The sequence below is a fragment of the Rhipicephalus microplus genome, chromosome 3 (assembly GCF_043290135.1).
Source record: "Rhipicephalus microplus isolate Deutch F79 chromosome 3, USDA_Rmic, whole genome shotgun sequence".
NCBI lineage: Eukaryota > Metazoa > Arthropoda > Arachnida > Ixodida > Ixodidae > Rhipicephalus > Rhipicephalus microplus.
Window position 1 is genome coordinate 137,794,041 of NC_134702.1, and position 62,966 is coordinate 137,857,006.

The following is a 62,966-nucleotide window of genomic DNA, read 5'->3' on the forward strand; positions in this document are numbered from 1 at the left end:
GCTCTGAAGGGCCCTATGTCGGAATGATTAACTTTGGTTTTGCAGGTGGCCCAAGCTTCCCAGAATGTTACGAAGGTTTCTCAGGTGCAATTCCTGGTGGATACTTACTATATGGTGCTGCAGGCACCATATAGTGAGTATCCACCTATGTTAGGGATGCTAACGGAGTGCACTATGACTACGCAGGACTCGTTGTGGTTGGAGCCTAGGCAATGCCACCGGTAGACTTTACAACGGCAATCATGGCATAGGCATAAGAACCTACGGCAGTACCCCTGGCGCAGTTATCGGAAGCGGCCACATAATACCTTCTGCAGACAGGTATCTCGGTTCCTATAGAGAGTCAACCACGTTAGCTGGTGCTGGTCTTGTCAATGCAGCTACGTTTCCGGGTGGATTGGGGACAGGTTTACTTGGGAGCATCTGCGCAGGCACTGGTAGCGGAGGCCTGGGAGGCCTAGGCGGCAACGGGCACAACGGACTAACATGGTACTCAGGAGGGTTTCAAGAGTCAACTACGGCAATGCTGACTGGCGTAAAAGGCTCAGGGAGAGGTGGCATTAGCGCCAGCTTTGGCGCTTCCTGCACCGTTATAATCGCGATCAAGAGGCACTTGTTCGTCTGGGTTATCCTACATGGCTTTACGGACCTAGCCTTGGTGCTGGAATAGGAGAGGGTCTAGGCTCGGGTGCCGGTGCAAGTGGAGTGCTAGAGGGTGAAGCCGGAGCCGGGCTAGGAAAATGCACTCAAGGTGTCTTGGGCGGTAGCGGTAGTAGAGGAGTTGCAATTTCAGCGTTTCTCGACCACGGGAAAATACGCCTACAAATTTCGCGAGTGGTATTCACATCGTCACACTGTGAAATGTACTTCCTTTCCATAATACTGACATCTATGCTCTAACGTAATTGCTGACGTAATGTCAGACCATAAGTTACCCAGTGCAGTCACCAGTAGATTACCAGGACGTTGCTGGTAAGCCCGCGATGCGCACACAATCACTGCACTTAACGTCAATCCACCTCGTCACGGTTGCCTCATAGCCCCCAAATACAGCACAGACAGTTACTCGCCGGTTGCTTTGCAAGAAACCGATTCCTACCTGTAGAATCTGATTTTTTTACCATCGGATTGCTCTCTGCCGTACAGATCTTATTATTTAAATTGCAACCATTAAGCAAGAATAAGGTATTCCTCATGTGCTTTCCTCAGCTCTCATTGTATACCAATTTATTGACGATCTCTCAGAAAACAAGCCCTTCTAGTTTTCTGAGGAAGGGCACCAAATTACATTTTAGTGGTTACCCATTCATTGCGGAATCATCGGCACTGAACGGGCCGATCAAGCGGCCCACTCAGCCCACGCAGAAGATCACAAACTGCTACTACCGCTTTCGAGGACCGGTGCTGCACGGAAGCTCCGCAGGCTTGCTCGTCAACAAACCATGTCACAGTGGAAACAGCCGCACTTCCAACATGGCCGACTGTACTCGCTTGACCCTACGCTAAGTCTTCAAGTTCTAGTGAGGCTTCGCCGAGCAGACGAGACCCTTCTATGTAGGCTGTGGTTGGGCGTTGCGTTTACACAACGCCTACGCTTTTCACATTGGGATGGCCAACAATGCAGCCTGTGAGCACTTTGGCAACGAAGAAACCATCCAACATACCTATTGTGACTGCCTAGAGTATAGTGGACAGCGACTATGCCTTTGGAAGGAGCTAATAAATTTAGAGAATCAACCTCTGTCACAGGAAAGAATTTTACAATATTGCCAGGATTCAACGCCACAGAAGGCCCTACAAGCGCCACTGCGCGTTTTGCGATCGACCGGCATTTCTGAACGGTTGTAGCAAGAACGCTCTTAGTGTGTGCGTACTGTTCCTTCTCTCCAACTATATATATATATATATATATATATATATATATATATATATATATATATATATATATATACTCTCTTTCTTGCCCCTATTTTTCCACCTCTAGTGCTGGGTAGCAAACCGGGTGCAAATATATCAGGTTACCCTCCCGGCCTTCCTTTTCTCCCTCTCTTCTTTTTCATTTTGTTATAACAGGTAATAATTTGATTGATATGTGGGGTTGAACGTCCCAAAATCACCTTAAGATTATGAGAGACGCTGTAGTGGAGGGCTTCGGAAATTCGAACCACCTGCTGTTCACTAACGAGCACCAAATCTAAGCACACGGGCCTGCAGCACTTTCACCTCCATCGAAAATGCAGGCGCCGCAGCCGGGATTTGATCCCACGATCTGCGGGTGAGCAGCACTATAACAGGTATTAGAAGCAACATTCGCATCATAAAACGCGGTATCGAAAGAGCCTCGCTAGCGTGAAAAGTTTCATATCTGATGCGAATCGTTCGCCGAAAGTCTTTCAGAAAACTGTGGAGAAAAGGGACGAAATGGAATGAAATGAAGGCAGGCCAACAATGAATGCATCTGGTTTACAACCATGCCTTTCATGAGAGGATAGGCGTGGGTGGGGAGAGATGAAAGAGTTGAAGGAAAAAAAAGAAGAGGGAAAAAAAGCAGCAGCCGTCACGCTACATATGTGCGCCTGCTGTTTTCACGCCAAGTGAATAATAATAATAATAATAATAATAATAATAATAATAATAATAATAATAATAATAATATTATTATTATTATTATTATTATTATTATTATTATTATTATTATTATTATTATTATTATTATTATTATTATTATTATTATTATTATTATTATTCCCACACAAAATGGGGAAGGGATTCTGACCAAAAGCTACAGATATGTATCTTGAGTGCACCCGAGGCCCAACGAAAATACATTCATTAACATACATGGCAGAAAAAACTAAAAACTCAGTCAACAAGCAAACACTGAAAATATTGCACATACGGGTGTCGCGTCACATACAATACATGAATAAAGGAATAGAGCCCTACACGTAGCAACAACAAAAACGTATTCTATGAGTTAAACATACACACAAAACAAAGTACCTATGCACTGTACTTTACAAAATAGTTTTTTATGTTCTTTAGGTTTTAGTGTGTGTAGGCGACAATCGTTTTTTTCATGTTTGTTTAAAATTGTTGGTAAGATAAATTGGATGGTTTCATTTTCGTATCTAGTTCTTGTATAGGGAAGATCCCCTTTTCGACATTTCTTGGACATGTTAACCTGTTCGATTTTAAAAACAGCTGCATTAAAAAATTAATCAGGTTAATCATATAGAGCAGGACCAACAGCAATGCCTAGTGATTGCTTAAACGTCACGTATTGAGAAAAACTGATAATGTACATCCTAGTGACAGTTTTTTCCTACTAAAGTTTTAACGTCAAGGATAACGTGCAGGGCGTTCTACTCTGCTGCAAGAACAATGCTGACAAAACAATAGACTTTACCTTTCAAATCCTGAATTGTTCGCGTTGTACGTGCATATAAATCCACCAACACACTTTAAAAGTTCCATCTCTGAGATCGGCGTTGACGCTTTCACAATGAGATTGGTTGTCCTTGCCACGACTGCGCTCAGCTTTTTAGGTAGGTAATATTTATATTTAGTTTCATTTTTATCCGCTCTAATATTTCTAAATTTTTATTTAATCCCATCTTAAAAATTGTGCTGCTGTAGTCACCAGGAAACAAAGCACTATTATCCAACCTAATTTTTGCTTCCTAATTTGCGACACAGTGTGATTCGCACTGTCTTGACAAAGATGATGGGGTATTCAATCGCTCTTTGTAATAAGGCAGCAAATGCTAATGCTGTAATTTCCTTGTATTACCTGAGTAAATTAACAAAGTGTAATTTTGGGTTGGTACCCATTATGCACACTAACTACAATGGAGCCGCACGAGTTCACAAACAACACTGTGTTAATTCGCACTTCACCAGCCTTCCTTCCCTTTCCTCCTTCTGCGCTGTAGTAAAGCTGTAAGTGTTGTTTTGAAACGCTGAACTTACTAAAAAATGACAGCTTTGCCGCAAAGGCAAAACAATGAACGCGATTGCAACAAATTCAAGGGTCACGCGTGGAATGGAAAGCAGATCGAAACGTGCTCCGCGTTTGTCACGCGCAAATGACGCACAAAACGTACTCACAGGTACAAATCAACGCGAATAAGCGTCTCAGTTGTTACTTTGCTGTGTCTGAAAAGCGCGTGCTTTTTACAAACTGAAACTGGAATGATTGCAGTGACCTTTGTGCTCCCGATAACTACAACAGCACTGTCCTTGTCAGCCCCTTCTGTCCGTCAGTTTCTTAGGGCGCTTCAACAAGATTTTAAATTATGAACGTAATCTAACTGGCCCAACTTGCCATCTTGCTGTAAGTACAACAGAATCGTTCCAGGTCAATCCCGACGTCAGCCAAGACGTACGAGCTTCCTCTCCTGAAAGCACCTGGAAATCGTTCAATAGAACTTCCTGTACAGTCAAAATAGTAGAATCAAGAACTTTCATAGGTAAATGTATTGTTCACAGCAACAAAATGTGGTGTTGTACAGAAGAGAGCAGAAATAGAAAAAAATCTGTCTGACAAAGTTGCATTAACGTAGTCTCAGTCAGAAACCATCGCGCAAGATAAAATACGTACGTTGTAAAAATTACATTGACACGTGGTATGTGCTCCTTCGAAATGTAGCTGTATAACTGTCGAAATTATATATTCACTCACCAAAATGTAACCACAGCTGTCTGCAGAAATGCCCAAAGCTCAAGCGGTGCTTCATTTCCAGGTAAGAAAAACTCACCCACGGTTTTTTTTATTCATGGGTTCGTTGTTGTGCATGTGTTTTTTTCTTTCATAGTGTATATAACAAGCTAATGCGCGTATTTGTGCAATTTATTATTTTATTTCCAAGCTTGACGAATAAACAGACATTTAGGAAACTAAATGGATAATAATTAGACTTCACAATGTCAGCTACAAACCACATAACAGAGAGAAAATAAGAATTATTCTAGATATTGAGAGACATCTTGCGTCGTGTCTATACAAAGGCAGCAACATTAAATGCCGTAACATATTGCAGTACGCCCACGTACCAAGCTTTCAGTAAATTTTTCGAAGCAAAAAGCAACACATAAATCTTATTTAACGTGCACAGAAGCGATTTCATGCAAAGTTCAGCGGAATTCATTAGGTCAATACTAACAACTAAATAAAATGGTACATTTGTGGTTCGTTGGGTAAAGTAAAGTGGCATTGCATTTTCCCATTGCATGGTAGTTTTTCTATCGGCTTGAATTAGTCAAATTCTTTTATTTACGCTTTGGTTCTCCTAACACCCTGAAAACCACAATAATACATTCTTATATAAATTTTTTTGCAATATAACTCATAACGAAGCTATGTATATTGATTGAAATCGTATAGCTCCTTTTTTAAGCATCTTGTCGCACCGTCGACATTACCTGAAAAAAATAAATCGAAGAAAAGTTTTGAAGAGGTGCTTCCGAAACTTTAGAAAATTTTATCATAGTTTAATCGTAAAGTTCTTAAGCTAATATTTCTTGCATAGTTTAATCGTAAAGTTCTTAAGCTAATATTTCTTGAGGAATTAAATAGTGAGTGTGAATATTTTGTGTTGGCTTTGTGCACCTGCATTATTTACAAAAGCAAGTCGCTTGCTAGCAAGTGTGTTTTTATAAGTGTAGTATATTTTTTGTCAGGAGAAACACAGGCAAGCCATAAGAACAGATAATTTGAAGCAGATCCTCGCTTTTGAGAACTGATGCTAGAATACTTTTTGTTCTGTAATGTCTGCGGCTGATGAAACCGACAGTTAAAGCAGCTGCTGTACGAACTGCTCCTTAGGTGACTGTATGTCTGGCAGCGACAAATGTTAGCACGCGTATCCGTAGGGAGGTTTCATTTTTGCCGCGGTCTTTTTTTTTTCGTACATTCTCTCTTAGTATAATTCTCAGCGCTCTCTACTATCCTTCAGTTGCACAAAAAAAATTTCCGGAGCAACTCTGAAAATTCTTTGTCTACGATATGCAGCCGTCTTCACGAGTTATAACTTTGAAGGGCACAGCATGGGGAGCCGTCACCACCGAGAGATCTCACGATCGGTACACTTTCCGAAATACTCGTACGGGTCTATAAACATGTGCTCCAGCAAATTAAGAGCTAATAGTGCTGTGGCTAAGGCGAGAGAGAGAGGCAAAAGAAAGGCAGGTAGGTTAACCAGGTTGTACCCTTTTCCCCTCGCTGCAAAAATGGGAGAAAATGGAGAGAAAAGGAAAGAAGAGAAAGCAAGGAGGAAAGAGAGAACAATGCATACGTGCACACATATGTCAGCGTTCACCCGCGCACACTTCAACAGTCACAACTGGGACGTGTTTGCGGAGGCATTTCCCAGGCCGACTATTGGGCTGTGAGTGAGACACCAATACTCTTCTGTGCACATAAGTAAATAAGTAAATCATTGTAGTAGTAGTAGTAGTAGTAGTAGTAGTAGTAGTAGTAGTAGTAGTAGTAGTAGTAGTAGTAGTAGTAGTAGTAGTAGTAGTAGTAGCAGGAGGAGGAGGAGGAGGAGGAGGAGTAGAAGTAGTAGTTAGCAGAGGTAAAAACAAATTATGGACCATCTCCCCGGAGAGCACCCCTTATGGGATGCAAAGCAGCAGCAGTGTGCACGGCGTTGACCCGGATGAAACGGGCGTCGACGCGTTTGAAGCGAAACTCTGTGTAGCTTCACTCGAGTAACCGTTTGTTTGAAATGCAGAAACACGGGAGGCGGGTGAGGTTTCGTGTGAGTTTCATCGCAGATAAACGAGTCGAAAGAGTTTACACTTCACGCGTGGTCGAGCGTTGTGGGCGCTGAAGAGGGTTAAGGGAGAGAGAAGCGTGTTGAGAGTGGGCGGATGAGTCGGCAGCTGCAGGTGCTACGGAGAGCATGCTGCGAGTGAGAGAGAGAGCCTTCAGTGCGAACCAGCGAGAGAAGCGTGCGAGGGGCGTCAAAGTACAGCTGCGACTTGAACTGCTTGCAACAAAATCAAAAGTTGGGCTAGTTGGATATGCATGATATAGCTGTCGTTCAAGCGCACGAATACACACAAATGAAGAGAGGGCAAGCGCTTTCTCGCAACTGCGAAAAAGCGCTTGTCCTCTGTTCCTTTGTTTGTATTCGTGTGCTTGAACAACAGTTATACCATGCTTGACCTACTTGTCATCGCTCTAACACCTGCGGTAAGGGGAACGCGTTGTGGTGCGTTCTTACGAACTTACGCTTGACATTACACACGTGAGTCAAAGAGATGCTTCGCGTCTAAAAATATTTCGTAGAGCTTGTGAAGCACAAGAGGATGAATCTCTCAGTCATGGGTCTCATTTACTGCTGCTATTTGGCTGGCCCGGCCATCCAGTCTGCTAGGCAAAAAGAAGCTGATACAAGTAATGTGGTTACTTTTGCCGAAACAGTGTATTGAAATACCCGCAATTTTTTATTGCGTAACCAAACAATTGCACGAGCTTTCTTCGGAGTTGTGATCTGATTGGCTAGCCTTAGACGACCAGCTGAGCAGACCATAAGCAGAAGATCAAGTGACAAAAACTATTTCAATTGGCGGAAAGCTGAAAAGTATTTTGATCACATAGTTTGTTCAGAAGTGGCCACACAAGACACGACTTACATTAGTTTTATTATATAAACTATGCACATGAATACGCTTCACGTACTGCGTGCATGGCCAAATTATATCGGCCATGAAGGTCGTAAGCTACTTTCTTCAGACATCAACGCCCACCGTACGATTAAAGCTCTACGGGTGAGGAGCCAAAAAAGAAAGATAACCAAAATGTGCAGATAATTTTTGGAATGCTCATATATTTCATATCTACCAAACTAAAGTAAAAATTTACGGTTTATCTGGCACTTGGCTGAAGGGTTCGTAGCCTCATTTTGTTTTCGTCAAGTGCCATAAATGAAGAGCGGGTACGGGCAGTCTTATATATATGGGCTTGTGTTCGGCGCAACACCTGGTCGACGAGGCATTGCTCTCTTTGGCTTGGTGTTTTCGTGCGTACCTCCCGTAGTTAATTTACTTGCTGATGCGTTATTCGCTGATGCGTTGTTTACTGGCGTGGTAAAATGTGTAGATAGCCACTTCCGTATGCCAACTGCCTTCACTGGCGCACGGCTGTCGTGCCCTCGCCTTTCATGCCGGTGAATTCGGCACGCTAAGCAAACAAAAGGCTGTATTCTCAACAGCAAAGGTTTGCGGGATGTGCAAAGCGCGCTGGAGTGGCGGAAAACTGAATAGGTGATCGGTAACATAGGCAGTCGCAGAAAACTGTGGGATACGACGGCTTCCAGTTCGACGCACCACGCGGGTTATCAGCGGCACGCGCGCATTTTGTACCGCTCAGTTGAAAAAAAGCACCTCTCCGTGCAACGGTCAGTGTTATAGAAGTTGTTTTTTTTGTTTCTGCTAACCGTAACTGCGATGATGACAAGCTACGAGAGCCATGAACGGTAAGAAAACTTTTTTATCGCACCAAAACGATCTCCAATTCTTTCATGCTGCTCGGGGGTACTGTCAGTTTGGCTAGCAGATCAGTCCATACAGAAGACAGTTTATTGTATGATACACTACTCCAGATAAATAATCACGATTTTAAGGATCTCACGGGATGGGTATGGCTGTACCAGTGTGCTAAGACTTAATTTCGAGATCGCTGCTTCGGCCGACATCGTCGGTCGATCGGCATGAAGTGCAGCCCTTATTGAGCGCGTTGAGATATCTTTTTTTTTCTAGCCTTCAGTGCGCAAATAGATGCATTTTTTAGTCGAAGCCAGATGATTATTTGAATGCTGATCCTGGTCAAGCTGCGCCGCACGGTCAGTCCGACAAAGACGGCGCTGGAAAATCGAATCCTTGCGCTTGTTTAGCGCACTTGTTCATTTGTGTGCCGTCTTGACGCACAGTTGCTAATCACCGAAGCCGCATACGGTGACCTCGACACCACGCCGCTGAACAGTATGCGCCGCAGCAATGCCGTTTGCGGTAAAGTTATTAGAAGTGAAGCTCCTCTTAGTCTAACCTTGTCCTGCGCCAGGCGTACCCGACACTATCTCCCGAACAGTATAATAACTGGCGCTGTCTCATCACTATTTCTCACCTCATTTCCCAAATGGCGTTGGTCCAATAGAAGTGAGCGATAGGACGGACGGAAGCATGAACAGACAGATGGACGGATGCACGGATGAATGCACAGATGGATGGACGGACACACGGATGGATGCATGGACGCACGTATGGACGTACGGGTGGATGCACGCACAGACGGATGCACGAATGCACGGATGGACGGACCGACGGACGATTGGACGCACGGACAGATGCATTGACGACCGCACAGACAGACGGACGGACGCTTCATCTCACTCATCTTCATTCACTCCGCAAATGAATCGTTTGATTTTTTAGGGACTTCAGTGTTCCTCCCCTCCCCCACGCGCTTTACATCCCGCAAACCTTTGCTGTTCCCAGTGCTTTCAGGTTGCCAAAGTAATATTTTCAAGTCTGCTGCCTCGCTGCAGTGGTGTTTTTCTATGATTGGGCAACGTTAGTCTTCCAAGTATTATGGTATTATGCTGGTGTATATGGCAAGAACACTGTTTGGCAAATAATAGAGCGCTTCTTCCCTAACCTTTCTTGTTTCTTCCTCTTGTGTCGCACGCGCGATTGGCGAGCCATAAAGACGCTATCCAAGCACGTAACAGGTCAGCAATATGGACCACTAAATTTTGCGCCATTTGGGGTAAATGTATGACGTTGCTACCGCTTCAGGTTATGACATCATATTTACTTTATTTTTTGCTTTCTGTTAGTTGTTCTCACGCTACGTAGATGGTGATAGTTACAAGACAACAAGTGCTAGATACATTGACTTCTATGAAAATTATACTACCTGTTTGCATATATCTTGCTGCGCGTTCCTTTCATAATGACATTCCTTATTCTACGGTTTAGTGCAATGGCCGATGAACATATTGCGCTGCCAAACGCAAGTAATTGACCTAGCACAGTAGCACCACGTGTTGCACTTACATAGATGACTACCTGCTCACATCATGTTCCACAGTTATAATAAGACCTGTAATATAAGGTTTGCTCCAAATTACGCCATGGTTCGACCGGGGGACGTTGCGAGAGCTAAATTTTGAAAAGAGCACACAATATACAAAGCATTGTCACGTCCGACTCTCTAAATTTTTGCATCCTAGTAGTCTACCAAGATATATTAATTACACAGAATATAATATACCTTTTTTCGTTTCTCAATGAATGATCACTGAAAATGACTTGGGAGGTGCTGTAGCACAGCTCTAATCGATGACACATCAGCGTGTTGAGCAGGCGAGAATCCCTTTTGTTTAACGCACTGGCACTGCATATGAAAGTTTACCAAATTAGCAGTGAATTAAGAGTCATGGAGATTAATAAACGATTGCCTAATGTAATGTAACTAATAAGAAGTTGCACGTGTTCTTCACTTTACATTAGTAAAGATTTTAGGTGTCCGAGTGCCAGTTGTATAACTCTTGTTGTTCATACATTTAGCGCGAAACAAACACTTAGAGAGCTTATGTGTTTTCTGTTTAATAAATTGGTAGTTGTAGTTTATTTCTAAATGACCAGTTCCCTCCGATAATTTGCAATGACGTACTGCAGTCTTTCCTACATCCTGAGTTCCTTTCTAGGCCATGCCGGCAACATTTCGGGGTTGTCTAAACTGGAGGAATACAAGAGCATTTGTAATTATGCACTCGGTAAAGAACATTATGTGGTCATACGTTAATTCGGGATCTCGCACTGTGGTGTGCCTCATAATCATTCCATGGCTTGAACACGTGACACCGGAATGGTTATACAGATATCTGTAGGGCTGCTTGGATATCTCCATAATTTGCTCTATGAGGCAATCAGAACGTTGCCGAACCTAAAGGAGTAAAGCTACCTCAACTAAGCATGCCTACATGATATGCTTTTGATATAAAGGTATGCATATGTGCAATGGCGTTTACTGAGTCCTCTCTCTATTCAGGTACGGCAGGTGCAGGAACTGCAAGCATTGCTGGTGGTTATGGAGGAACAGCTAACCTCGCCCTTTCAAGTGGTGGAAGTTCGCAGTACGGCGGAAATTCTCACGGCAGCTACGGTGTCCCTTTGGGAGCAGGTTCTGCTGTATACGCAGGCTACGGCGTCGGAAATGCACCATACCCCTTAAGTGCGAGTAGTAATGGAGTGTACGGGGCCAGCACAAGCGGGTCCTTGGGAAGAGACAGTAATAGCCTAGGCAGTTTGGCCGGTGTGTCCTACAGCGTCAACCAAGGCGGAGGCACAGGCGTAGGCGGAGCCTATGGCAACAACATAGGTACAGGCATGGGGTTTGGTGCAAGTGGCTTAGGCGTTCGCTATGATGGAGCAAGTTCATCTGGAAATGCTGGTCTTGACGCTGGCGCTCCTTCTGCTGGGGCAGCGGTGACGGGTGCCCTCAGAGGTTTCGGCGCCGGTATCGGTAGTGGCACTGGGCTTCCAGGAGGCTATGGAGGGCCGTCATATGGATTATATGGATATCCGGGAGGCTTTGGTGCCATCAATTATGGTGCCCTTACTTTGCGCGAAAGGTGCCGGCTAAGGCAAAGGGAGCGCCAGATCAGGCGCCTTTTGCGTCGTATGCAGCGTGACCAGGCGCTGCTTTCAAGACTTGGCTACAACGGCTGGGGCTACGCACCTGGCTTTGGAGCTGGAATGGGAGCAGGTGCAGGGTTGGGAGCCGGTGCTCATGGAGGGTTGGGAGGACGAGTAGGAGCCGGGCTTGGCGGTGGCATTCGTGGCGGCTTAGGTGGCAGGGGTGGACTTCGCGGTGGGAGCCGGGGTCACCTGCGTTTTAATAGCAATCTTAATATTGGACTCAACGTTGGAGTTGACTCAGGCATAAGTTCAGATGTGGCAGGACATGGCAATGTAGGTGGTGGTGCTACTGGCGGTGTAATTGGGGGTACAGGCGCTAATTTCGCTGGCAACGTTGGAGCTGGTGCGCGTGGTGGTGCCTCTGTTTCTGGTGGTTTATCCGGTACACCGACAAACTAAGTAAACACTGTAAATATGACAGGAAAGAAAGGGGCTGTTTCTTTCCTCTACCGTCAATCTATGCCAGCAGCTATTTCAGACAGGCATCGTTTTCATGTGCAAGCCGCCTATACCATTGTTTGACACCTAAAACATTGTATCAATGCGCAATGAAAGATTTACCTTGTCAATAAAGAAATGTTAGTTGTTGCGGATCAGTACTCATTAATAAAGATCTTCGATTCCTTCAAGCTCGACCCGTTGATACGTATCTTACCTGTATTTAGTTTATTTTCTTTTAGTGGACATAATTTTTCACAAGTCTGCATTGCAGAGAGTACGAGGATCATCACTCTTTTTTTATTATTAACTGATAATAACGACTGCAAGAGATACCAATAACTTTGCAGAAAATTTCAGAAAGTTAAATGTACATGACCAATATTTCGAACAGAAAACAATAATGGAAGTGAAACAAACGTTTTTATAAGCTTGGAATTTTTGTCCTCGTTTGGGGACAGACGTGCTCTGATTTATGTTTGCTGCCGTAATATACTGACTTTCATTCATGTGCTGCCAATACTACCGTCGGTGACAGCAGCAAAATGCTCACGTCGACCGTCAATCACATATTGGTGGTTTTAAGAGAACTCCGTCCAACAAATTACTTTCTAACCTTCTCAGACTGCACCGTCTAAACCCTCCGTCATCAGATAATTTATTTATTGCTTGTCAGTAGCAGTCTGATTTGAAATTATTGTTACAACTTGTTTGGGGAAAACGTTATTACCCATAAATAAAAACTTTCAAAAATTGTTCAGTACACCCAAATTCAAAATATAGCTGAAAGAAATTTAGCAAATATGTCACTTTTGAAGAACCGTATCTCGGAAACGATTGGTAGGACTCCAATATTGATTAACACAAATGAGAAAAGCAAATTTCAGAGCACGTGTTCCAAGTTCTAACTGCCGTACCACTCGCATACAGGTTTCCTGAACACAATGCTCGGCTTTCATAGCAGTCACCTAGACCAGGCCCGCGAGGCTCGATGGTTTCCATTCTAGTAGAAACAAACATCATTACTGTTTTGTACGTTATTGTCAATTCAGAAAACTTCTTCTCTTAGACTGCCAGCCCCCCCCCCCCCCTATATTTCCTTCAATTTGCCATCCGATTCACGCCATGTCCGCTTACAGCAAGTCGACCCTCCGCCTCAAAAGGTTGCCGGGCCCAGGTTTAGACGACAGCTAGTATCTCTCGTCGTTAGCCCATACTCTCTATCGCTTCCTGACTAGGTTGTGCATAGCTAAATATGTCGCATGACAGCTTTTACTTATTTCGACATTTTTGTGCGAGGAATAAAAGGTAGAGGGGAAGAAAAAATGAGGTATAGCTGCAACAATTGTAGCCCATTTTAAACAGATAAGTAACAGGCGTCTTACAGTAAGACTTGTTGTTGGGTGAGTTTGTTAATATCACAGGGGTACATAACAGCGCAAACTTGGAAAAAAAATATTCAAGAAAAATGTTGGAGGGAGCATAAAGATGAAACGCCTCCGAAAATTCTCGAGCTAATGTGTCGTTGCTCCGGCCTATGGCTCACATCTGCCGACTAGACAACGCGCAGGTACTCCGTATACGACACCGTATAGGACTGGACAACGCGCAGCGGTACTCCGTAAACGACACCGGTCGCGCACTTCACCAGACTTTACGTGAAGACCCGTGTACTGTGCGAGGTCGCTGCACATTAAAGAAACCCATATGGTCAAATTTTTCGGAGCCCGCCATTGCGCCCTCTCTTATATATTACCCGCAGGGGCGTCTACGCAAGCAGGCGTTTGGTGTATAGCGACACCACGGACCCGAGTTAACGGGCGGGTTTCGACACCCTCCCACGCCTAGCCGTGCGTGGCTTTGCCGTGTCCGGGGAAAAGGGGATCCTGGGGGTTGGGCCAATGCTGGTTGAATGGACCTGGAAGGCCCCCAGCGGTGGCAACACACCCCTTTGGCCCCGGCTTCACATAGACGGCACCCTTGGGTTGACCCAACCAGGGGAAATCGGCAGTCGCCTTTTCCTATCTATCTCTCCCTGCATCTTCGTCTTTATCTTCCACGTTTTATCTGTCCTGTCATCTTCTCTTTTCCATCTACTTCCAAGTTTCCTGGCGGCAAGGGCTAACCTTGTGTGCTTATCCAACCTAGGATAAACCATGTTAGGTTATAGTGATGGCGTACCGCTGGCGTTGCGCAGACGTGTTCACATGCTCTGCCACGTCCCATAGTTGGGCTCCGTGGTGGGTGGCCGGCGCCGTTGCCGAACAAACACTTTCTTTCATGGGAACACCAAACCCCTTCCTAAGTGATCGCCCCCATAACAGGGGGCGCACCGAAGCAGCCTCAAAGTTTTCATTTGGTCCTTGCGCTACAAGACACCGCTCATTATCATCATCATTACAGCGTGTATTGAAGAATCAAGACTTGTTCCCAAAATATCATGTCATACATTGTGAAACCACAGGAAAAAAAAGCAACAAACTTATCACCGTTCCTAGTTTCCAGATGCCTCACTGAAACCATCGGCACTGGCTACAAAGCCACCAAAATGACCAGCGAGGACCAGCTAATAGAAGTCAAAAACAAAATCCAGTATCAGAAACTAAGCAACCTTGTTGCATTTGGGGACAAACCTTTCATCGCTACCGCTCACCGGACATTGAACACAGGGAAAGGTGTCGTATCAGATAAAGCTCTTGTAGACCTTACCGACGAAGACCTTTTGGATGGCTGGAAAGACGTGAATGCCATACATGTGCAGCGCATTAAAATCAGGCGAAATAATGCAGAACTCTCCACAAAACACATTGTACTGAAGTTTGGAACAAACACACTCCCAGAAACAGTCGCTACAGGCTATCTCATGCTCCATGTTCGACCATATATACCAAACTCGAGACGTTGTTTCAAGTGCCAACGATTTGGCCATGCTTTCCAAAGCTGTCGAGGGCAGCTGATGTGCGCAAGGTGTGCAACCACAGGGAACTCTGCTGATGACTGTAAGTCTGAGGCTGAGGCCCATTGCGCGAACTGTGATGGTGACCATCCCGCTTATTCTCGCTCATGCCCAGCCTGGAAAAGAGAAAAAAATTCTCACAATTAAATTCCAAGAAAATGCCAGCTTCAGGGAAGCCTGACCGCGCGCATCGCACACTTTTCTACAGAAGTCATTCGCCGAAGTGGTGCAAGGGGGGTCAGCACCACTACGGTTTTCGGCGAAGCCCCGAACGACGCCTGGCGTGCCGAGGCAACCACCAGCAGACCCCACTGAAGAAGCAGGCCTGGCGGCTCCGCCCTCTTATAACACGGCCTTACCAAAGGCCCCTGTGAACCCTGGCAGCAGCCAGGGCAACACACAAACTATAGATGTCCCCTTGACCTCTGGCCTTGTGGGGGCGAAGGCTTTGTCCGCCAAGACAAAGCCTACCCCACGTACACGACTGTCTGGCGCCTCTCCAGAGGCGATGGACACCACTGACCAACCGGCGCCGACTGCGCCAAAGGAGCGGCGAGAGCCCCTTGACCGCTCTAAGAAAGAAAAAAAAACCAATTACAGGGCCCCCTAAAGATTCTGTAAAGTAAGTCACCCCCAATCCATACACACAGCACTACTTTACACCCAATATGAAAACAAAAATATACAATGGAACGTCAGAGGACTGCTTAAAAACCTCGACTATGTCCAAGAACTTTTACACAAACACTCCCCAAAAGTGCTGTGTGTACAAGAAACACACTTGAAACCAAAACATACGAATTTCCTTAGAGACCACATCATCTTCCGCAAAGATCGAGATGATGCAATCGCATCATCAGGTGGCGTTGCTATATTAGACAAATGCATAGCGTGTCAAGATTTGCAGATACAAATGGCCCTCGAAGCAGTGGCCATTCGTGCTGTTGTCTTAGGGAAACTTGTTACTGTTTGCTCAGTGTACATTTCTCCTCATTATCAGCTGCAAAAAACCAGAGTTTAAGTCTTTTATGGATCAACTACCTGAATCATATATCATCCTTGGCGATTTTAATGCCCACAGCCCTTTGTGGGGTGATTCCATGATTGATGTGCTAGGCCACTCGATTGAGAACTTTATTCTTTCCACAGATGCATGCATTTTAAATAAGAAAGAAACAACATTTACTAGCCTGGCAAACAAAACGTATTCGTGCATTGATCTTAGCATTGTTTCTCCTATACTTTTTCTTGATTTTTATTGAAATGTTAATAAAAACACCTATGGGAGTGAACACTTTCCCATATTACTGAAGGCGCCAAGAGAAAATGAATTTCTACCTCAGGCTCCAACTTGGAAGGTAGACAGAGCAGATTGGGAGAAGTACCTGAGTCTTAGTACTATATCGCGGGCCGAGATTTCCTCTCTAGGAATCGACTCTGCCGCTATATACTTCACTGCTTTTATTATTGACGCTGCTTCAAAATGTATTCCCCAGACAAGTTGGGGTCCCTGCAGACGTCGTGTCCCGTGGTGGAACGATCACTGCAAGAATGCTCGAAAAAAGCAGAATAAAGCGTGGTGTCTAGTGCGTGACTACCCAACTGCAGAGAATCTGATCAATTTGAAACAAGTAAAGTCTCAAGGGTGAAGGACGCGCCGACAGGCTAGGAGAGAAAGCTGGCAGAAGTTTTTGTCAGGCATTAATTCCTGTACTGATGAAGTTAAGGTCTGGAACAGAGTGAATAGGATAAGAGGCCGACAGACACACTCACTCCCTCTAGTATATACAGAGGGTAACAGCCTTGAGGATCAAGCAGACTCCCTGGGAGCATATTTTGAACACGTGTCCAGCTCATCGCATTATTCTGATACGTTCAAACGATACGAAGAGAGAGTAGAAAGGCAAAAACTTGAACGTAAATGTGGAAAAAATGAGCCATACAACAGACTTTTCAGCTTGGCTAAGTTGCAGGTAGCGCTAAACTGCTGCAACAAATCAGCCCCAGGCTCTGACCGTGTTTTATATCAGATGCTTAAACACTTACCTCAAGAAACACATAAAACTCTCCTCTGTCTGTATAACTCCATATGGGCTTCTGGCAAGATTCCCTCTGCGTGGAAAGAGGCCATAGTAATACCTATTCTTAAACAGGGCAAAGATCCATCTCCCGTATCGAGTTACAGACCTATTGCTCTGACTAGCTGCCTCTGCAAATTATTTGAAAAGATAATAAACTGCTGATTATTACATTTTTTTGGAATCAAACAAACTCCTAGACCAATATCAGTGCGGATTCCGAGAGGGTCAGTCCACCACAGACCATCTCATCCGCATAGAGGCGCAAATATGCGAAGCTTTCATTCATAAGCAGTTTTTCCTATCTCTCTTCCTTGACATGGGCAAGGCATACGATACAACGTGGCGTTTTGGAATATTGAGAGACCTCTCACATTTAGGTATACGAGGTAATATGCTAAGTGTAATCGAAAATTATCTGTCCGATCGTACATTTCGTATTCGAGTGGGCAATGCGTTGTCACGACCGTTCGTGCAAGAAACGGGAGTACCGCTGGGCGGTGTCCTCAGTTGTACTCTCTTTGTAGTCAAAATGAACTCCCTGCGATCGTGCATCCCGCGTAACATCTTTTATTCAGCATACGTTGATGATCTACAGATAGGTTTTAAATCCTGTAATCTCTCAGCATGCGAACGACAGGCTCAGCTCTGTGTTAACAAGGTGTGTAAATGGGCAGATGAGAACGGTTTCAGTCTGAATCCACTAAAGAACTCCTGTGTTCTGTTTTCTAGGAAGAGAGGCCTCTACCTTGATCCCCATATAGAGTTGCAGGGGGAGCGCGTAGCTGTCAAGAGTGAACAAAAATTTTTAGGCATACTTCTAGACACGAAGCTCACGTTTATACCACACATTAGGTACATTAAGGAGAAATGCATGAAAACAATGAACATCCTAAAGGTGCTGTCCCGCACAAGTTGGGGCAGCGACATAAAATGTCTGATAAGTCTCTACAAAAGCCTTATCTGCCCGCGTCTAAACTATGGGGCGATAGTGTACCAGTACGCAGCACCAACGCCATTGAAAATGCTGAACTTTGTCCGCCATCTAGGCATTCGCTTTTCTACGGGAGCTTTTCGTACAAGCCCCGTGGAAAGCCTCTACGCAGACTCAGATGAATGGTCGCTACATATACAAAGATTGTACCTGTCTTTTACATATTTTTTGAAGATAACCACAAAGACCGACCACCCTACATACACTGCTGTAAACAACACATCCAGCTCCCAGCTCTTTCAAAACCGACCCACAATGAAACAGCCCTTCTCGCTGCGTGTTCGAGCACAAGCTTTGGACAGAGGCGTCGCATTGCTCGAACACCGCGTAATGGCTTCTACTACATGCGCCCCGCCATGGCACTGGCATGTTATAAATTGCGACACATCTTTCATGATTGTCACAAAGCATGTCACACCCCTACACATTCAGATGTACTTCTGCGAATGGGCACACAAATATACCTATCCAGAATTTTTCACTGATGCATCAAAGACTCGCACGGGCGTATCCTACGCAGCGGTGGGCCCATCTTTTTCGGATGTCGTTATTCTCCACCCCCACACAAGCATTTTTAGTGCTGAAGCTTACGAAATACTGGCGGCAGCAAAACACATTAAAGAATCGGGAATAAGTAATGCAGTCATATACACAGATTCATTAAGCGTTGTAAAAACTTTAAAAGCCACCAGAAAGTACAAAAATCCTGTCATTGCTTCGCTATACTCTCTTCTTTGTGCCATTTACGCATCGAAACAGCATGTAGTAGTATGTTGGGCACCAGGACACTGTGAAATTGAGGGAAACGTACTAGCGGATAAGCTCGCAACATCAGTCCATGCGAACACTCCACAGTCATCTGTAGCTGTCCCCATAATGGGCTTGAAACCCTTTTTGAGAAAAAAGCTGAGGGATTATTGGCAGCGTACCTGGGACGGACAAGTACATAATAAATTACATTTCATCATGCCTTACATTGGTGACTGCCCACCAACATCACAAACACACCGTGCAGAAGTAGCACTTTGTCGGTTACGTATCGGACACACGCATAGTGCACACTCACACCTTCTGACCGGTGGGGATCCACCAATGTGTGAGAAATGCGGGGAACTCCTTAGTGTCCTACATATTTCGATACAGTGCAGTGAATTAGCTCCTATTCGAAAAAAGCATTTTCCGACATCCTACCGATAACAAATGTCTCTTCACCCGGTGATGTTCCTCGGTCGAGATCCACTTTTCAAACATCATTAATTATTTGCATTTTTTAAAGATGTTTGCAACTTATACGTGACCTACCAAGGTAATCTGTAGAACAACCTCTCACCAGAGGTTGTTGCTACCGTACATACATTACAAAGCACATGTTTCGCTGCCCTTTGAGACAAGGACGCCGGAGAGACATTCGCGCTCTAAAATCTCTTCATCGCTTTATCATCAGAACCATTGACCACTAGTTTTCACTCTACACATTTCATGTCACTCTCATAATTTTATTCCCTATATGTTTACTCGCCTTTAGAGTGAGAAATATTAGGCCCTTTTACAGCCATGCATCATACCCATAGCCCAAATCTTTTGTCACATGTACTGGCGCTCTTTGGCGATAACGTGGCCCTTGCGCCAAGAAACACTATATATCATCATGATCATCTCTTAAATATTTATATCATGGTTTTGGGACGAAAAGCTGCAGTTGATACTATTTTGCAAGACAATAACGAATTAATCTGCTTTGAACGTGACTAATTCTTAGTTGGCCTTTATTTTTTTTTCTGGGGGGGGGGGGGGGGAGGGTAATTTGGTTTTGGCATATTAGGTTGATAGTCACCTTCACTTTTACGAGTTTGTGACCACTGATTTTTATTCTCCTACTACTTATATATCCTGAAGAGCACTTAGATTGTTAGGCATTGTCAAAGCTATTCCGCTTTTCCTTTCTCGCATGTTTATTTTCTGTAAATGTACTTTTTAAATGGGGTTATTTTTGTGTCAATAATTTCGTACTGTGAATCCCGCTAACACCTCTCCCGATTTATTCCTTAACTCTGTACAGTAGTTACCATACAATTTTTTCGAATGATTTTTAAAACTGACGCTTTTCAAGCATTTCGTCACTAGGTAGTGCGAACAGTAATTATCATCATCATGCACCGGCCACGCACTCTGTTCCTTTCCTTCATCTTTCCTTCCTTCAACACACACACATGCACTTTTAATACAGCCCCGGCCCTCGCGAAACTTCATTTAGTGGCTGCGACCCACTGGCAAATGTGAGTTGGCAAGGCAAAGTAAGGTTAAAGTTTGTGTGGGTACGTCACAACCATACTTGCAGTAGGCGCTATAGGGGAGGGAGAAGGATACAGTTTTATTCAGTTAAATATGATTTTTCACTAAAAGCGGCCGTTCAGCCGGTTATTTTATCCGTTTCTTTTCCTGCCCAGGATAAAGTCTTCAGGCTGGAGTCACGAAGAATCTTGCCTTTCCAGGCGTCATGTGTGGAAGTGGTCAGATGATCTTTGGGTGGGGTGTGGTGCTTACAGTGTCTCAGTAGGTGCGCGAGGTCTGCGATTATCGTGCAGAGTTACTCGAAGACATCAGGGAGTTTACAATAGTATCTCTTAACTCCGCTGCTCCAGCTTATACGTCGAGACTGCGCTGTGTTCTCAGCGCTGGCCTGGCGTTTTTTTTTTTTTTGCCTGTGCGTTTGTCCGTTTACGCACTCAGGTTTACTTATTCGCATGTCAGGGGCCTTTTATCATTTAGAGACGGTCTACGGTGCCCTTGTGCTCGATAATACAGGAGCGCGAAGCACGTCTTTATGCACGTAAAACAGGGTACATTGTAACCGCGTCTCACGGAGTGTTTGCTCCACGTGATTGTTTGCTCTCACGGAGTGTTTGCTCCACGTGTTTGCTCCACGTGTTTGCTCCACGTGATATTTTAGTAGACAGCGTATCACACTATAGCTTTCCACTTCAAAGCTTTATTTCAGCTTTTAAACCTATCTTCGATACGTCAATTATGCGTCCTCTTTTATTAAATATATCCGTGTGCGGTAAGCAAAGCTCACGGCGCCGTTCACTGTTGCAGACCGAATGACAATTTTAGCAGTATACGTCAAAAGAACCTAAACAAGTTGTAAAGTCAGCGAGTCTTGCGACAATGAATCATCTAAGTAATGAGCTGGTAGAACGAAGCAGGCTACACTTCTTTTATGTTAAGACTCTAAATGCAGATTTGGGTTCACGTTAAAGGACGGTAAATACTTTCGGAGTTCTCCACTACAGCGTCTCTCATAATCACATTGTAGTTGTCAGACTATGTTGGTTTTATTACGTTAAACCCCACATATCAATCAATGTAAGACTGCGGGTAAGGTACTGCCACAGTCATTCTCGCAGAACCTTGACCTACTCCAAATACCTGTTATCAGTGAACGACTGTAGCACGTTTTCTTGCGATACATGTGTTATCCTTTATTTATGGGCTGCCAAAAAGCACATATGCGTCACATTGTTTAACACGACAAGAACAAGGTACACTCCCACAAGCAGTTTCGTTAGAATGTACCGCGTCATCGCGCAGCCGCCCCTTTTGCAAAGTACATAGCATGTTTGCCCACGATGCATAAAGCAGTGTACGCAAAAATGCTGTTATCTATATGTATAAATGAAGCGCACACCTTTCTTGTTCCTTGAATGCTAGCAAATGTCAGTATTCCCTTCTGCCCATGCTTCTGTGGGCGTATGCTCAAAGCATGCAGCAAACTGAAAAATAGTGCAACCCGTTTCGCGAAAAACACACGTGTTTTATGATTCATCCATTTGTACGCTGGTTCATCTCCCTTTCAAATGGTTATCGACACTCGCACATGCCAAACGCTCAAACAGCACACTCGAATACTTTGGAACCAGCTCACACATGTGGGTGATGTTGGGCCCAGCCTCTGCATTAAAACCAGCTAGACAGCATTGGCGTGAAGCAGACGAACAGATTTTCAGCAGCCGCATTTCGGCAGTTGTATTAAATCGTGTCCCGGTGTGACGATCATCTGTCAGGTATTTTTGTTTGGTCCCCAGAGGGCCCCGCAGTCACAAAACTCTTATTGCACCAGCGTGGGGAAAGAGCCAAGGTCTGCCAAGTCTCTACAAGAAGACAATCCCAAGACAAGTCGGAAAAGCGAGAATAGCAAGAATATATATATATATATATATATTTTTAAAGCAGCATTGTGGCTACTTAGCATCAAAGTCTTCAGCGAATCACAAGGGTAATCAGCGAGCATCTACTCAACGCTGCGTCATCTGTGAACCAAATCTGCGTTTCCGCAATGGCTACACAGACGAACTCCAACGCCCCCGACATTGTAGTGACCACTGATGACATAGAGCGGCTGGATCACGCTAAGATGCCTCCGAAGGTGACAACGTTCTATCGAGATGGCGCGGACCAGCAGCAAACGACTGCTGAAAACTTGCTCGCATTCAAAATGTAAGTAATTATTTCCCTATATTATTCATGACAGCAATTTTAATCGTGTAAAACATCTGATTGTAGAAAGAGCAGCGAAGTTCCTCAGGCTATTTATTGCAATGGCCGATAGAACGTGAGTTATGTGTATTACGCAGCGCGTATACTTTATTTTTTTTTACATCTGCAGCCTCAATGAGGCCATTGCAGGATTGGGAAAAGAGGAAAATAACAACAACAGATACATTCATTAACAAGAGTCTAGAAATTCTTGAAGTAGTGCTGAACGAACACTTCCGGGCAGAAGATTCTATGCTTCTATAGTTAAAGGAAAAAAGCTATATGTGACCATAGCCGTGTGGGTTAAAATTTTGAAATATTAAGGGTGTAGTCATTCCTCGTAGACAATGACTTGAAGAACTTAAGACATGATATTACAGTGCTGAAGCGAGAAGAATTGATTAAATTGTGCAGAAATTCTAGGCATTCGACATGACAACACTTCGCAAGTGTCGTAAGAGCTGGCTTCAGCTATATGCGTTACTCAATAAAGTCTTGCACGTGATTCGTACTATTAGGGTCAGCAAATTAAGTTAACCGTAAGTATAGCTAAGCAACTTGTGTGCTGTCCAATTCCTGAAATAAATAAAGTGGCAATACGGAGAGAAGGTAACATAACAGAGTATTTAGGAGCATTTTTCACGCAAGCTAATTATTACAATTATCTGAATTCAGTCATTGTTTTAAAACTTTCAATTCACCTTATTCTGTAGCTCTAATCTAAGCCTTCTTTCTTGCGTCATTTCCGACCACAACTTCTATATTTATACGGATGCGAAATGCAAGGGCATTCCTGTACTTAGATTTCGGTGCATGTAAGGGAGAATCAGGTGGCTTAAACTTACACGATATTGATTAGTAGGTTTCGTCATCAGATTAAAGAATTATTTGTTTTTTCCTTGCGTCTGCAATATTTACAACTGTTCTGTGGAATCGGCAAGGCCAAGAGATGAACCAAAATATTCCGTAGGCACAAATACAATTCTTTCTTCCGATCCTCAACGTGAATGGTGTAATAACAATATATATATATATATATATATATATATATATATATATATATATATATATATATATATATATATATATATATATATATATATATATATATATATATATATATATATATATAGCATCGCTAACCAAGGAAACGTAACACCTTAAGAATCACCATACCATTCTTTTGTGCTTTTTTTTTCAAAGACGTGAGAAATGCTATAATGCTATCATACGATTTTTCCGAGAGGTGTCGCTGCCCTATTATTTTTTCTAAAAAAAAGGATGGATAGAATCCTGGGGCTGTGTTATTGAGCTAATTATCATAGCCTTCGAAAAAAGTCCTCTCTCGTCAGTGTCTCCATAAGTGACTGTGTTGTTTTGTAACAACGACAAGTCGCAATTTTATAAGCGGGCTTGAACGGAAACAATTAAAACATATGAAGCACGCTGCTGACTCTTTAAAATTATAGCGTGTGAGGCTGACCATTGAGTTTTGGAAAAACATAGTTGTGCGTTGAAAAATAAACGAAAAATTTCGCACTATGAACTTCTTAACAAAGTGGTTGAAAGTTTAGTGTTTATATTTATTGTTGCAAATAAAAATTTGTATCATTAGAGGGTAACGCCTCATTTTCTCAGTTTTACTACAGGCGCGCATACCTTTTTTTTTTAATGAGCTACTGGAAAACAAAAAAAAACAAATTAGTCCACTCTCTTGTGCGACACTATCAAGCTGGGCCAATCGCTTATGTTTGTCATCGCATTTTTCATGGTTGTTATGTTTGAGTATCTAGTGCTATGCAGACAGAGCCCAGCTGTTATAATGAACGGAAACGAAAGCGTCGAAATGGAGAGAAAATTCATGCGGATGCTTTCCACCTACAGCGTTTTTTTTTTTTTGTAACATTGCTTCGCGTACCTACCAGGCAGACATGTAGAGCCCGACATCGAGTCATGAACCAGAATTTGCGTGACATTATGCCGTCGTACTAAAGTCTACTGTAAAATGCGGCAGGCCGAATAAAAGCCGCTGAAGGCTAGGCCAAATTGGCACTCATGTTTTTGTATTTTTATTGAAAACCTTTTTCAAACTTAGTGTTCATAAGTGGTAAGTTAACAACCAAATGTTCTTTAAGAATAAAATACATAGAAAACGCATAATAGGCAAAAAAGCGAGAACTCGACGAAAATTGGGGGACCCTTAAACTTCGCCTTTAAGAGTTGAACGCGACAGCAAAATCCAGCCTCTAGTACACCCTTAAGTGACTCTTAAAAAGAGAAAAGAAGAGAAAAGTGAGCCCCGTTATTGTCTGCTTCAGTGAGCGACACCGCCACAGTAGCTCACGAGGGATGGGGGTGAGGAGGGATAAAAAGGATAGGAGTAAAGATGTAGGAAAGCCGAAGAAGGAGAAGAGAGGAAGAGACGTGAGGTGGTGAGCCAGAGCGAGCGACGACAAGATGAAGAGATAGAAGAGATAGGAAAGATGGGAGCACGGTCACTGGAGTCCGAGGACGGGGCGCACCTGCGAGAGCTCCTGTCGGCGTCGGTGGATGGCGTAGAGCAAGTCCAGTAAGTCAGAGCTGCACTGTCGTCGGAGGTGGAAGGTCGTCGGCGGCAGGAGGTGACGTAGGGCGAGCCCAGTCGGCCAACTGGGCTCGCCCTACGTCACCCTTCAACCGCTAAGTGCATACTTACTATATGTTTTGTTACACACGCATGCACACAGTAGATTGGACCCGCGCGTGCTATTATCGCCGAATGGGCTCATTTCGTCGGGCAACCTGGCGAACAAAATGCGTTGAAGGGGCCCTGAAACACTTTATTAAGTAACCATGGAATGAATTCACTAGAAGAACGTATTGCCGCACGAATTCAACGTCGCAAAAATTTCAAGAATCCGTCCATTGCGAGTGGGGTTACAAAGGTTTGTCGCATACTGCAATTGCATGTCTCTTCTCCCGTTCCGACGAAAGCACTGGAAGCTAAGCAGAGAGGGGTGGCAGGGCAAAGAAACTACCAGGCCTTGTGACCTTGAGCACTTTTTTTAGGGGCGAAGCTCCTTGAAGCGGCACCCGTTCGTCCCCCGTAGTCGTAGTCGTAGTCGTAATGTGTAACCAGTGTTACGTTTTGACCTGCAAGGTGGTGCAAGTGGGAGAGTTCTCCTATGCTTTGTTGAACAATAAAATGTTTGTGGTGTGCGCGTTAACTAAATGCCAAATGTTCCTGTCTCTAATTCCCCATTAGCAGCATTGGCATGTACATTGTGCAGTATCTGACAAGAAAGGGTTGCTACGTTATACTCAGAGGCTGTAACCTCTTAGTTTTAAAAAGGTTTAGCGAGCGTTGAGCCGCAGTGCAATGAGTATACAATGAACTATACCATAAACTCGAGGTGGTTAAAGGTGGAAAGTAGATACGAAGCGCAAGCCTTAAGAAAGTAAAAGCCGAATCCTCCTGTCCCTCATTTTCCATTAGCAGCCATTGGCATGTACATTGAGCACTATCTGACAGGAAAAGGTTGCTACGTTATACTCGCTGGGCGTAACCTCCTTGGTTTTAGAAAGGTTTAGAGAGCGTTGGGCCGCAGTGCCGTGAATACAGTGAACTAGTACATACCATGAACTGGAGATTGTTAAAGGTGGGAAGTAGACCCGAAGCGCAAGCCGTAAGAAAGTGTGCGTGTGCCACCTCTCGTTTAGTCCTTGAAATGTCCACTGGATGGCGGTGCTTCTATATGGGGAATATATGATGAAAAGGTGCGAGATGGTGGTACTTGGAGTGTTGAATAGATGGACGAACGAAGACACAGACAGATGCATGGATGGATGCATGAACGGACGCAGGGGCGGATGCATGGACGAACGCAGGGACGGACGCACGAACAGACGCACGCACGGACTGGCAGATGGACGCATGGACGGTCACACAGACGGACGCATGGACGGACGGAAGCAAGAACGAACGGACGGACGAATGCTTCGCCCCACTATCCATTATTCACTCCGTGGATATGCTGCCTTTTTTTTTTTTCGTCCTAAACTGGGGCGACTTTGACGACCGTGTGAACGAACGAGTCTCCTTCCTTTCCCGTCCGGGGGTCTTCCACGTTCGCCTTCGCAGAACCGATCGGCATCGTTAGTTGACAATTCAAGAACTCACTCCGCACTCTACAGCAGCCGCATTAGTAGCGCCGCACACAACACGACGCTAATGAGTGCCTCATACGAACTCCTCCCTCCTCAAGAGTGTTACTGGACACTCGATGTCCAGTAACGCGACAAAAAAAAAGAAAAAAAAATTGCTCAAAACTAAACTCACTCTCGGTGTGCGCACATGAAGGAACCTATTTTCACTTCAAATTCAACAGGAGAACTTTTGCGTCCTGTTGCGAAATAGACACATCGACACATATACGTATTGCCTAAATGTTTTGCCAAAAAAAAAAAAAAACTATCTCGCAATGCACAACAATGAGGACGCACTCTGGATGATATACACAGCACCAGCAAGTTCGCATTAGCTTGAAACAGGGCCCGCACACCGTGCACAGTCCTGCGGTTATTGCTTTTTGAATTGAACACTCCACATGGTCATTGTCCCAACACGTCACACCCACTCCATGCGTCCTTCAAGCCCCGCATAATACTTAATGAGAGAGACGGACGTAGCGCTATAGGTATATCTTAGTCTCAACGAATCAAACCATGAAAAAAAATTGGCAGCATATCCACGGAGTGAACGATGGAGAGTGGGGCGAAGCATTCGTCCGTCCATTCGTTCTTGCTTCCGTGCGTCCATGCGTCCGTCTGTGTGACCATCCATACGTCCATCCGCCCGTCCATGCGTGCGTCTGTTCACGCGTCCGTCTCTGCGTTCGTCCATGCATCCACCCCTGCGTCCGTTCATGCGTCCGTCCATGCATCTGTCTGTGTCCGTTCATCCATCTATTCAACACTAAAAGTAGCACCATCTCGCATCTTTTCATCATATAATCCCCATATAGAAGCACCGTTATCCAGCGGACATTCCAAGGACTGAACGAGAGGTGGCACACGCACACTTCCTTACGGCTTGCGCTTCGGGTCTACTCCCCACCTTTAACCACCTCGAGTTCATGGTATATGCTAGTTCACTGTATTCATGGCACTGCGGCTCAACGCTCGCTAAACCTTTCTAAAGCTAAGGAGCTTACACCAGGCGAGTATAACGTAGCAACCCTTTCTTGTCAGATAGTGCTCAATGTACATGCCAATGGCTGTTAATGGGGATCGCAGCGTGCGCGTTAACTAAAAGGCGAATGCTCCTGTCTCTCATTTCCCATTAGCAGTCAGACATGACTACATGCTAGGCTCATGATGCGCTCGTGGCCGTATCGGTAGCTTCACATGTACCAAACTCGGTGTTAAGCAAAGCGAACGGACGACATAGGTAAATGACACATGCGAACATGATAATCACAACATGCGTGTCATATAACAACATGACTACATGCCACAGTGATGATGCGCTCGCGGCCGCTTCACTAGCTTCACATATACCAAAATGGGTATTATAACGGGACGCCAATGGATAACGAAGTTGTGTGGCTGGTGCAACCATGATAATCATGAGATGCGTGTCATGTGAGAACATGACTGCATTCCACAGTCAAGGCGCCAATACATTTCGACGTGACGCGGTGGGCGTGCTCACCGGCGTTCACTTCGTCGCGCCACGCCGGCGTTGCCACGCCAGGCGCCGGTCATGCCATATACTCTCAGGCGCCCGCCGCACTGCGTTCCTTTGACGCATGCGCGTTTCAGTGCGTGCGGTGTCCCTTCGGCATGAAAAGATGGAGACGCAGTGTTGTTTGGGTAACACATCTGCGCGAAATGCAGAATGCCACATTTTGCGCCGGTTGCCAACGGGCCGCGCGGAAGGACGCTGGTCGCGCCTGGCGTCAGACTATAGAGTGCTCGCATATTGTTCACGTAGCGTCGCTGTGTCAGCGTGCGCGTGCGTCAACGCTACATGGAGTATATTGGGCCCTTCATGATGTGCTCATGACCGTTTCGCTAGCTTCACATATACTAAATTTGGTATCACGTGACCTGAATATATGACAATGGTAAACGACACATCTAGCCATGATAATCATGGCACGGAAGTCATGTATCATTTACGTCCACTTCGTAACGTTGTGCTGATTTTAAAGTGACATATCAACATTTCTCAATCATGCTTCGCGTATTATCGATTCCCACTGTTCGTGAAATCTGCTAATTTGTTTCACCTGACACCACACATCAGCCAGTGGCTCATCTTTTTTCTGCTCTCTTGCTCGGGCGCCAACGCCGACTCAATTTCAAGGCCGAAAGGCTGCCGCAGTGACGTCAGAAGTTGGGGGCCCAGTTGCCCAACTGAGCATGCTCAGAAGACTTTTTTTTTTCCACATCTTTTATTCGGCCTAATCAAGCCGCAGCAGCTGCGAGAGCGGGAGCGTTGGTTCTCCTAAAACGTGAACGAAACGCAGGCTTTCCGCCGCGCTCGCGGCGTAACTGGGCCCCCACCCTCTGACGTCACTGCGGCAGCCTTTCGGCCTTGAAATTTAGTCGGCGTTGTCGGGCGCCCGTTTCCCCTTTGCATCCTACCGAAGTGTTCGCATCAGCGAGTGCGTTAGCCACTTAGCACGCACTGCTCGGTGATTCCTCTGCTGCGCGCTGCACGGCGTTAGCGCTAGTGCTTTCTCACCTCCTATGGCATGCGTATGGCCGCGGCATTTCTCTCATTCGTTTTAATCCACGATATTCATGCCAAGGGATCTGCCAAAGAGATCTGATAACTTGTTTGCTATAGCAGCGTAGGCCTCCTATTTTTGTAATTTCTTCAAATAACCTACTTCTCTGTCACCATCCACTCAATTTTTATTTCCTTGGCACCATCTGTATTCCTGTAGTATCCTATAGTAAATCATCGGCTCTCCGCTCAACACAGCCTGCCAAGCCTAACTTCTACCCATTAATTTCAACTTTGGTTTTTTTGCTTGACGCCGACATTTCTCAATAAGAAATAAGAGTTCATTGATTGACTGATTGATTGATTGAATGAATAATTGGTCAATTGATTGATTGATTGATTGGTCAATTGATTGATTGATTGATTATTTGATTGATTGATTGATTGATTGATCTGATTCGAATCAATGTTGCGACTGAATCGCATCACTATTTTCGCCAAGTCGCTCTTCTCCGGCTTTTGTGGTGAAACAGCTTTCAAAATATCCGGACAGTCACTCTACGGAGTAAGGATGGTGACACTGGCTATCTACACAATGCAGTTAGCTTCGATTTTGGGCTCCGGGCTCGTCGTGTACTCATCATGTGCAGTCAATAATGATAAATAGCTACGACACCTTCACAGGCACAATATGCAGAGTAGTATGGCAACGGTATAAGACGTCGACATAAATCCGTTTTTCTAATAAAAAGTCTTTCTTTTTCTACGACACCTTTGCTATAGCACTCTCCTCCAAATTTCTTCGTAGTATCTACATAGTTTTGTTTACTTCAATATTTTGTTTTCTATTGTTATTACTGTCAATTCATCAATAAGAACTAACAACACTGGGATTAATTTTCCTCTCAACCCTTGACGGAATGCTTCTACGTGGCATTTCCAATGCTGCGAGCTTTCCTGCAGGCTCCGGTTGTTGCCTCGAGTAATGCGGGACGTGAGCACAATAGACACAGAATGCACGCTGCTAGGACAACGTCTTTCCATGCCTGTCGGAATATCACCGACGGCTCTTCAAAAGATGGCGCACCCTGATGTAGAATCAGCAACAGCACGAGGTGAGCCATTTATGAAACACTGTAATGGTCTCGGCTACGGAACTTCAGATGTCCGCATGTGTGTGAGTTTTTTTTTTTTTTTGCTGGTTTCCTTACCAGAAATCAAGGAGTGTACAGAAAACGCCCTGATCGGGAAATCACGTGAGGACAATTATAGTAAAGCACCAAGAATTTTCACAGAAAAGCAACTTATACACCGACTACGAATGTTGACCTTCGTGTTTTCCTTTTTTCTTTGTTTTTGTTTTTTGTCGTGCGGTTCCTAATCCCGAGTGGTTATATCTGACGACTGGCATAGGTTACTCAGTCAAGCGCTTGATTATTTGATGCTCATCTATCAAAAGTTAAAGATAGATGAACTATGCGTGTACCAATCATATTATACCGTTCCCTGTATTGTGAGGTCTCAGTTGGGAAGACGTTCATTTCGCCCGAGGAATCTACAGTGAACCAATATGCAAAACAATTTTAGAAAGTTGGCTGGTACACATTAAAGGCAGTGAGAATCCCACTGATTGTAATTCGTCTATGTGCCCTATCATGTCTCGCAGGTCTGAATCCGCCGTAGGAGGTGTTGAGTTGACTCACTGTCCACTTGTAGGTGAACAGACTCGAGTTTATTTGTTGAGACTTAGACATGTTATTAGAACACCCGCAACGTTCGCCGGATTTCTGATAGCGAAAGTGCTGAATGCGATAGTTGAAGTAGCCTTGAAAAGGCAATGCACCCTCTCCTACTCTGGCACTGCTACGCCGACATGGCAGCAGATCGCCAGAGCATACTCAATCTAGGATGTGTATAGCTCAGCGAGTTGTTTGCGAGCCTCGAGACCTTTCTTGGCGAAAGCCGACGGAACGACTGGGTTGCCAAAGATATTGGCGGAGCTGTTTGAAGGTAGCCCAGTCGGGAATATCATTGAGGTGGTTGAAGAACAACGTCTTAGTTACACGCGTGTTGTAGCAGCGAACGTGAGATAGCTTGCAGAAGACGTCGGTTAGCAAAACTGACAAGCTCGAAATTGTCAAGCCAGTCCTCTTCATCTTCTCCGTACATACCAACGAAGAGATGGCTGGCGCTAGTGTCTTTTTACAACGCGCGAAGGCGTGTCTTGCGGTGCCAGCACAAGCAAGTACAACCGGGAACCTGAGTGAATCTCGAGGAGGTGGAGCGGATGAGTCGAGGATGAGCGATCCTATAGCAGCCTATGCCAGAGTATAACGTGTTGGTTGCGAACACTTTGATTTGGGCAAAAGATCCGGCAGTGAACAGATACGGTGAACCCATAATAACAACGATACACGACTATTATGATACATATTTAAGCGTTTTATGGTGTTGATAATGTACCGTTGAAGATACGTATAAAAACGCCCACATTATTATATTATATTTCACCATCCACCCCCTATCTAATGGTGTTGTAGTTAAAACAGTCTGTTCGCTTGTTTACTCTCTCTGGTTCTTTTTGGAGCAAGTGTCCGTATGAATGCCGGCAGATTTCATGCGCCTAAGTAACTTTGACTCTAGAGCATATCTTTCGTTTCAGCTGCTGCAAACTCTGGAACTGTTATGGTGCTGAGTGCGCTCAGCACCACCTCCATGGAGGACGTGGCATCCGGAGCACCCGGGGGTGTCCGCTGGCTCCAGATGGAAGTCGTGAAGGACCGCTCTGTGACGATTGACTTCTCATCTCGAGCCGAGAGGCTAGGCTATGGAGCCATCGTTCTTACGGTTGACATGCCTGTATTTGGGCTTCGTGTGGCGACTGTAAAAAACCGCACGACTTACCCCAAGAACCTCTGGTGAGTCGGTACAATTCACTTGCGAATCTATATGTATATCATTTTTGTTAACTGATTGCTATAGATGTAGCTGCAAATATCACTGAGAACAGCTCATCTCATGACACAATCTTAAGGTACAGCGTTCAACAAGCAACTACCTTCGATTATTACTTCAGTAACTGGCTATGTCACATTTACCTGAACATCCAGCGTACATGACTATGATTTGGGGACATCTGCACGTAGCGCCATCTCTCGTTGGCCACAGCAGTGGTTCTGTAACCAAATAAGAAACAAACAAACAAAAATCATATTTCACGAGAAAAGGTAGTTATAAATTACTCGATTCTATATAGCACACACGTATTTGAACAGTCTGGCTAAGTTACAGTGTTGCACTACACACCCCGTTGCAGAGTGTTCATTATTTAACAATAGGATCTCATGCATTTCTATGGGCGGCGCTCAATTGGCCTAGGGAGCCACATTCGTTGTAGTGCGATACTGTAGTTTTACCAAAATGTATCAGTGGGCATCTGCTACATATATGCCGGAGTAATTTTTGATAACCAGCTTCTTGTAAGAGATATAATTTTTCTCATCTATTCTCCTTTCACTTACGGCAGGCTGCCATTCTTCCCGCCGAGAGAGAACGCCATTACAAGATGTCACTGATTTCTGCGAAAGAACATGTCGGAAGAAGTGAAATTAGCAACGTGAAACAAGTTTGATATATCAGGGTGTTTTAGCAGCGACCAGTTAGCGCCACAGCGTTTGCACTATGTTACGTATTACCGTTCCGTGTTATATGTGCCATTACTCGAAAACGTACCAGCGTTGGTAGTTCCTCAGTGCACAACGGCAACAAGACGAGATGATGATAGTGGTTAAGGCAGACCTTGCCGATTAAAACAACAGCGTGCCATCTACAATCGTATGTCGTAACTCTACTTACCGTATGGTAAAATTGCATGGCGAAACAGCCCATTATCCTCGCAAGGAGCCATCTACGGAACTCTAAATGCTGAAGACGAAGTTTTAGGCCATCAGTTAGCGGTTATAGCCGCTATGCTGTAGGATCGCAACTGTATTATTTTTCTTTCCTTTGTACTCACACCGCAAATGTTTCGACGCTCAAGCCAACTGCACGTAGCAACACACAAGCACTGAATCCGAGTGCAGCTGCAAGTAACAACCAACACTCAAAGTTGTACTCCCGAATGACTGTGGCCAACGGAGTTGCCAGGAGTATGCGGTGGATCGCACTAACCACTGACACAAAAATTTCATTTTAGAGGATGTCTTTTTCGCAACGATAATACCGCATATCAGGGGTTTTATATGCCAAAAGCACGATACGATCATAACGCATGCCGCTGTGGAAGGCTCCGGAAATGTTGACCATTTGGTGTTGTTCAGTGCGCATTGACATCGCACATTACACAGGCCTTTCACCGCCAACAAAATGTGACCGCTGGTCCCGGGAGACAATACCGTATCGGCTCTTGTAACATCGCAGAATCCATGGCCGAAAGGTTTCTTGGTAATGTTACCTCAAATTTTTGTAATATTGCAAAATTCTCTTTTTTACAGGCGCGTTTATCTCCGTCACAGTCGCTATCAATATCAACAACATTGGTGGTCTGCAACGTTCTAAAATCTTAAAATGTTGCCACCATTGATGAACGAGCCGCTGTGGCTCATACTCGTTTTGGCCTGCGAAGCAGAAGAGAACATTTTCGTTGCTCTGGTTCAGGTGAACTCCCGGTTGCAGGTCTTGTTTTGCTCGTGACATTACTGGTGGAGGTGCTGGGTACGTGTACTTCGGCTGTGTCGACCATCGTGGAGACAGCTACATCTCTCAGAGCAAGAAGCAGCCGCCGCCTGCGTGGGTTACCCCCTGAATTTGGTCCCTTGGCATCGACACCCAGAAAGATGGCAACTCCGATGACAAGCCAGGCGGACCAAACCAGCGATGCCCATGGTTCTCTTCTCGCCAATGTTTTTCACGTGCCACAGACAACAAAGCCGATCCATGGAGACATCTTCGAGGATGTTGATGACTGGCTCGACCACTTTGATCGGGTTGCCAGTATCAACGAATTGGACGATGTACGCAAGCTGCGCCGAGTTTACTTCTACTTTGAAGATTCTGCGAAGACGTGGTACGAGAACCACGAGGGCTCCTTTGCAACCTGGCAAGAGTTTAGCCGTCAGCTCCATGACGCCTATCGCAACACCGAGAGGAACGAGAGGGCTGAACAAGCCATATCCTGCAGAAACCAGCGGCCGAATGAACGAGTATCCATGTTTGTCGAGGACATGCTTTGGCTCTTCAAGCGCGCGGACCCTGCCATGTCCGAGGAAAAGAAGGTGCGGCATTTGATGCGCGGAGTAAAATAACAGCTTTTCGCTGGGCTCGCGCGCAATCCACCGACGACAGTCACCCAGTTCGTCAGTGAGGCGACCACTATGGAACGCACACTGCAGCAGTGGTCGTCACAATACGAACGCCAGATCCCGGCCACCGCATGCTCTATCGGCTCTGACAGCGAGAGACAGGCCCTCGCTGACTTCATTCGAAGTATTGTTCGGGAAAATTGCGACAGCTTCAAGCAGTGAGATCCCATCAACCTGTGTCAGCCCTGGCGGATGTAATCAGACAACAAGTCCGGCAGGCCGTCACACCCCTGGCCCCAATCGCACCACCGATTCCCGAGGCCCCAGTCCTGACATACGCAGCGGAATTGCGATATCCTGTGCCACCGGCTACAGATCCTGCTATACTGCCAAGGTACCAGGCTATGCAGTCATTCCACGACACTGCTCCGAGCCCGCCTCTCGGTTCAAGGATTCTGAGCACACCCTCCTACCTGCCGTCTACCTCAAGACAAACGGGCAGCAAGGCAAGCACGTGGTGGACCTCGGATAACCGTCCGCTCTGCTATCACTGCGGTGAAGCGGGTCACGTATACAAGAGCTGTCAATACCGGCCCCTAGGTCTCCGCGGCTTCCACCCTGATGCTCGATGCCCGCGCTACGGTGACCGCCCCCGCGAAATCGAAGCCTATCTCACGGGCCAGCGAACTCCTTCGACTATTCAGCACCACCAGTCGAGATCACCGTCACCTCACCGGTCTACGTCCCCCAGTTTGCCCTCATCGTCTTCCGCTCTTTTCAGGAGCCGGTCACCAAGTCCCCGCAGGGGAAACTAGGAACGGTGACTTCTGGGAGTGAAGTCGCGGCCCGGCAAACTGTAAAAGACCCTCCTTCGACGCAACGACCAGATGAGGACCATTCCGGTTTTGCAGCGTTTTCCGACGGCATAAAGATCGTTTCCGCCGAAATCGCCGTCTTCGTCGACAGTCATGCTGTCAACGCCCTCGTCGACACCGGTGCCGACTATTCCGTAATGAGCACCACACTGGCATGTGAACTGAGGAAGGTTACCACACCATGGCAAGGACCCCAGTTGCGCATGGCAGGTGGCCATCTGGTGATGCCTACCGGTATGTGCACGGCACGCATTCGTATACGTACGTCGACATTTGCGGGCTCTTTCCTCGTATTGCGCATGTGCTATCGGCCCGTCATTCTAGGAATGGACTTCCTTCGTGAATACGGCACCGTCATCGACCTCCATGAATTACTTGTGTCGTTCGAGGATCCTTTTTGCGCTGCAACTGACAGTACACTATTCCGGAAAGGAGCGCTCCGTGTTACCGACGATTCTCTGTCTCTCCCACCTCGAAGCAGCGTCTTTGTAGAAGTAGAATTGGGACAGGACGTGTCTGCTGTGGTAATTGCAGAGGCTAATTTGTCTCTCCTTATTTCACGACAAATCTGTGTTGCTCGAGGAATCATTCAGCCTAGCAACAAACATGTTCACCTGCTGGTCACGAACTTGAGCGACGAATATCGCCACCTAACGAGACACACTGCAATTGCATATTGTGAAGAACTTGCTGATGCCGATGGTTCGTCCACGTTAGCTTCATTGTCATCAAATTGCCCACCGAGAGGCCCATCCGACAACATGCCTGTAGGGTGTCGCAAAAAGAGCAAGACGCTGAACGTGCCCAAGTCCAGCAGATGCTTCAAGACGACGTCATCCAGCCATCGACCAGTCCCTGGGCTTCGCCAGTTGTGCTAAAGAAGAAGGATGGTACGTTGCGTTTTTGCGTTGATTACCGTAAACTGAACAAGGTCCCCAAGAAGGACGTTTATCCTCTACCCCGGATAGATGACTTGTTGGACCGTATACGCCATGCTAAATATTTTTTCTCCGTGGATTAGCGTAGCGGCTACTGGCAAATCGCAGTAGAGGAGCGCGACCGCGAAAAGATGGCGTTTATTATTCCCGACGGCCTGTACGAGTTTAAAGTGTTGCCTTTTGGTCTATGCTCAGCGCCAGCTACTTTCCAAAGAATGATGGATAGGGTTCTCAGGGGGCTCAAATGGCAATCATGTCTTGTTTACCTTGATGACGTCGTGGTCTTTGCAGACACGTTTGAACAACACGTCCAACGCCTTCATGCAGTACTTCAGGCAATCAGAACAGCGGGGCTTTCTCTCAAACCCGAGAAAGGTCATTTTGGATATGAAGAACTGAAGTTCCTTGGTCACGTTGTGAGCCATGCCGGCATCCGGCCAGATCCGGAGAAAACCCGCGCTGTTACCACCTTTCCCGTGCTTACAAATAAGCGCGACCTACGCCGATTTCTGGGGCTCTGTGCGTATTATAGGCGCTTTGTCAAAAACTTTTCGAAGATTGCTGAACCCCTCAACAAGCTTACAAAAGACAGTGTCTCGTTTGTTTGGGGTCCCGATCAGTGTCATGCGTTCGACACCCTCAGAAACCTCCTCCAAGCTCCGCCTGTACTGGGTCATTTTGACGAAAGCGCTGACACGGAATTACACACTGACGCCAGCAACGTTGCACTATAGGAGCGGTATTAGTTCGGTGGCATAATGGCGTAGAGCGCGTGATCGCTTATGCGAGCAGAACGTTATCTCCAGCGGAGAAAAACTATTCTGCAACCGAAAAGGAATGCCTCGCTGTTGTCTGGGCCATAACAATGTTCCGCCCATACTTGTATGGCCGCCAATTCAGGGTAGTTAGCGACCACCATTCCCTTTGTTGGCTCGCAAATCTCAAAGATCCCTCAGGTCGTCTAGCACGATGGAGCCTTCGGCTACAAGATTTCGATGTCACTATCTTCCACAAATCTGGGCGAAAACACACCGATGCCGACTGTCTCTCACGTGCACCGGTAGAAAATGCCAACACTGACCTTGAAGACGACGACACTTTTCTTTCTGCCGTATCAGCAACTCGCTTGGCTGAGCAACAGCATCATGACTCGGAGCTCATTCCGCTCATTGACTATTTGGAAGGACACAATTCCCACCCTCCTCGAAGCTTTGCATGCTCGCTAACCTCCTTTTGTTTCCGCGATGGAGTGCTTTACAAAAAGAACTTTCATCCTACACAAGCTATGTATCTGCTTGTTGCGCCAATGACGCTTCGTGGTGACATTTTACGTGCGTGTCATGATGAGCCATCGTCCGGACACCTCGGCTATACGCGCACACTGCAATGGATTCAACGCTCCTACTACTGGCCACGTCTCGCAAAGACTGTGAAGCACTACGTTCGCACATGTCGCGACTGTCAGCGACTTAAGATTCCACCTTTACGACCAGCGGGACTACTGCGACCAATAGGTTCACCAAAGGCGCCCTTTCATCAGATTGGCATGGACTTGCTGGGGTCGTTCCCCACGTCTTCGTCTGGAAACCGGTGAATTGTGGTCGCTACCGACTACTTAACACGCTACTGTGAAACCAAGACACTTCCAAAAGCCACCGCAGCAGATGTCGCCCAATTTTTCGTTAACAGCATCGTCTTACGTCACGGTGCTCCAGCTGTCGTCATAACTGATCGTGGGACAGCTTTCACCGCAGAGATGCTGCAGGAAGTCTTGCGATTAAGTGGCACGGAACATCGTAAAACAACGGCTTACCACCCGCAAGCAAACGGGCTGACTGAACGACTCAATAAGACAATTGCAGACATGCTGTCAATGTATGTGGACATCAATCACAACAACCGGGACGCCATACTTCCCTACATAACTTTTGCGTATAACACTGCTGTTCAAGAAAGTACCGGTTTCACACCTTTTCGCTTAGTCCACGGTCGCGAGGTCACGACAATGCTCGGCGCCATGCTCCTGACCGACAAATTAGGAATATACCACACGGATGCCGCCAAATTCGCGCAGTGTGCAGAAGAGGCCCGTCAACTTGCTCGTCCCCGTATTCAACATCACCAAACCGCAGACGCGCGCCGCTACAATCTTCGTCACCGTGAAGTTATTTTCAAGCCGGTGATGAAGTCTGGGTGTGGACCCCTATCCGACAACGTGGCCGTTCAGAAAACCTTCTTCGCCGCTACTTCGGCCCTTACAAGGTCGTACGACGTCTCAGCGACGTCACTTACGAGGTTCTCCCAGAAGGCACTTCGAGACGTTCCCGTTTCACCCCGCAAACTAAAGTTGTTCATGTTTCACGGCTCAAACCATACTTTTCGCGCTGTGAATCGCCAGTGAGCGACTGACTTTATTGGTAACTTCACATCTTTCTTTTTGTTTCGTCTTTTTCTTACATTCTTTCCTATTTTTCTTATTTCTCATTTAACTCTTGGCTCCACAACCAACTACGCTATTCCGCCTTACGGCATTCATTTTGTTGCATGGTAATTTTAATCTCATTTTCTTTTTCTTTTTTTGTCTTCATGTACAGCATCGAGATGATGCTTTTTGGGACAGGGGGTAATGCCAACATTGATGAACGAGCCGCTGTGGCTCATACTCGTTTTGGGCTGCGAAGAAGAAAAGAACATTTTCGTAGCTCTGGTTCAGGTGAACTCCCGCCTGCAGGTCTTGTTTTGCTCCTGACAATATATAACTATATATAGAAGGCCAACGTCCAGAAACTACCTGATTACGAAAGCTTTAATCGAGCAAAACATGCGATAAATATTGTTACGATTGTTACTATGGATACTTCTTTTTCTTTTTACCACAGTGTGTACGTTCTTTAATTTGGGCGTCCTTCAACAGCCGTCAATATTCAAAATTTAATTAAAAGCATACGCGCCACACGGCTCAACCGCACTTGTACATACACTCAAAGGACATCAAAATAGTCGTTACCGTCTTACTTCACCTTATACGGACGAAGAATATCTCCTTTACACCTAACAGGATATTCACATTAAAAAAAATTGCCCGTGATGGTATGTGTCCCCCAAAAGTTACACACACTTCTTTTTCAGCTTAGCAAACTTCGAGGGCACAAACTACAGCCATATTCAAGGCCTGAAAGAGTCCTGCCTGGAACAACTGCGAGAGTCATTCGACAGGTCGCTCACATGGGATGTGCTCGCCTGGATAAAAAGCATAACGAAACTTCCGGTGATCGTCAAAGGAATTCTCACAGGTGAGCAACCAGAGTGGCCTCCTGAATTGTTGCTATACTGCACTGTGCATGCCTATGCTATGTTGGGAGCTGCTTGGAACATACCCTATTTCTGTGGCACGTAACCGCTGTACCATCCCCCTTTCTCTATACCTTCCTTGTCAGCCTCACAATCTTTTCCCACCCCTCACTCTGCTATACTATTTATGCTTTAGACTACTGTGCACGTCTATTGCATGCTGTAAGTTTCTGGGCACATACCCACTTTTTCCTATCCCTCACTGTATTATATTAAATTATATTATATTTTATTATACTCTACAATGCACGTTCATTTTATGGTTGGAGTTCCTGGGTACATACCCACTTTCTGGGGCACAGGTCATGTGAACCGGTGCAATAAAACGCTTAAACAGCTACGCTGTATAATTATTTCTTGCACAATCTGTGGAATGTCATGCCGTACTCGCCAGTAATCGCGTGCCTCTCACTCTTGAGTGTTAGTATAGCGGCGGTCGTGTTCAGTGTCGGTGTGATATTTCGCTCCCGCAGATTCTGATATATTTGTGTATTTGCTCCAAGGGAAGTAAAAAGACGCTAATACAAGTTATAAGCCTCTGAAATAAAAGCGAAAAACGATAATGCATTAATGGTGTCCGAAACTTTGGATACTCTTACTTCGCACATTACGTTGCGACGATGGCACCCACGTAACATTGGCAATTGTGATACCGTTTGTAAATCAGCAGCGTCCCCCCCCCTCCATCTCCGCGCTGAAATGAGATAGCCACTAGCACAAAATTATCACAACTATATGTACCTCCGATGTGAACACTTGGCACTCTTTTTTTTATTATTTGCAGCGGAAGATGCTTGCGAAGCTGTAAATCACGGGGCATCTGCGATATTGGTTTCAAATCATGGTGGCCGCCAGCTCGACGGTGTGCCTGCAACGGTAAATTTGAACAGGCCTTTTTGCTTATCATGAAGCTTCCATAGTTTAGCTTTTTCTCGTTCTCTTTGGAACAAAACAACATGATAACGCACACTCACTGCAGAATTATAATCTTCGCCTTTGCTAGTGACATATCGGTCGGTTATTTCGTTCCAGGTCATAAACGTTTTGGTTCGACCACTCATACAGATTAGTTCTACGAGATAAGCATGTGTAGTTGATATAACATACGCATAGGCGTATTTACCGGTGGGGGGAGGGAAGGGGTGCACTAGCCCCTCCAATGAGAAAACTTAAAAAGGCTGCCACATTTCCACTCATGCTTTGCTCTCACGCTGAAACTAAACTGAGCTTTCGAATAAAAAAGAAAACGTCCCCAAGGTCCCAACGTGCACTGACGTAACGTTTTTCGCCCGTGCCATCTCTCCATGGTTATCTTTCAGCGTGCATCTCGGGACGAGAGAAAATGGACAATTACTGCGTGCAGAAAATCTTCGTAACTCTGCTTAAACTTGACGAATTCAATAAAATTTATGGGGAGGCATTCCTCAAGCCATAAAATCATTTGATGACGCCATTCAATCGTTGCTTGAAAAGGTGCACGAAATACCATATGAGAAACTTCCTTTGAATAGACCACACAAGTGCGTGTGTGTGTGTGTGTGTGTGTGTGTGTGTGTGTGTGTGTGTGTGTGTGCGTGTGCGTGTGTGTGTGTGTGTGTGCGCGCGTGCGCGCGCGCGCGCGCGCGCGTGTGTGTGTGTGTGTGTGTGTGTGTGTGTGTGTGTGTGTGTGTGTGTGTGTGTGTGTGTGTGTGTGTGTGTGTGTGTGTGTGTGTGTGTGTGTGTGTGTGTGTGTGTGTGTGTGTGTGTGTGTGTATACAGGCAGCCAAATAATATCAGGGGTCAATTATTGAATACAAATATAACCACAAAACCTCCAATAGGGTCTAACCTCACGGAAAAGACAGACAAAAAGCATGCAAAGACATGTAGACGAAAACAAGGGGGGGGGGGGGGTACCCATTCATACTTCAAGCACAAATAAGTATACATAGTGCGCTAGACTGTGATGGAGACAAGTTGATATACCTTCTTGAATGTGAGATATGTAACATGCAACACGTGGGCCAGATAGACATGCTTTTTTGAATTACATCCTGCAACCATCGGTTTGCCTACGATACAAGTATAAAAACCGGCGATATACGATGACACACGTGTAAAAGCCGACGCGGTTGGCCGCTTGCCGATTTTTTGACGGCCTACGCTCTGTTCTCGGCCGCTGAAATCGGTGTACAGTGCGCATTGCTTGCTGTAGTTTGATTTTTCATTTTTCCGGCCACATGTTCAGCCCATTTTATACAGCGAAAGCTGTTAGGAGATCACAACTCGGGTCTCGCGCAGCGCCGTAGTTCGCCGCCGCTGCTGCCGCCACCACCGGTGTCCGTATACCCACGTCACGGGAAATTAGAAAAATAAAACCTACCACCATGACACAGTGGGGCTCGAACCCGAGCCCGCTAACCGGCAGCTCAGTGTTCTGCCACTGAGCCACACTGGTGCTTAGCTGGGACTTGTTGGCAAACTTGCCTTAGGCAGGCTTTTTGTCGGGAAAGTAATCGCGTTAATACGACTTACAAAAGCGTTTAAAAAAAAGTGAAAGAAGAACGAGTCATGACACAATGCGAATAGCGTAAAGAGTGGGTCGTTTAAAATTTCCGACCCACTACAAAAGCTTGTTCTTGTTCCCCTATCAACAATGGCGCATAACCACTTCAGCCTTAATTCATTGTTGTCATCAGCCACTGCATGAACAATCGGCACAAAATCCCTTGCAAGTGTTTAGCGGATACCATGCTTCTCAGAAGAATGATGAAAAATAGCATAGCGAATGCCAGCCTACACCCCAAAAAATTTATTATTAATGCCATAGTAGGTATCTGCAAAATGTGCTTGAAGTAGTTACCCGTTGAGTTTTTAGAAAAGACTCTGAAAGGCCGCTCTTCTAGCTTTCGCTGTGACTGCGCTGCACCATCCGCGCAGGCATAGCGTTTTAGACACGCCGTCTCTGCGATCTTCAACATCCCGAACATCTGACAATATCATTAACGAAGCCAACTGATGATTGAAAAACATCCCTTATGAAAGAGAAGCTTCGCGAACTTTGTCTAAGGACTGTAAAAGTAAAATGAAACACATGAACAAGCAAATAGATAAAGTTTCCAAATAGTGATAAACAATAAGTTTTAGTTGAAACATATTGCTTCAGAGTAAACGTATTTCTCGTTATTCATTCTCCTTGTTGCGTTCCACCCACCAACGGGGCCACATAGAGAAGTAAAACGACGCCGCTAATAACAAGTTCCAAGCCTCTGACAGCCCACTTATCCAGTCCTGCTGGTGTAATCTTGCAAACCATCCACTGAACTTCGAAAGTCGTCATGGACTAGAAAGGAAATGCTTCCATTTACTTTTGATGCCCACTTGTTTCCCAGATCGAGGTACTTGCCAGTGTCGTGCGCGCAGTGCGAGGCCGCTGTGAGGTCTACATGGACGGCGGGGTGCGCAGGGGCACCGACGTCATCAAAGCTCTGGCGCTGGGTGCCCGTGCGGTCTTCGTCGGCAGACCCGTCATCTGGGGACTCGCTTACAACGTGTGTATTCCTTCTTCAATGCAATGTTTTTATGTGCAATGCGTTGCTGAACGTACTAGGGCTGCCTAGCCACGGCTCCTCCTGCGCGAACGCTTGCCTGTATGGAGCTTCTGTTTCGATATAACCGTGGGAAAGTCACAATAACATCGGCGCACCTACCTCGCTGATGCTAATGGCAGTCTCTACTGTATTGCAATATAATATTCTGAAGTGGAATGAGGTGCAATATTGGTGAAGATTTATTAATTTCGTCACGTTTGTGACGTGCGTTCGAATATTTCTGGGGAGATCTTTCTAAACTAACGAAAGTGTAAATGAATAATTTTAATGTAAGTGATGTATGCGTTCTTAATATTAAATGTCAATTTAAATGCACAATATACAGGAGACACTCAGACAATTCAATATTTAAATTGGATCGTTATTGAATGAATGCACAAACTTCGCAATCAGTGCCGACTTTCTTCAGTGACTTAAAAAAAAAACTTCCATTTATAGCAGTCAGATGCAGAGCCGTCAGTAATATATCACATTGCAGTTCATGTTTTAAGTATGCGTAATTATGAACAACTTCTGGGTTGGGAATGCTTCTTTTACATTTTCGGCACAATTCCAATACTGTGCATGCTCATACGCAGAGTCTTTCGGTGCATCAATCTGAGAGCCACATCTGGCTTGTGCTAATAAATTTCCGTAGGATTAAAATGCTGAAGCAGAGCTCACAAAATTGTTATGCTTCTATTCCGAGAGCAGCCTTGGAAGTCAGAAGAGTTTTCAATGAAGTTTGAAAACGTTCAGCTTGCGAGCACATTTTAATTGTGTGATATGTTCCACATTATTAGAACATTTTATGATTGATATTGAGAGAGACAAATGAGTAAAACGTACAGGAGTTGTGCAACAGACAAGCTTCTAGTTTACTACTATTTGATGGGGTGTGGATCAGCTCGACGCAAGTGGGTGAAAAAAAAAACTTAGCAGGCGCTTCAGTTTCGCCTTCTATAGTGTAGCACGCGATTACGGAAATTGGGCCCCATGCACATTGACTTCCCAACCACTAGCCTAGCTTCACTCCACATAGGCTCCTCAATCACTCTACAAGAAAAAAAAATGCCTGTGCTAGAAACATTGGCCATCAAACTACAGTAGAGTGCCTACAGACAGCGCACTTGTGAAGTACAAACAACGCCATTATTCTTTATTTTGCTAATTTGTGAAGTACCTGCTGCATGTTCGTAAGTTGCCACGCACACCTTCACAGCTGCACACATTGTTGATGCGGTTAGTGATAATAAGGATTAGTTATGCCGGAGCGCTTTCTCACGGGTGAACAGCTTCAAGCCCCCCCCCCCCCCCCCTAGTCGTGCAATGCATATATTTTGACACCTGGTCTGATCCTGCGCTTCTACAACTCAGTACTACTGACGTCAATGAGACTCATCCCACTGTATAATATTAGCATAGAATTTTTTAAATAGTTTCAAGTGAAACACCTGCTTGCTTGCAGAATAAATAGGTCTGACTCTCACTCAGACCAGCGACTGCTTTATTATTTATTGCATCTGCCTCACATTTTCGCTACCAAATTACACCAATTTTTTTCGCTCACTACTAATGACATTTTGTATAAAACAGCATATATTGTTCCGGTATAAGGAAACTTACGGTTGCGTTCACAAGGGAACAAGCCTTTTAGTATCATTTGTGCCGTTTTAAGAATTATAACTAACTGAAGATACCAGCATCACATTTTAGGGGCGACTTAAAGAAAAACAATATCTCGATAACGTTGACTAAACAAGTCATGTGAGCCTTTGCAATAACCGTAAGAGCTACGCGCATAGGTCAATTCATTACGTGAGGGGAATTTTCGTTTAGCGATTGGTTCAGTTAAAGATATATGCATTCCTTTACCTATCTTCATGTCAATGATTCGACGCATTTAGATCAATGAGGTGACCGTTATGTTACGGCGAGAATAACGTCACTGGACAGATGTACAATGAACTCGGTGGCGGACAAGATGATGCCCAGATCGCAGAGTATGTCAACCTCGCCTTCCTGCCTGTCATCTTCGTCGCTCTCGTCCACCCGTTGCATGATTTCATTCTCTGTATTGAATTCCTTTCACTCCCTAGCAATCTGCAGCTATACGAAACTTCTCAAGCTTCTTCATTCACCACCGCTATTGCTTTTTCCCCAGGGTGAAGAAGGAGTCAAGAAAGTGCTGGATATCTTTAAAACTGAACTTGAGCGAGCACTCGCACTAATGGGCAAGTTATTCATGGTTTATTACGCTTGGTTTTTATGTACATTTTTGCTTGGAACTGACGCCAGCTACTGTCACATTTTACATGGTACGTAAAATACCTGTTGATTTTCCTTTATGAAGCTCGTTCTTACAAGACCCCTTAGTATATTTCACCGAATAGTCAATACCTGCAATTAGCGCACATCATTTATGCCCAGAAACCCCTCCCATGACATGGTGCGCTGTTCCGTTCTCTTTTCCGTTGCCCAGTCATGGTAATTTTAGGTATATTCCAAATTTTTATGCTGCTTACTTCGCATTCGTGAATCACTTGCCTATAGAGTAACATACAAGAATCGTGTCTCTTTTCAAACAACTCCTCCTCAAATAAAGCATATTTATGGTATCGTGAAATCGGAAAGCATCAAGTTGTTTAAAGCGAAAACGTCAACAGAAAGCCCCATACAGTGGTACTATTAAGTATTCACAAGGAATAGATATGTAAACTTAACCAAAGCTGACGTGTGATCGACAACCAATTGTGATGTAATACTTCCCAGTGCAAACTAAGCGATATTTCCGCTGTTTAAGCATTACATGAAATGTGCAGACGCAGTCACCCTTGTCTAGAGCGATAAAGCGCTTGCCCGTGACCGTTTTTATTGCCCGTGGATGCTACCTCACGTTAGCTGGAAGCTTTCACTGGTGCTTTAATTACAGCACAAGGACCGAGCATGCAGTACGGTTATGTTAAATAACGTTACGGCCTCCGCCTTTGCTTATATCTACAGACAACTGCAGATGAACCGGCCAGCTGAGTTCTCATATAGACAAATCCGACTCTGTCTGTACAGATGCTCATTGCGCGTAGACCAGGGACCCACAACTTTTTGAGGCGAAAGACCGAGTTGCATGGAGCCGAAACGGCAGGACTCTCACAACAAAGCGGGAAGGGTGAGCTTTGCAGGAAGTTGATTGACATGTGGCGTTTAACGTCCCAAAACCACCATACGATTATGAGAGATGCCGTAGTGGGGGGCTCCAGAAATTTCGACCACCTGGGGTTCTTTAACGTGCACCCAAATCTGAGCACACGGGACTACAGCATTTCCACCTCCATCGGAACTGCAGCCGCCGAAGCCGGGATTTGAACCCGCGACTTGCACGTCAGCAGCCGAGTACCTTAGCCACTAGACCACTGTGGTGGGGCAGCTTTGCAGGAAAACAGCGAAAAGTAGGCGTAGTGAAAAAATGCAGAACATTGGAATATAAATATAGGGTTGCCCCGCCGTGGTGGTCTAGTGGCTAAAGTACTCGGCTGCTGACCCGGAGGTCGCGGGATCGAATCCCAGCTGTGGCGACTGCATTTCCGATGGAGGCAGAAATGTTGTAGGCCCGTGTGTTCAGATTTGTGTGCACGTTAAAGAACCCCAACTGGTCAAAATTTCCGAAGCCCTCCACTACGGTGTCTCTCATAATGATATGGTGGTTTTGGGACGTTAAACCCCACATATCAATCAATAAATATAGAGAGGATGTTTCTTTTCAGCACGCACGTCACGTTGCGATTTCCAAATAAGTTAGAAGTGGCGGCCTCCTTTGAGGTAAAAACTTCTGTGTCGGCCTACAGATAAGGGACAAAAGGAGAGAGGCGAAGCTCTGATATCGAGCCATGGTCCACCTAATACTGCCCAGCGGGCAGCAGATGCCTATCAGCAAAAAGACGGCACTACTATTTCTTTTTTTGACGCGCGGTATTGTGAAGCGAGGCTTCTTTCAGCGAAATTATCTTTCGCAAGTACAGGAACGGCAAAATATTCAGACGAACAACTAGTGACATGCAACGCTTGTGCCGCTTTTTCGTGAGAGACCCCCCTTTGACGGGCATTGTTAGTGACTTAATGGTTTTCTGTTTCGTCTGCCGTTTTTAGGATGTGCCTCTCTCAGCGACATCAAAGCAGGCATGGTGATTCACCACGACAGTCTGAAGAATATACTGAGCACCGAGTGAGCGTCACTTCAAGAATGCCCGAGTACCTGATTGCCTGCTTTTCCCATTTAATTTACGCGGATTGCAAGCGACACACACACCGCTTTTGCTTTAGTTTTTTTTTTTCCTATGGTCAGACATGGTACCCTTCATCTCACACAAGATTATGTGAGTGCATGATTCTGTGCATGTTTTGTGTGCAGATGGCTGTTTCCTTAAGTATGACTTTTCAACGTTTGTGATAAACTGAGAAATTTAAGAATCATATTACTTTGTATGTTATTTTCGACAGCCTGCTCCATAATTTTCTGCTATTCCGCCATACGTACTGCAATAACAGTCCTTATGTGCCCACTAGGGTAAACTTCGTCGTCTTATGTGTTAGCAAAGTACTCACCACTCATCCTTCAAGCAGAAGGCGCTCCACACAAATATGCCTAACTTGCTGGTGCGGTTTCTGATGACTTTGTCTGATACCTTCGTAATTAGTGACAATTTATACCACCCATACTTGCTGCACAGTTCAGATGGTTCGACACTCACCCATACACCGCGGATCGAGTAGTTCATGTAAGTACCACCACTAATGGCAATGATCCGCAGCAACCAACCACGCTTTACGAATCGTACCATCATTAGATCTGGTCGTGAGCGTCTCCAAGGTGGTCGCCGAACCCGACGCAGTGCCACAGTGACCCTGAAACGACCATCGCTAAGTTTACTCATAACTCTACTAGAACAAAAACTTGGGCTAGCTGTTGGTACATCCAATGTCTTCTTCATATTTACTCAAAACTGAAAATTGAAACTATATAGTCTCACTTATGCATTCGCTATGAAGACTCACCGGCGAGAAGCATCCGAGGTGGCTACTTTATCTTACACGATCTAACGCGTGAACGGTGCTTTTTTACAGCCAGGCTGTCTGCATGAGATGTAGGCAGAAATAATTTGGAGAGGGAAGGTACACTATGGTTTCGGGGCAACCTGAAAAAGTCCTTTTTTTGATTTCTATGCTATTGCAAAAAAATAATTTCGGGATAGGAGGGAGTGGGGACATGGGCTTTGTGTGCACCCCCCCCCCCCCCCCCCGCTGCTGTGTATGAGTAGGCGAAGCCGATATAAGCTCAAGAATGTTCTCGGCGTATCTGTCGTAGACATTGGGCAGACCCTAGTATTTACTACTGGTCCACTAACAATGAAGCAGAGAAGAGACGGGCGACGAGCACCATTTGAGGTTTCTGGGCAGACGCTACTAACGATTTAGAAACACCTTATCGTCCCCTTTAACCCACTGTTGAACACCGGGGCCACGCGTTCCAGCGTCTGTAGTTAACGATCTGTACGGAGTGCTTGAAAGGCGATTTTGTCAAGCGGCTAATCTGTGCAGCTGGAGGAGTTCAAAAAAAAAAAAAAAAAGTCCTCACCCACAGCTGCCCAGCCCGCGCGCCATGAAATGTATCAAAGAAAAAATGAATGTTCGCTCCGTGGCTGGGGTTTCAACCCAAGTACTCCGGCCAAAAAGCGACTGCCATGGTGCAAAGCCTAACCCCATTTTTCACTAGGTGCACTAAATTGAAGCATGCTAATGCTTTCTACAAAGAATGCAAAAAAAATATTAATGGGAAGCAGTACACTCGCTGATGGCGCTTCATTACAATATGTAGTATTGATAGAATGTAAAAGTGATTTTCTGGACAATGCGTAAGCTCAATTTCGGGAATAATAAATTTCATGAAAATTTCTACTCCGAGAACGTTGAATATCCTAACTCTGTTTCCATGATCGCATGATTACACTTTTGTTGTCCCACTCTAGAAGCTAAAAGAAGCGTTTGTACAGGCTTACGAGCGCTAGAAAGAACGTGAGATACGGCATGCCTATTCTTCTTGAAGAGAGTTCCGGGGTTACCACTACGTAGAAAGAAAGAGAGAAATAAAGAAAACAAAGGAAGAAGAAACAAAGAAAAAAAGAAGATTGGTGTCAGGCACACCCAAGCCAACACTCGTTTGCCCTCCTTTCCACGAGTGAGGAAGTGCTGCTGAACGCTGTTTTTTTTTTTTTACATCAAAGCATTTGTGCTGTCCATCCTCTGCGGCTTATCCTATGCGACTTTGTGGTATATGTACCAAAGAATTTGGGTAAGTACACTACTCATACTCACCACTATTCTATTAAAAAATGAGAAAGCGACAGATAGCCCAAACAGCGGGTATGCGCCACAGAAATGTGAGCGGCCTGTCTGAAAACTATCATGATAAGCGGGTATGTGCCACAGAAAATGGGTAAGTCCTAGGTCTGTCAGACGCGCGAGCGCTCGTTTTCAGCGCGATTGTCTGTGTCTGTGTCTTGGCTGTGTGCCATGTCTGCGGGTTTCTGCTTTCAGAGCTCACCACTCGGTTCTGGGTAACAAAGTGTTCTCCTGTCCTGTATGTGCTTGTTCAGCTTTCCCAGGAACCCGAATAAAGGAGGTTCTTGCTTGCTTCATCTTTCACAAGGTAGAATAGAGGCGCAATAGCTATAGGTGATTTGCACATGGTCGGGCAGAACTGCTCAGACGGCTATGCAACGCAAGAACTGGGCAGGTTCTTCTGCCAAGCACAGCAAGTGCGAACGTAAAATGAAAACTCTGTTCGGTGAAGTGAAGCACGTGAAACGCGCGAAAGAGAAAGATGGGAAGGAAAGAGAGAACTAAATAGAGAGAAATGCATTTAAAGAAAGAGAGAAGCAGAGAGCTATAGCGAGAAAACAGAAAGTGAGAACAGGGAGATGTGAATACGGCAATAAAGACGAAAAATAGAAGGTCAGAAAAGGCATTAAGAGGGAGAGGAAAGGAAAACAGACATGAAAGGACGGTCGAAAAAAGCTGAGAGCAAGGCAGAAGAAAAATGATAACAGTAGGGCTTCCAGATAACAACAGACAGCCGGGTTATAGTTGTTCTTGATTCGTTACAACTTGAATGGTACAGCGCAAAATACGAGACGACAGATGAAGAAGCACACCGACCTGTCCTCATGTTCTTTTTTTTTCTTGTCTCGTATTTCGTGCTGTATTGTTCGAGCAGTTATGACAAAATGAGTTATTATTATGTGGGGTTTAACATCCCAAAACCACCATATGATTATGAGAGACACCGTAGTGGAGGGCTCCGAAAATATAGACCACCTGAGGTTCTTTAACGTGCCCCCAAGTCTGAGCACACGGGCCTACAACATTTCCGCCTCCATCGGAAATGCAGCCGCCGCAGCCGAGATTCGATCCCGTGACTTGCAGGTCAGCAGCCGAGCCTTAGCCACTAGACCACCGTGGCGGCGCATGACAAAATGAGAGAAACAGAGAAAGAGAGAGAAAAAAAAAGAGCAATCGGTAAATATAGATATACAGAGGGAAACGTTAAATAGTGAGAAAGAAATCTAAAGGAACATAAAAACAAATGATGCAGCAGAGAGAAAAAGACAGAACAAAAGAAAGATCAACGGAAATCAGGGCACCCAACTCCACCCTTCTTTCAGGCTTGACATCTCAAGTGCGAAGCTGCCATATTGTTTTTGTGCTCGCTCACACTTATATGCAAAAAGATCACGGCAAAAAAAAGAATGTTACACAAGCACTTTCTATAGAAGTTCATGAACAGCATGCTGGCAAAATTATGTTATCACAAAGCCCCCAACGTACTTAATGCGCCGGTGCAATCTCTGTGCAGCGGAGTAACTACGTCACCACGCTGTTAAGACGTCACCTAGGCTACATCTAATGATGATATGTGGGGTTTAACGTCCCAAAACCACCATATGAGAGACGCCGTAGTGGAGGGCTCCGGAAATTTCGACCACCTGGGGTTCTTTAACGTGCACCCAAATCTGAGCACACGGGCCTACAACATTTCCGCGTCCATCGGAAATGCAGCCGCCGCAGCCGGGATTTGAACCCACGACCTGCGGGTCAGCAGCCCAGTACCCTAGCCACTAGACCACCGTGGCGGGGCTGGGGTACATCTAAGCTAATGCAAAACCGCATCATCGCGGTGGTGACAAAACTATTCTAGGCTGCGGCGCGTGCGTTTCCACGATGGTGAAACGCAAAAAGGTCAATTTACCTCGTACAATATTGTATCACCGAGTGGTCGGAATTTATGCCGAATCCACTGCAAGCTATACTGAGCCAAAACATTTTGGCTTATAGTTTAGCAAGTTGCCGATTCTTCCCCACAGGTCCAATGCGGTGGTGCAGCGGTTACTATACCCACCTGCTGACCCGAGGTGCACGAGTTTTATTCCGGCCATGGCGATCGCATTTAGATAGAAGTGAAGCGATAGAGGCCCGTGTATCAGGCGATATTAGCGTACAACACCACACAGTGAAAACTCCCGGAGCCCTCCACAATGGTGCACCTCATATTGTCACGACGTTGAAACAGAGGTCTTGCGGCAGAAACTGAGACGCCAGAAGCAGGTAGGTTCTTTTAATAGAACGCGCAAGGGAGTTCTTCTTCTTCGTCCAATTCGTAGTCCTTCGTGGCACATGCACAACTGTCATCGTCTTTCTTGGGCAAGCACGTGACATTTGCCTCCCTCCGAAAGAAGCATCGTCCCGATGCGCAACTTAGGTGCTCTACCAGGCGTATGAAGTGGTCGTAGGAAAACGGTAACCGGGAGCTAATTAATTCGATAAATACGGTTTCATTCGCACGACGTGCACGACTTCGGGCAGATGCTTTTGGCGCTTAGAACTACAATTAGTGTCGGGAACGACTTCGTAGTTCACGTCGTTCAAGCGTCGCGTGACGCTGTATGGACCAAAGTACCGTCTTAGCAGTTTCTCAGACAGTCCACGTCGACGTATCGTAATCCAGACCCACACTTTGTCGCCTGGTGAGTAGCTAACAAACTTGTGTCGGGTGTCGTAGCGTTGTGCATCTTGATGCTGCTGATGACAGATGCGCACGCGCGCGAGCTGTCTGGCTTCTTCGGCACGCTGAGTGAATTCTTCGGCGTCTACATGGATGTCGTCACACTCATGCGGCAACATGGCGTCCAATGTTGTCGTGACTTCACGACCATAGATCAGACTGAACGGTGTCATTCCAGTGGTTTCTTGTCGAGCGGTGTTATAAGCAAAGGTCACGTACGGCAATATCTGATCCCAGTTTTTATGTTCCGTGTCAACGTACATACTGATCATGTCTGTGAGGGTCCTATTGAGGCGCTCCGTCAGTCCGTTTGTCTGCGGATGGTATGCAGTTGTTCTCCGGTGAGCTGTACCGCTGAGTCTGAGAACCGACTCCAAAAGCTCTGCGGTGAAGGCAGGTCCTCTGTCTGTGATCACTGTTGTCGGAGCGCCATGCCGAAGGACGATGTTTTCGATGAAAAACTGAGCGGCTTCTGTTGCTGTGCCACGCTGCATAGCTTTAGTCTCCGCATAACGGGACAGGTAATCAGTGACCACAATAATTCATCTGTTCCCTGTTGTGGAAGTTGGAAAGGGACCCAGGAAATCCATTCCAATCTGGGTGAACGGCTTTTCTGGTGCTTCGACTGGATGTAAAAGACCGGCTGGCTTGCTGGGAGGCGCTTTGCGTCTTTGGCAGTCGGTGCACGTTCGCACGTGATGGTTAACAGCAGCAGGTAACTTTGGCCAGTAGTACTTGCATCGTAGTCGGCACAATGTTTGGGTGTAGCCTAGATGACCAGAAGTTGCTTCATCATGGCACGCTTCCATAATTTCTTTTCGAAGAGAGGCAGGCACGACGAGCAAGTGCGGGTTACCGGTTGGTGAGAAGTTTTTCTTATAGAGAACATCGTTTCGCAAGCAAAAAGATGGCAGTCCTCTAGCAAATAACCGCGGCACGTCTTTACGTCGTCCTTCTAAATATTCAATGAGTGGTAACAGCTCAGGGTCACTGCGCTGCTCTCGTGCAATAGTGGCCGTGTTGACAAGTCCCAAGAATGCCGCGTCGATGTTTTCGTCATCAGGAGCGACAGTTTCCACTGGCCGTGAGAGACAGTCGGCGTCGGTGTGCCTCTTCCCAGATTTGTAGACGATGGTCATGTCAAACTCTTGAAGTCTTAGGCTCCAGCGCGCCAAATGACCAGATGGATCTTTAAGGTTGGTGAGCCAGCACAAAGAGTGATGGTCGCTAACAACCTTGAAGGAGCGGCCGTACAAATACGGACGAAATTTGATGACTGCCCACACCACGGCGAGACACTTCTTCTCGGTGGTCGAGTAGTTCTCCTCCGTGCGAGAGAGAGTTCTGCTGGCGTAGGATATTACTTTTTCACAGCCGTCTTGCAACTGCACCAGAACGGCACCTAGACCTACATTGCTGGCGTCAGTGTGAAGTACTGTAGGGGCGTCCTGGTCGAAATGCGCAAGGACTGGAGGTGTTTGCAAGCGTTGTCGCAGTTCATTGAATGCCATTTGCTCCTGTTCACCCCAAAAGAAGGGGACGTCCTCACATGTGAGTTGTGTCAATGGCGCCGCAATAGACGAAAAGTCCTCGATAAATCGTCGGTAATAGGTGCACAACCCTAAGAAGCGTCTCACAGCCTTTTTGTCACGGGGTGCAGGAAATTGCGCTATGGCGTCTATTTTGGCCGGGTCAGGTCGAACACCCTCGTGACTGACGACGTGGCCTAGGAAGCTGAGTTCGTTGAAACCAAAATGACATTTTTCTGGTTTTAAAGTCAGGCCGGCCGAGCGTATGGCTTGGAGTACGGTGTATAGACGACTGAGATGTTTCTCGAATGATGCTGAGAATACAACAACATCGTCTAGATAGACCAAGCATGTTTGCCACTTCAGGCCCAATAGTACGGTGTCCATGAGACGCTGAAAAGTGGCTGGCGCCGAGCACAACCCAAAAGGTAGCACCTTAAATTCATAAAGGCCATCAGGCGTCACAAAGGCCGTTTTTTCGCGATCTCTCTCGTCGACTTCTATCTGCCAGTAGCCGCTTCGGAGGTCCATTGAAGACAAATAGCGCGCATGACGCAGCCGATCGAGTGAATCATCTATGATAGGCAGTGGATAGACGTCTTTCTTCGTGACTTGGTTCAACTTGCGATAATCAATACAGAAACGGAAGCTGCCGTCTTTTTTCTTGACCAAAACCACGGGGGACGCCCAAGGACTTTTCGAAAGTTGTATGACGTCATCCGCGAGCGTCCTGTGTACTTGCTTCTAAATCTCCTCGCGCTTTTTCTGAGCCACACGGTAGGGGTTCTGCCGAATCGGTCGCGTGTTGTCTTCGGTAATGATGCGGTGCTGGGTCAATGGTGTCCGCTGGACCTTTGACGTACGCGAAAAGCAGTCTTCGAATTGGTGTATAAGTCCAAGCAGATGCTTCCTATCAGAGGGCGGTAGCGTGGAGCAGATGTCCACCGACAAAGTTGTCGAGGCAGGGACTGTCGCGTCATCTGGTTGCAAGGTAAAACGATCCCAGGCTTGGTCTACATCGTCGTAGTAGGCAATTTCGGTACCCTTCTGGATTTGACGGTGCTCGTTGCTGAAGTTGGTGAGGAGCACTTCTGCCTGTCCACCAGTAAGCGCCAGGACGCCCCTCGCGATGGAAATGCCTTGCGTGAACGAAAGAGTGACTATGTGCTCCGCAATCACATCTTTATAGCAAGGACACCCACTGGACACCGACACAAGGCAGCAGGATCTCGGTGGGAGTGCCACATCGTCGGCTATTCGCAAACGGCCGCGCGGTTCTTCACTGCTGTTGTCGGCATAAGGGTGTGCGCAAAACGTCACCATACGTTGAGGGATGTTGATAACAGCGCCATGGTCTTGAAGAAAATCCATGCCCAAAATTAACTCTTTACAGCAGCCTGGCAACAGGACGAAAGTGGCCACGAAGCTAGAATCTCCGATGCGAAGTCTAGTGGTGCATTTACCCGTGGGTGTCATCAGCTGACCACCAGCACTCCTTATATGCGGCCCTGTCCACGGTGTCTTGACCTTTCTGAGGCGGTCGGCGAGCTCTTGTCGCATGATTGAGAAGTCGGCGCCAGTGTCGACCAGTGCTGTAACGTGATGTCCGTCAATGAGAACGCTCAGATCGGCACGTACAACTTCATCAGCATTATTATTCGTCGTCGTATTCATCGTCGTTGTCGTCATACCTTCTTGCGATGATTGGGGGAACTTTTCAGTGTGTCGACGATTGGCAACCTTGCCCCCCGAGGTCGCATCAGTTAGTTTCCCCGGCGCGGGCTAGGCGAACGGCCTCTGGTGACGTCCGCGTAGCTCTGAGGGAAGTCACGGTGACGCGCAGGTGATGAAGATCGCCAGCGACGCGGTGGGGTTGCTTGAGCAGGCGATAGTTGATCGGCATCATGGGCACGACGGTCGTCGGAGCGGAAAGAAGCGGGACGAGAAAAGTTCCCGAACCCAGAATCGCCGTGACGGCAATAGCGGGCAATGTAACCGGGCTCTCCGCAGCGGTAGCAAATAGGTCGGCGGTCAGCCATGCACCACAAGTCAGTTCGGTGAACTGGTGGTCGTCTCGTAGAATCTCGTTGCCACCAAGGTACGGCAGTGGGTCGTGGCTGGAAGGGCGTCGCCACAAATGTCGGTGGAGGACGACGGACCACATCAGCGTAGCTCGCTGGATGTGGCTCAGGATTTGGCGCGGAAGGTGTAATGGCTTGCCTCAACTCCTGGCGGACGATTTCGGCAACAGATGCCACTGGCGGTTGGGCAGGGGGAACGCAGAGGGCCCGAAGTTCCTCACGCAGGATTTCCCTAATCATTTGTCGCAGGGAACTTTCGCATACGGCAGTGTTCTGAGCTGCAGTACTTACTGCCGTGTGGTTCTGCAGGCGGTCAAAGTGTCGGCGTCGTTGTTGCAGTGCGCGCTCGATGACTGTCGCCTCTCTTATGAATTCATCTACAGTTGTAGGTGGATTTCGTACGAGGCCCGCAAACACTTGTTCCTTAACACCCTGCATTAGGTGACGCACCTTCTTCGCCTCGGGCATGTCGGGGTCAGCTCGTCGAAACAGACGGATCATACCCTCTGCGTACATGGCGGCCGTTTCATTGGGTTTTTGCACACGTGCCTCAATCACTTGCTGTGCGCGATCCCGTCGGTCCGAGTTCAAAAATGTTGCGAGGAGCTTTCGACGGAAGTCTTCCCAAGATTGGAATGTAGCCTCGCGGTTCTCATACCACGTGCGAGCGCTATCTTCCAGTGTGAAATATGCACGGCCAAGTTTGTGCTGTTCGCTCCAGTGGTTGGATACAGCGACACGTTCGAACTGTTTGAGCCAGTCCTCGACATCCTCGTACTCTTTCCCACGGAAAACTTCTGGAACACGAGGATGTTCAAGAGTTACCTGCGAGGGAAGAGTGGTCTGCGATGGCGGGATTACCGTGGATGTCGTAGGAGCTGCCATGCTGGAAAGAGGCGGAACAGGTGCGGACTCTGGACTTAGGCCTAGTCTCTGGGCTGAGTCTCTGGACTAGATGAACGGGTCCGAGCAAGACTGTCCTGCATCAGGTTGTAGGCTCCAGCACCTCCACCAGTGTCACGACGTCGAAACAGAGGTCTTGCGGCAGAAACTGAGACGCCAGAAGCAGGTAGGTTCTTTTAATAGAACGCGCAAGGGAGTTCTTCTTCTTCGTCCAATTCGTAGTCCTTCGTGGCACATGCACAACTGTCATCGTCTTTCTGGGGTAAGCACGTGACAATATCATATCATAGTTTTGGCATACAGTGCCCGAAAAGCGTATTGGGTTTTCTGTGAGGCAGGGTCCATGAAACCAACAGAACGGGTCCGGTAAACTGCAGAAGAACGTTCTGCGCCTTGATATTTTCCAAGCATGCCGAAACTAGATCGCAGCTTTCGGGCCTCCTTGAATTGTCCACCAGCGAGCGTCGACCGATATAACGGGCATAAGCATGTGCAGGTTTCTCCCTCAAGGAGGGGGGCGAAGCTTCATCGTAGCACCCACGCTCCCTATAAAGTCGATTCATAGGGCAGATATTGCGCCCCCCACCTTCCTACTATTTCAATGTATATGACCGACCCTGCGCCCCCCCCCTCTTGCAACCCTCCAACCCCCCACCCCCCATCCCCTTCCAAGACTGCGTGCTTGAAGAGGTGAGCGTGAATGTTGTTTGCTCTTTTCTTTAGAAGATGACAATGCGGTCACCATGCTTGGTAGCACTTCACCTTGTTCTTTCCGCGCGCAATGCAAATGTAGGGACTTCGACGATGAGGGGTCTTTTTTGTCACTGCTCAGAAATGGCCCGTAGACTCGTTATTCTCCGCATATTTGTCTATGGGCTTGTCGGGGTTTCTCTAGGTTTGGCCTACTGCATTCGTGGCTGATCTGAGTGAAAGGTTCGATTCGCACTTCGGTCACTTCGGCTGGTTCGGAAGTATAATGCCATAGCGGCATCCAGAGCATTCGCCGTTGTTGACTCCAAACGAATAATCACAACTCGAACCCCAAACATGTGAAACCTTGCGGTAAACATGCGGAGAACAAAGAATCGGGAGCTGATCTCTTCTCTGCCGAGCTGGAAAGTTTCACCTTAGCGGCAGCTTTCGCATTTCAATCAGACTACAATTTTGCGCCTCGTTACCTAGACTACAGGCGGCCGCAGCAAGCACCTATAGGGTGCTCGGTTAGAAGCGAGGGAAGCGTCGAGTAAAGCCCGATTTCACGAAAGATTTTTCAGTATGCAAGAGATGGGGTAGAAATAGCTGCAATGTAAAAGTGTTGGTACGAAACCGAGGAGATAAACAATTAAGTAGCCAACAAAGCACAGAATAATTGAAAGTATAGTGACAGACAACAAGGTGTCATAGACAAAGAGGGGTGTAAATTTGGGTGCCGAATAGAGTACGACGAACGGAAAACGAAATTATCGACCCTTTTTTCTCTGTGAAGGCGGATGAAGCACGAAGCTGTGTAGCATTATATTAATTTATTACATCTGCTCATTCATTGCCATTTAACAATTTTAATTGAACGTGTGTTGCTTTAAAGCTGTTCGCAACTCCATAGAACGCTCCGTGGGCTAGTATAGCACTGGTCGAACTTGAAAACAAAATGGCGACGCTTAACAGGGTAAACGCGGCAGTTTTGCTTAGCGCTGTTCTGAAGTTTCTTGATTGTGGCTCAAATCGCATTGCTTCATCGAAGGTGAAAGGGTGCTGGCCGCGTGCTACCTCATTCTCATCGGCATAAAGGTTTTCAATAGAGAAACTGCGAAAATGGTGGCGCTCGGAGTGCATTCAGTTCATACGTGAATTTTGGTTCATGCAGTTCTCTGTAGCACGCACACGATTACGCAAAGCATCGCTGATACACGACAGATCAGCTGACACCACCACCCTTTGCCCTGCGGCGAGGAATGAGATAGCGAACATTAAGCGGTTTCTATTGGTTGGGAAAGTACTTTGGTTCCATATACATTCACTTGACGATCAAGGGTTCATCCGGTGAAAGCGGCCCGAGGAGTACGTCCGTGCGTCCTATTTTTTCTTATGCGAGTTCACGGGTTGATCATCCTTTCACAGCCATTTTGGATTACACGGCGTGCCACTATAGGCCGTGGGCATTGCGAGTAGGAGAGCTTTGAGCTATCCTGGTGTACACTGATGTGTTTAGAAAAATGTTCGACGATTTAGAGCATGATGTACTCTACTAAGGGAGAACAATAAGTTGTCCCAGTTTCAAAAGGCCATCATTAAGTGTTTAGAGAATGTGTAACGATTTCGAGTACTTCGTACTCAACTATGGCAGAGCAGTTAGCCGGCCCTACATGTACACGCACTTATCAGAAAACGTGCCTCAAAAATCTCCATCCGCGACTGGGTTTAGAAAACGTATTCGACGATTTGAGTACTTGGTGCTCTACTATGGGAGAGCTGAAAACCGTCCCACTGCACTACAGAAAGTCGAGTGTTTAGAAAAATCCCAGCATGTCAATGGAGAGAATTATGATAAGTGGGGCGAAGCGTCCGTCCTTCCGGACGCATGGACGGACTGAAGGATGCACAGACGGACGCGCAGTCGATCGAACAGACCGAAGCACGAATATACGGACGGGCAGAAGCTCGGACAGAGCGAAGCACGTACGTGCGGGCGGACGGACGGAAGCACGGATGGGCAGACGAATGGATGGACGGATGGAAGTATGGACGGCCGGATGGACAGACAAGGGACGGAAGTATGGACAGCCAGACGGATGTGCGCACGCACGGACAGAAGCATGGACAGACAGACGGATGGACACAGGGATGGACGCTTCGTCTCACTCATCATCATTCCCTCAATGGACATGCGGTTGAAACCCCTAACGCCATTTAGTTATAATACTCTTAAGATGGATGTATGGATGGATATGGCTGTACCCTTTAGATTGGGCGGTGGCTAGCGCCACCAAGCTGTAATACTTAATGAACCCAAAACTATATTTATTTTTTTTTCCCTTAAAAAGTGAGTTTGATGATTCGTACTTTGCAGTGAAGAGTTTAATTTTCACTCGTGCCTTGACTTTAGCCACCAATCAGATAACCTCCTTCTAGTTAAGTCTACTTGCTTAAAGTCTATTTTGCCCTCCAGGTCCCTAAACCCCAGTGCTTTGAAAAACTCTGCGCCATCATCCTGAACTATAGGGTGAAGCCCTTTACAGAACATTATCAAGTGTTCGGCAGTTTCTTCTTCCTATCCACACGCACTGCATACTGTGTCTACCCCTTCCTATTTGGCCCGATATGTCTTGGTCCACAGTACTCCCGTCCTTGCCTCAAACACTAGAGAACTACCCCGAGTATTATCATAGATTCTTTCCTTGGTGATTTTCTGCTTAAAAGTTCGATAGATCTCTAGTGCGGACTTCTTAATCATGCCCATTTTCCACATGTCAGTCTCCGTTTCCTTCACTTTCTTCTTAACCGATACTTCTTTTTGGTTTGGCCACCTGCTGTTTTCTAAGTATTTACCAGTCAACTTCCTGGTTCGCTTCCTCCATTTTGTATCGACATTCTTCATGTACAAGTAGCTGAAAACCTTCCTAGCCCAACGCTCCTCCTTCATTTCTCTCAATCGCTTCTCAAATTTTATCTTGCTGCTAGCTTCCCTGCCCTCAAATGATGTGCATCCCATATCACCTTGTACTCCCTGATTTGGTGTATTCCCGTGAGCTCCTAAAGCAAGCCTACCTATTCCACGTTGCTTAATTTCTAATCTTGCTTGAACTTCTGATCTCATGCACAAGACCGCATTGCCGAACGTCAGCCCAGGAACCATGACCCCTTTCCATATTCCTCTCACAACATCATACCTATTGTAATTCCACAGTGTGCTATTTTTCATTACTGCTGCATTCCTGTTACCTTTAGTCGTCACGTATATTTCGTGTTCCCTCAGGTACTCGGTTCCATTGCTTATCCATACGCCCAGATATTTGTATTTATCTGTTATCTCTAGCGTGACCTCCTGTATCCTAAGCTCACTACCTTCGTTGTCATTGAAAATCATGACTGCTGATTTTTCCTTACTGAATCTAAAATCTAACCTATCTCGGAAGGACATATACACACAACGCCATCTATTGACCAACTCATAAACAAGAAGTGGCTACATACGACTACTACGACTACAGAGGAGGGAACAATTCACGGGTTAAGGAGCTTCTCCCCAAAAATATAACAGCATCTCCATGAGTGAATGATGGTGGGTGGGGTGAAGCGTCCGTCCATACGTCCGTCCGTGCTTTCTGTCCATCCGTCTGGGCTTCTGTTCGTCAGTCCGTGCATCCACGCGTCCATCGGTCCGTCCGTGCTTCCGTTCGTTCATCCATCTGTCCGTGCCTCTATCCGTGTGTTCATCCGTGCATCTGCCTGTCCGTCCATGCTTCCCTCCGTCCTTCCATCTATGAGTCCGTCCATTCATGCGTCCGTCTGTACGGCCATCCTTGCATCCATCCGTTGGTCCGTCTGTCTGTCCGTCCGTCCATCCGTTCATCTGTCCGTCTGTCTGTCTGTCACTCACACTAGTGCCACCTACTGAGTGAGTCATACAATAAGGTGGTTACAAACTGGTCGCAAAAGACATGCATGAACATACCCAAAGCTTTAAGAGATTTGCCCCTAAAATTGCCGCCCGTATCTTCCCACAGTGGAAACTCGAGTAAATGCGTCGCAGTATGGTGAGTTATTGCGTGAATGATGTGTAACTGGGCATAGTTTGGGAATGCCTAGTTCTTTTTCGTCTTTATTATTCCTGTTTATTGAATGAAGGGGAAGCGTCACCTGTAACGTCAAGCGACTATATTCCGAACGTGAGTTCCGGTGCCTACATGTACGGGGTGGCAAGTGAACGGTTGAGCAATGCGATCAGTCGTTTTAGGGGCGAAGCTCCTTATAGCGGCACCCGTTTGTCCGATGTATGTAACAAGTATAACATTTTGACCTACAAGGTGGTGCAGGTGAGAGACTTCTTCTGTGCGTTGTTGAACAATAAAAAATAGTTCTCAATGTACTTGTTAATGGCTGCTAATGGGGAATGAGAGACAGGAGCATTCGGTTTTTAGTTAATGCGCAGGCTGCGATCACCATAAGCAGCCATTGGCAGGTACATTGAGCACTATCTGACAAGAAAGGGTTGCTACGCTATACTCGCTGGGTGCAACCTCCTTAGTTATAGAAAGGTTTAGCAAGCGTTGAGCCACAGTGTCATGAATACAATGAACTAGTATATACCATGAATGAACTCGAGGTGGTTAAAGGTGGGATGTAGATACGAAGCGCAAGCCGTAAGAAAGTAAAAGCTGAATTCTCCTGTCTCTCATTTCCCATTAGCAGCCATTGGCGTGTACATTGAGCACTATCTGACAGGAAAAGGTTGCTACGTTATACTCGCTGGGTGTAACCTTCTTGGTTTTAGAAAGGTTTAGCGAGCGTTGGGCCGCAGTGCCATGAACACAGTGAACTAGTATATACCATGAACTCGAGGTGGATAAAGCTGGGAAGTAGACCCGAAGCGCAAGCCGTAAGAAAGTGTGTGTGCACTACCTCTCGTTTAGTCTTTGGAATATCCACTGGATGGCGGCGCTTCTATATGGGAAATATATGATGAAAAGATGCGAGATGGTGGTACTTGGAGTGTTGAACAGATGGACAAAAGGACACACAGACAGATTCACGGATGAACTCATGAACGGACGCATGGACGGATGCATGGATGAACGCAGGGACGGACGCATGAACAGGCGTATGCACGGACGGGTGTATGGACGCATGGACGGTCACACAGACAGACGTATGGACGGACG

General features: G+C 46.2%; 2 protein-coding genes across 2 annotated transcripts; both read left to right on the plus strand.

Moving 5' to 3' along the window:
* The first annotated feature begins 3,464 nt into the window (after positions 1–3,464).
* LOC142803366 (uncharacterized) lies at positions 3,465–12,341 on the plus strand. Its single transcript, XM_075888484.1, has 3 exons — positions 3,465–3,548; positions 4,701–4,745; positions 11,063–12,341. Exons 1-3 carry the CDS (start codon positions 3,506–3,508, stop codon positions 12,109–12,111), a joined length of 1,137 nt encoding a protein of 378 aa, XP_075744599.1. The 5' UTR covers positions 3,465–3,505; the 3' UTR covers positions 12,112–12,341.
* Positions 12,342–22,514: 10,173 nt separating this feature from the next.
* On the plus strand, positions 22,515–47,805 carry LOC142802969 (uncharacterized). Its single transcript, XM_075888059.1, has 8 exons — positions 22,515–22,675; positions 30,393–30,544; positions 32,092–32,347; positions 39,672–39,835; positions 40,678–40,769; positions 43,265–43,423; positions 45,627–45,696; positions 47,606–47,805. Exons 1-8 carry the CDS (start codon positions 22,515–22,517, stop codon positions 47,683–47,685), a joined length of 1,134 nt encoding a protein of 377 aa, XP_075744174.1. The 3' UTR covers positions 47,686–47,805.
* The last annotated feature ends 15,161 nt before the right edge of the window (positions 47,806–62,966 follow it).

Excerpts from the sequence above, each read along its gene's own strand:
- LOC142803366 (XM_075888484.1), top strand. The coding sequence starts at position 3,506 with ATGAGATTGGTTGTCCTTGCCACGACTGCGCTCAGCTTTTTAG. Across the intron at positions 3,549-4,700 it reads GACTGCGCTCAGCTTTTTAG|CTGTCTGCAGAAATGCCCAA; the intron begins GTAGGTAATATT and ends ATGTAACCACAG. Across the intron at positions 4,746-11,062 it reads AAGCGGTGCTTCATTTCCAG|GTACGGCAGGTGCAGGAACT; the intron begins GTAAGAAAAACT and ends CTCTCTATTCAG.
- LOC142802969 (XM_075888059.1), top strand. The coding sequence starts at position 22,515 with ATGGCTACACAGACGAACTCCAACGCCCCCGACATTGTAGTGACCACT. Across the intron at positions 22,676-30,392 it reads AACTTGCTCGCATTCAAAAT|GCTCCGGTTGTTGCCTCGAG; the intron begins GTAAGTAATTAT and ends GCTTTCCTGCAG. Across the intron at positions 40,770-43,264 it reads TCGACGGTGTGCCTGCAACG|ATCGAGGTACTTGCCAGTGT; the intron begins GTAAATTTGAAC and ends CTTGTTTCCCAG.